The sequence below is a fragment of the Marmota flaviventris genome, chromosome 5, assembly GCF_047511675.1.
Source record: "Marmota flaviventris isolate mMarFla1 chromosome 5, mMarFla1.hap1, whole genome shotgun sequence".
NCBI classification, from domain to species: domain Eukaryota; kingdom Metazoa; phylum Chordata; class Mammalia; order Rodentia; family Sciuridae; genus Marmota; species Marmota flaviventris.
The window spans coordinates 47,412,515-47,484,603 of record NC_092502.1 but is presented as its reverse complement, the minus strand read 5'-3'; the positions used below and the strand labels follow the sequence as shown (position 1 = coordinate 47,484,603).

The following is a 72,089-nucleotide window of genomic DNA, read 5'->3' as shown; positions in this document are numbered from 1 at the left end:
CTGAAGAGGCTAGAGAGAGAGAGAATATGCCAGGGAGTGGACTTTTATTGGGGAACAAAAAATTCTGGGGGAAAATCCCATCCAATGAAGATTAAGGGAGACAGCATCCCAAGATCAGGGGCGACGATTGGGTCTTGGGATAGGGGCCAGACACGCCTCTGCATGGACAAGCCCTCAGACCTGGAGAAGGGTGGGGAAAGCTCTGACACAGCTGTGCCTAAGTGCCTCTCACCCAGCCAGGGAGGTAACTCAAATCAAGTGTGAGGATGGCCTCCCACAACTAACTGAAGGTAAGAATAGCTTTGTTTAAGGAACAGAACAGGGACGTTAGACTTCTCTGGAAAGAAGAGGACTCAGAGCTGGTATCTGTGGGAGGGGTGAGTGTCTTGCTCCTTTATAGACCTCAGGTTCACCCCACCTCCTATCCTTCCTATGTGCCCAAAAGGCAGGAAAAGAGCTGCTGGAGGTGGGTGGAGGGATACTTCTCTCTATCCTCCATACCTGCCCAAAAGGCAGAAAAAGAAGTGCCCAGAGCAGACTCATTAGCAACTCCTTGTGTTGGAGCAGCAGTTTCCTAAAGGTGTCGGTAACTTGTTGAGAGGGGGGAAGTGCTCTGGAACTATTAGCATTCCATTTCCTTTTCTTTGATAATTAGCCCCCATCTTTCTTTTTCTCATATATTTATTTTAGTAGATATACACAATAGTTTTGTTTTATTTATTTATTTTTATGTGGTGTTGAGGATCAAACCCAGTGCCTCACATATGCTAGGCAAGTGCTCTATCACTGAGCTACAACCCCAGTGTTAGCCTCCCTCTTTCTGGCACAATTATTTTTTATCTATGCTGACTACCTGTCTGTTGCCCCTGTCTCAGTATCATGCTATTTTGATTAATATACCTTTGTAATATGTTTTGAAGTCAGTCATGGTGCTTCCAGCTTTTGCAAGGGAAGGGGCTCAAGATCTCTTTAGCTATTCTGGTTCCTTTATAGTTCAGTATGAATTTTAGAGTTCTTTTAAACTATTTTTGTGAAGAAAGCCATTAGAATTTTATTAAGATTTCCATTGAGTCTATAGATAACTTTGGATAATCATGTTAACAATGTTGATTCTTCTGATCAATGAGCATAGGGTATCTTTCCATATTTTTATATCCTCTATAATTCCTTTATTCAGAAGATTATTAATGACATTGTAGAGATAATTTGCTTCCTTGAATAAATAAATTACTAAAAAAATTTGTAGGTATTTTAAATGGAATTTCTTCTTTAATTTCTTGTTCAGCAAATATATTTTTGGTGTACAAACATGTTACTAATTTTGTAGGTTGATTTTGTACCACACAACATTATTGAATTGTTATAAGTTCAAAGAGCATTTTAATGAAATATTATAATTTTTCTATTTATAGGATTATAACATTTGCCAACATAGGTAATTTAAACTATTCTATTCTTTCCAATTTTGACTACAAAATTTATTTCTGTCTCTCACCTGAATGTTTGTACTAAGACTTCCATTTTTATATTAAATGAGAGTAATGAATGTGGACTTTCTTCCTTTGTTGCTTAATCTTAGTGGAAATGCTTTTATCTTTTCCTTAATAGTGTTATAAAATGGTATGATTTGTTCATGTATTATTTTTGATATTTTGAGGTATGTTCTCTCTATACCTACATTTTAGTGTATTTATAATGAAGAGATTTTGAATCTTAGCTAATGCTTTTTCACCATCTATTGAAATAATCATGTGTTTTTTGATGGGTTGATGAGTTGTATAATATTTATTGATTTAAGAATGTTAAACCAATCTTGCATTCCTGGGATAGATCACACCTGATCATGGTATAAGATCATTTTTATATACTTCTAAACTCAGTTTGTTCATACTTTATTGAGAACATTTACATCAGTGTTCGTAAGTCAATATTTTGTTGTTTTTGTCACATTTTTCTCTGGTCCTGGTAACAATATAATGCTGGCCTTATAAAAAAAATGTTTGGAACAGTGATGTCATTTCAAATTTTTGAAAAAGTTTAACAGTAAAAATACAATTAATTTGTTAAATATTTTGTCTAAGTCAGCTGCAAATCCATTCGGTTCTGGACATTTTTCTATGGGAGATTTTTAATCACATTACTCACTATTGGTCTGGTTAGATTTTCTATTTCCTCTTTATTTAATTTTTGTAGGTTTTATGTATTCAGAAAGTTCTAAATTCCTCCCAGCTTTCCATTTCTTAGTATACAACTATTCAGATTAATTTCTTTTGATTTTCTTTATTTCTGTGATTTTGGTTGTATTGTCTCCTTTTTCATACCTGATTTTGTTTATTTGTGTTTCTGCCTTTCTTGAATAGTTGACCTTAAGTTTAGTCAATTTTGTTTATACTTTACAAACCTCTTTGTTTCACTGATCTTTCATGTTGTTAGTGTTGAATTTATTTAAGATATTTTATTTTTATTTTTTTTCCTTCTAATTTTGGTTTGTTCTTGCAGTTCTATGCCATTGAACTGCATTGCTAGTTTGTTTATGTGAGATTGTTCTTTCTCTAATAAATTTTATTACTATAAACTTCCATCTCAGTTCTGCTTTTTTTGCTCTTTCCCACACTTTGGGAAATTTTCATTAGTTTCTAGACTTTTTGGATTTCCCCTTTAGGGTAGGCTACTATTATTGTATTATAATTCATTTCACCTTTAGATCTAGAAATATTGGTTTTGTATATTTGTATAGTTCTGTTGGGTATATATATATTTGCAATTGTTATCTCTCCTTTTAACTGGATTCTTTTATCAATATCTAATGACCTTCTTTGTCTCTGTAGTGTTTTTTTTTATTTAATGTCTGTTATATTTGATATGAGTATAGCTAACCCTACTAACTTTTAGTTCCATTTACATGGTATATTTTTTTCTGAGACTTCCCTTTTACTCTATTTTTATCTCTACTAATGAAATTAGTTCCTCATACACAGCACATAGTTTGGCTTTTTTCTTTTATACACTCAGCTAGTATGTGTCTTTTGATTGGTGAATTTAATCTCTTTAAAGACTATTATTAAAATGTATGAACTCCCTTTGTTATTTTGTTAATTGTATTCTGTTTGATTTGTATATTTTTGGCTCTTTTATGCCTCTTTTATTATTCATTTGTGTGATTTTTTAATTTCCTGTCTTACTAAGTTTTACTTCTTTTCTCTTTTTCTTTCATAGAATTTTGTATATTCATGTATTTTTGAGAAGGTAGTTATCATCCTTTACTTTCAAGTGCAGGACTCCTTTAAGTATTTCTTATGGGGACAGTCTGATAGTTTTGAATTGTCTTAGTTTCTGCTTATCTGAAAAAAACTTTATTTCATTTTAATTTCAAAGGATAATTTCACTGGGTATAGTATTTTTGATTAGCACCTTTTTTCTTTCACTATTTTGAAATCACCATCCCATTTTCTTTTGGCCTATATGATTTCTTCTTTGAAACCTTCTGTAGATCTTATGATCCTTCTGTTATGTGCTTTATTCTTGCTGTTTTGGATTCTCTATATTTCATGTACTTTTGAAATTTTGACTATGTTATGCTTTGGTGAAGATCTATTTTGGTTGTATCTGCTTGGGATCCTTTCAGCTGCTTGAATCTGAATGTTCACATTTCTTTGAATATGTGGCAAATTTACTACTACGTTTTATGAAATGGATTATCAATATTGTCTCCATTTTCATCATTGATAACATCTTCTCCAGTGTCCCAGGGGAAAGCACACAAGTGGTACTGGAGCATTTGCAACCAGATGTAGTGGTCAGAAATACATGATTATGGGGAACATATTTCCTTGGTATTCTGGGGCATGTGAAAATAATGTTTAGGCTTGTGGTCCTGGAATCCATGCTCTTTGATATGGGATATGGGAGACAAGCTTCCCTAGGTCTGATAGGTTGAGCACAAAAAGAGTGCTAGTATTTGTGGCTTTGGTATATGTAGCTAGAGCTACAGGGCAGGGGCAGGAATGTTCCAAGATCGTGTACATCACACTCTAATATGGAAAGACTTTTGGAGTAAGCAGTTAAAATCTTGGACCTGAAGAATACTAATGAGCCCCACTTCTCATCCCCAAGGAGAAACTTGAGTGATGGTCAAGCTTTTTGCACCAGCAATTGTGATCCTAAGGTCAAGGGCTGGAAAAGGGAATTTCCCAATACCCACTGAAGTAGCAAGTATCACCTTGGTTATGGCAAGTGGTAACCATATTCTTGAAACTACAGGACATAACTCAGAGATTCCCCAGCTTTCAGTGGACATATATAGATGAAATCAGTGCTCTGAAACTGTGTCTAGAATCAAGCTAGGCCATGTGTAGGCAGGGTTTGGAACTACTGGTAAATGCTTTCTTGGAGTTGTGGGACTTAGCTGGGGGCTTTGTTAGATTCCAATGGACAGATCCTTTGCAACAGCGGTTTGCAATCCCAGATTTGTGGACTGGGAAATACACCTTCCCTAGGTTTGCATGGTAAGCACAAGTGTGATTCTGGCTGGTGCCTACGGCAATCACTTGTCTGAAGCTGCATGATGTTGAAGGAGATGTTCACCAACCCAATGTCCTGGCTTGGTCAAGGATTTGGTTACAGGTCCCATAGCCAGGTCCCACAATCCCATGGCATCTAGAAGTTGTTCTTATAGTTTGAGTGATAGGGACTAGGGAGGTTGTCAACTGTCTTTATAGCATAGAAGTCACTTTTAGACCAGAGAGCTCCCCAAATTGGATTTAAAGACAACTATGTCTTTATAGCATAGAAGTTAAAGACAACTATGTCTTATATTAAAGACAACTATGTCTTTATAGCATAGAAGTCACTTTTAGACCAGACAGCTCCCCAAATTGGATTTAAAGTCTTTAAGGACCACGGGATTCTGTAGTTAGGTCTGAAAATCTCCTGCTATGATATGGTTTCTGGCACTGTCTCACTTAGCTTTTGCTGACAGTATCAGATTCTCTGGATCTGTATTGGTAGCTAGCATTAAAGTTGTGAATTGCTTTGTTCTTTTAACTCAGTTGCCCTTCTGATGCTCCTCAGGGTTCCTGCCATTTCTTTGCTAATTTTCAGAGTTCTTCCTCTCTCATTTTCCTTGAAAAACAGTTTCTCCTTGGCTGCCTTGATGCTGAGATTCATGCCCATGGACTGTCTATTCAATCATCTTGTCTCCAGTGCTGCCATTTTTATACTTTATGCTCAGGGCAAGAGAGGCATCTGTGGTGCAAATGTCAGGAAACCCTACCTTCAGGTATATTTCAGTGCCAGCCCTGTCTTTGCACAGACCTGACAGCAAATGCCTCTTTGAATTCTGCTCCCTGCATGCTTCATCTTCTCAGCTTCAATAGAGTTCTAACTCTGCTTAGATGTGTTCAATAAATATTGAGAACATAGAAATCACTTCCTCCACGCTGGCCAGAAATGATTTATTCTCCTCATTCTTCTTCATGTCTAGTGTTGTATTTTGGATTATCAAATCATTCAAATTTAAATATATGAAATATAAAGTGGGAACAACATTAAGTAGACTCGTGGTGTTTGGGGACTTCTGGAAATGTAGTAAAACTCACACCCCAGTACAGCACAGGCACATAAGGTGCACAACTCAGTTTGCTGTTTTCCTATGATGTTCCATAGTGAATTAGTACACGTTAGGGAGTTTTTGGAAAATTACTTAGTAGTATGTGTGCCATTCCATTATTCATTCATATAACAAAAGTGTTCTGAGCACTTAACATGCCAAGCACGGTGCCCTGTGCTGAGGACACATACATGACTGACAGAGAATGGGTCTTATTCCTTGCAGCAATTGTGTGTGTGTGTGTGTGTGTGTGCACATTTGTGTGTGGTACTATAGATTGAACTGTGGGGCAATCTACCACAATGCTGCATCCTATTGTTTTTTGTTTTATTTTGAGACAGAGTCTTGCTTAGTTGCCCAGGCTGCCTTTGAACTTGTTATAATCATGCCTCAGGCTCCTGAGCCACTGGGATTATTATAGGCATGCATCACTATGCCTGGCTCCAACAGCAGTATTACCTACCCTTCTGTCACTGTGGAGATGACTGACCACTGTGACAGTCAGTACATAAAGGAGAGGAAAGCCTCTGTCAGTAACACATTCTATGTTCTAATGGTCTTTTCAGCATCATCGCTCTTTAGAGTTAAGCTGACTAAATAGCAATTTTCAAGTGGCAGATTGAAAATGAGACATGACATGTAGAGTTTGAATGCAAGTCTACCGATAACAACTCACCACATATTAATAAAAACTAGTAGTAGGAACAATTAAATCAGTCCCAGGGAGAATTGGTAGACAGCATAATAAACTTGTCTTGAAATGAAAGAATTGTTAAAGAATTTAAATCACTTGTGAACGGGCATTTCCTTGCCTGGGTCTGACCAGTTACACTTTACTTTTTGATGAGAAAATTAAGTACAAAATGTCAAAATGGCCCAGACTGGTGGTAAGGAGGATATCTGGAACCAGGCTTCTGGAAATTGTTGTTCAGCTTAATCCTTTATTATCTACTGTACCTTGAATACATTGCCTAACCCCCTGTCCCTTAGTTTCCTCAACTGTTAAGTGATTAAACCAATAATTATTACTACTTCACACAGGGTACTTGTGAGTAAGGAATTATTTATAATGATAGAATTCTTAAAATAGTATCTGTAAAAATTGTAGTACTAAATAAAGTTTTTGTCATTATTCACATTTTTTCAGACAGTAATGATTATATTATTTGATTTTCTGGCATAGTTATGCTTATCCAAGTAGATACAGTAAATTAAAATGCACTAAACATAATAAGATGTTTTAATGTTTTTATTGAAGTAAAATATATGTAAAATTGACAATTTTAACAATTTTTAAGTGTACAATTCATTGACATTAATTGCACTCACAATATTTTTTTAAATATCACTACTGTCACTTCTAGAATGTTTTCATTACCTAAGAGGAACTCTGTAACCAAAAAGCAATCACTTCCCAGTCCCCTATTTCCCCATTGAAGACTCTCAAGTTCTGGTAACCTCTTTCTTTATATAGATTTACCTTTTCTACATATTTCATGTAAGTAGACATGAATATAATAAGATATAATAAGACACATTCTTTGTATTTTTGTACCTGGCATATATCACTTACCATAATGTTTCCAAATCATGGGCCCTTATTTTTCAATTCTAATGGGAATATACTTAGAAATGGATCTCCTGGGTAAATGATAATTCAGGATGATATAACAAAATACCACTAACTAGATGGTTTATAAACAAAAGAAATTTGATTTTTATGATTTGAGAGTATGAGAAGTCCAAGATCAAGGGGACATTAGATTTGGTGTTAATTCAAGGATTTATACATGGTCACTTTTCTCTCCGTCCCCACATGGTACAAGGAGGAAAGCAGAAGTCTGAGAGCTCTTTATAAGGACATTAAGCTGATCACTGGCCAAAGGTCCCGACTCCTAATGTCATTACATAAGGGATTAATATTTCAATATATGAATATTGGAGGAAACACAATAACTCTATCCATAACAGGCTGTTAGAGGATGAACTGTCATACCACTTTCCCCCAGAGACTAAACTATCTTATATACCCAAAATCAATATATAAGGTTTCTAGTTCCCCAAGAACTTCTCTAAGGTTCATTATCTTATGATGATTATGATGATTCCTGTCCTGATAAGTTTGAAGTAGTGTCTCATCATAGCTTTGACTTCTATTTACCTCATGATTAATAAGGTTGAGTATATTTTAATGTGCTTATTGGCTATTTGTGCTATCTTTTGGGAAAATGTGTATTTAAATACTGGGTCCATTTCTTAAATGGATTATTCATTTTTTGTTGAGTTAGAAGAGCTCTTTTTATATTCTGCATATTGAACCTCTATCAGAAATATAACTTGAAAATAATTTCTCCAATTCTGCAAGCTATTCTTTCACTTTCTCAATAATGGACTTTGAAAACATTTACGTTTTCGGGGTTTTTTTATTTGTTGTCAAGGAAATTATGTAATCTTATCAGTAAGTTTTCATGCAAAACTATCCATATGATATCAACACTCTCAACTTGTAGGAGTTGCAGAAGGGTTTTGTGAACATGTTTTGAGATTCTTGCTGACATTTGTGTAACTGTAGATTCCATCTTCAGCTTGATTCCCCTCTATGAACCTGGGAGACTCACAGAGATGCAGTTGTCCAGCTGTTGATGACAAGCCTATAACAAAAGGTTAGTATTCCTGACCTCAAGTGCTAATAATAATTTTGAATTTGAAAATTGAGGACTATCCATCTAAAATTGATTGATTCAAATAAGAAAAACAGGACTATAAAACCATGGTATTTTAAAATAGATATACACTTAACACATAAAAGTTAAAAGTTATTTAAACCCACAAAACTTAGTATTTCTTACTGCTGCATAAGCCTTCATTACTAAGGAATTCATCATTGAATTTTCTTCTTGATACATGATATTTGCACATTTTGATTGGGTACTTCAATAGGTGTATACAGTGTCTAATAATCACATCAGAACAGTAAGTATTTCCATCTTTTAAAGCATTTATCACTTTATGTATTGGGAATTTTATACTCTTCTAGTTATTTTGAAATATGTCATATTGTTTTAACTGATACCTATGTGAGAATAGAGCCTTAATGAATTCCTCTACTCTGTGTTTTGGTGCCCCTTTTCAACTTCATTCTGTCCCAACGTCCCCTGCCTTCCCCAATCTCTAGTGGCCATAATTCCATATGATTCTTCTATAAGAATTATTTCTTGGTTTCCATAAATGAATGAGAATTTGTGCTATTTGTCCTTCTACATTTACTTATTTCACTTAACATAACAACTTCCATTTCCTTCCATGTTGCTGTAATGGCAGGATTTCATTCTTTTTAATGGATGAATAGTATTCTACTTTACATATATACCACATTTTCTTTACTCATTCAGGCACTGAAGGTAATGGGGGGGGATTGCATATTTTAGCTATGATAAATAGTGATGCAATAAACATTGGAGTGCAAAAATCTTTTTAGTATAATGATTTCATCTCCTTTAGGTATATACCCATTAGTGGAATCACTGGATCACATAATAATTCTAGTGTTAGATTTTCTAGGAAATCTCCATTCTGTTTTCCATTGTGGCTGTACTAATTTACATTGCCACCAATGGTGTAAGATATTTTTTTTTCTTGACAACCACCTGAGCGTTTGACATTTTTTTGCCTTTTTGATGAGAGTCATGGTAGCCAGGGTAAGGTAATATCTCATTTTTTTAATTTATATGTCCATGATGAATATTGAGAATAAACATTCTCTCATGTACTCCTTGGCCATTTATATATCTTCTTTTGAGAAGTGTATTTTAATTCTTTAACTCTGTTTTAATTGTATTGGTTTTTGTTGATATTCAGCTTTTTGAGATCATTTATATATTCTGGAGATCAATCTCTTATCAGATGATTAGTTTTAAATATTTTCTCCTACTCCTTGTTCTTTTTTTCCCCCCACGGATTGAACCCAGGGGTACTCAACCACTAAGTCACCTCTCCATAACCCACCTACTTTTATAAATTTTGAGACAGGGTCTTTTGAGACAGGTCCTTTCTAAGTTGCTGAGGTTGGCTTTGAACAGTCCTCCTGCTTTAGCCCCTGGAGACAATGGGATTAAAGGCAGACACCATGCCTTAGTTCTGTTGATTATTTCTTTTTCTGTGCAGAAGCTTCTTAATGTAATGTAATCCTATTTATTTATTTTTGTTTTTGTTACCTGAGCTTTTGTGGTACTACCTAAAAAATCATTGCCTGCACCAAGGTCTTTAAGTATTTCACTTTTGGGTTTTTTTGTAGTATTCATACTGTTGAGCTTTAACATTTAGATCTTTGATCCATTTTGAATGTAGAGAGAGAAAAGAATCTAGTTCCATTCTTTTGCATGTGCATACCCAATGGTGCCAGCATATTTATTGAAATTTGCCATTTTTCCACTACATATTCTTGATGCCTTCGTTAAAAAAAAAAAAAAAAAAAATTGGTTGGCTCTATAATTTTGGCTAAATTTCTGCTTTCTGTATTCTGTTTCATTGGACTATGTGTCTAATTTTATACCAGTACCATGTTGTTTTAGTTAATATAACTTAGTAGTGTTTTGAAATTAAACATTTTGATGGCTCTAGCATTAAGGGGTTTTGTTTTGTTTTGTTTGGCTCTTATTTTCCTTTCTGGAGAATCTTGTTGGCTCCTTTGGGTCTTTGAATTTTAAAATATTTTTCTATTTCTGTGATGGAAGTATTGCATACCAATTACATTTCATGTATAGATTGCTTGGGTAGTATGCTTATGTGAAAATATTGATTCTTTTTTTTTAATCAATGAACACAGTATGTTTTTGTATTTTTTGGGGGTGTACTGGGGATTGAACTCAGGGACACTTGACCACTGAGCCATATCCTCAGCCCCATTTTGTATTTTATTAGAAACAGGGTCTCACTGAGTTGCTTAGTGCCTCATTTTGCTGAGGCTTTGAACTCAAGATTCTCCTGCCTCAGCCTCCCGAGCTGCTGGGATTATATGCATGCCATATCTTGTCCAGCTATGTTTCCATTTTTTTGTGTCCTCTATTATTTATTTCATCAGTGTTTTATAATTTTCATGGTAGAGATCATTCATTTTCTTAAGTATATCCCTCAAGATTTCATTGTTATTATTTTGAATAGAACTGATTCCTTAATTGTCAGCAAATTTGTTATACTTGTACAAATATGCTACAGTTTTTGCATGTTGATTTTGCATCCAGGAACATTACCAAATTTATTCATAAATTGTTAACAGTTTTTTGATAGAGTATGTGAGTCCTTCTATGTATGGAATCATGTCATCAGAAAAGACTGGTAATTTAAATTCTTCCTTTCCAATTTGGATGCCTTTGATTTCTGTCTCTTTCCAGATTGTATCTATTGAAACTTTCATTACTATATTAAATAACAGGAATAACAGTGGACATCTTATTGTGTTTTTTATTTTAGAGGAAATATTTTCAGCTTTTTTTTTACTAGTATGATATTGGCTATGTATTATTCATGTATAGTCACTAACATTCTGAACTATGTTCATTTTTAATTTGTGAGATTTTTATCATAAAGGAATGTTCAATCATATTTAGAGCTCCTATATTAAAATTATCATGTGTGTTTTGATGTGTCATATTGTTTTTTATTGATTTGAGTTTTTTGAGCCCTCCTTGAATCCCTGGGATGCATCCCATTCAATCATGGTATGTGTTGATTTGAATATGGGGCTGAATTCAGTTTACTAGTATTTTTGAGGACTTTTATACCTGTGTAAATAAGGGATATGTGTCTGTTATGGATTGGATATGAAGTTTCTCCCCAAATTTCCTGTGTTAATGCAGTAATATTCAGAGGTAAAATGAGATTGTGAGAGCTATAACCCAATCAGTCCATTCTAAGTTGAATGTTCTGAGTGGGTGATTACCTTAGGCTGGAGGCGGTAGCTGGAGGAGGTGGGTCACTGGGAGTGTGCCTTAGAATGGCTCAACTTCCCTGCATCCCCTACCCCATTAATCTGTCATGTATCAGCTTTCCTCTGCCATGCCATAGACCATGTTGTTCTGCTTTACTGTAGGCCCAGAGCCATGGCATCAGCTGTCTATGGACAAAGAAAGACCTCTAAAATTGTGAGCCAAAATAAACCTTCCCTCTTCTAAATTATCCTTCACAGATATTTTGGTCATAGCAATGCAAAAAGATTAAAACAGAGTCTATATTTTTGTTGTTTTATCTTCCTTTTGTTTGGGTATCAATGTTCTGCTGGCTTTATGAAAATAGTTTAATCATGTGTTTTCATTTCAAATTTTTGAAATAGTTTAAGTAGAATTGGAATTAGTTCTTTAAGTGTTTTGTACAATTCAGTTGTAAAGCCATTAGGTCTAGATGATGTTTTTTTTTTTTTTTTTTTTTTTTTTTTTTTTTAAGATGGGAGACTTAATTATGGCCTTATATACTCATTATTGATCTTATTAGATTTTCACTAGATTTTCTACTTATCTGGAGGAGTCTCAGTGTCTCTCTGTCTGTCTCTCACTCTCTCACTCTTAAGTGAAATTTACTTTTTGCTCTTGCCTTAGTGTTTCTTGGGTTTCAGCACCCTGTTCTGATTTAAAGATGGTATCACAACTAGACATTTAACTATTCATCCTTCCTTCCTCTATCCATCCATGCCTCCAACTACTCATTTATCTGTCAATCTATGTATTTGTCCATCCATCCATCCACCCAGTCAGCCAAAAATCATTGACATTAAGTGAAAAACTCCTAGGTGTTATGTTCTCTACTAGGCACAGGGAATACAAAATTAAATAAGATCCAGTCCCTTTTCTCACTTAAGATAGTTCATAGGCTAGGAGAAGTGCTTATAGCACTTCTATAACTTCTGTAGAAGTTTTGACATGAGCAGGACTTTGGATTTTATCATGGCCCTTGTTTCAGTGTAGTTTGAGTCCTTATAAGTAGATCAGGGCAAGGCCCTTGGTTCAGTGTGCTTTGTGTCCTTATAGGGAGATCAGGGTGGGGCCTTTGGTTCATGATGGCGTGTGTCCTTATAAGGACAACTGGGTGGGCCCTAGTCCAGTGTGCATTGCATCCTTATAAGGAGATCAGCACAATCTTTGATTCAATGTAACTTGCTTTGTTATATGATTATCTTCCCTCCTATTGATGATTGTAGTGAAATATTTCAATTCCCTTACTTCTCATTTTGGGTATGCTCTCCGATATGCTTTGAGGTTTCCATGGGGGTTGCATTGAAAATGAGAAAGAGATGCCACTCTGGTGTGAATCTATAGCAACAGGACTTCAGCAGGATACAGATACAGCTGCTGTAAGTCTCTCCCAACCTCTCCCCAACCCCTCCCCCTCAGTTATTAATGTTACAGTGATATATATATATAGTATTTATTCAAAACCATAGAATAAAACTGAGGTGTTTTATACCTTATTCTCTTACATCTTATAGAAAACATAAGCTGTACTAGCTTTTATGATTGTCATGAATTCGCTTTACCAGGGATCTTTTTTTCTTCATCAAGATCTGAGTTCCCTATCTAATGTTCTTCAATGCAACCTGAAGGACTCTCCTTTCACAGAGCACATCTAGTGGGGACCAACTTCCAGGCTCTTGTTTATTGCATGCTCTGGTTTAAGAGAGCTTCTTCAACATGTGCAAGGACTTGGTTTATTTCCCAGAACTGCACACACACACACACACACACACACACACATTTGTCAAGCTGAGTGTATGGTGTGTGGCTGTGTTTTAGGTAGTTTTTTGTCTCTGTTACCAAAGCACCCAATAAGAACAACTTGGAGGAGGAAAAGCTTCTCTGGGGCTAACAGTTCAGAGGTCTCAGTTCCTAGACAGCTGACTCCATTGCTCTGCCCAAGGTGATGCAGTCCATCATGAGGCAAGGGCCCAGTGGTGAAAAGCTCCTTGGTTCAGGGCAGCAATGAAACAGAAAACTTGAGCGTAGATATGATGAGTATTTCAAAGCCAGAATTTTACAGGTTTTCAGACTTGAAAAGATCTCTGAAGTAGCCTACGAATTTTAATTTCTAAGCAAGAAAATATCGATTTCTATGACCCACTAAAGCACAAGACCTTCCAGTGCCCTTTCTTATTCTTACTATGATAGTAGAAAAGGTCCTGGAGGCCCAAAAGTGAGATGACCACTGGGGGTTATGCCCAGGTGTAACTGGGTCATTTCTTGTTCTGACCTTCAAGAAGCCATTGTGAGGGAATTTCAAATGGCAGGCATATAAGTGAGTGGCTGCAGCTGGGTTTTTGTCCATAAGAACAGGAAACTCTTGGTGGTTACCAGTTGGATGCACAGATAGTTAGTATGTTTGGTGGTGGTTGGTGGCTAGTGGCTGGTAATTGTGGTCTTTGAATAGTGTTTTTGTTTTTTTAATTTGGATTATTTTTTATTTTTTGCTTTTTTTTTTCTGTTTTGGTGTATTATTATATATTTTAAGCTATCATCCTTGTTCCAGTTTAGGATGAGCAGTAAGAGTATTCAGAGTAGTGTATCACTGCAGGGGCAGAGCTCCTGCTATAAACCTGCCATCACGAACCATTATAGGGTCCTGCAGGACACTGCGGAAGTGGGCTTCATCCAGGTGAAACTTGCCAGCCATCTGTTCACTGGGACAGAGGCTGTGGTGAAGGTTTTGTCAAAAGTAGCTTCCAACTTCCCCTTGTTCTCTGAACTGGATATGATGAAGGCCTTGGACCACCAAAATACGATCCAGCTCTTCCAGGTCATTGAGACCATTGACTGTATCTACATTGTCGTAGAGCATGAAGATGGAGGACGGCTATGGACTTCATCCTGGAACCTGATGGCATGCAGGAGGAGGAAGCCCACAGATAGCTCAGGCAGATCTTGCAAGCTGTGCAGTACTGTCACCAGCAGGGTATTGTGCACCTTGACTTCAAGGCAGAGAATGTGATGGTGGATGCCAACAGCAGTGTCAAACTAATCAACTTAGGCTTGAGCACCAGATTCACAGCTAGAGAGGTGCTGAAGAGGGTCTGGGGCACTCTCTTATACCTTGTCCCTAAAGTTGCCCAGGGGAAGGAATATGAGGGCCTCCTGGCAGATGTCTGGAGCCTGGGTGTCATTCTCTATTTTATGCTCACAGGGAGATGCCCATTTATGGCAGCAAGCAGAAAGCAGCTGAAGAAGCTGATCATGAAGGGTAAATATGACATTCACCCTCATGTGTCAAGGGAATACAGAGCCTCATCAATGATATCCTGACAGTGGATCCCATGCAGAGGCCCACCATACAGCAGGTAATGAGGGCACCCAGGGCTGAGCCAGGGTGAGGAAAATGGTTTGCCCAGTCCTTCTAGTGAGGCACACCCCAAACTTCTGCATCTCACAATTATAAAAATCATGATTGAGATGAATTACTACCCCTATAAAGATACCTGGGTGTCCATGGCCAGTGGGAAATTTGACCATGCTATCATGAATGGTCATCCTCAAGCACCAGAGAACCCAGCAGGAGGCATGTGTACACCAGGTGAAGTCCCTGCATGGCCCAGGCCCTATGAATTCTCCCAGGGTCTGCCCCAAGAAGTGTTCTAGTGAACCTGCCCTTCCTTTGCCCTATAAGCAAAAGCAGCCTGAGGAAGCCCGGCAGCCCAGCAGAAGGCTGCTGGAAGTGCCAGCATGCTTGACATTCCTCTCAGCTTCCTCCATGAGGACATGCCCCACAGCCTAGCTTCCAGCCTCATCCTGTGCCCAGCAGCTCATCCTCCCAAGGGACCTCCACAGGGCAACCCCATCACAGCAGCAGGGGTTTAAAGAGGCTGAGGAGGAGAATCATCAAATGCACCAAGCAACTCTGCTGCATATTCTGCTTCTGTTGGTTAGTGTCCAGAAACAGGGTGGTTCCAGTGGAAATGCCCAGCCCAGACAGAACCAACAGACAGGCAGAAGACCCTGAGCTCTGTGGATGCTGATATCATGGTGTGGGCGTGAGGTGTGCCAACTGGCTCAGGCTTCTCTGCATGGATTCCAGGCATCAGCTCATCTGCATTCACCAGGAGTCTCCTGGGCACCCATCTGTGATGCACATCATAGAGAATTTTCCTTGGGACAGTTCCCTCTGCCCTCCGCTTTGTTCTCTCTCCAATGCTTTGGAAGAAATTTATTCTTAATTTTTATTCACAAATTTTATAATAAAATTGATGTTGCAAATGTTTCAAAAATGCAGACTTTTTTTTTTTTTTTTGAAAGGCCTCAAGGCAAGGGTCAGAGCCCAGCAGCCAACCTCTCCAAGGCCTGGAACACAGTGCCTCCCTCTCCTGCTCACTATATATATTTGCTCACTTTGAGCCATTATAGATGCAGACTTATTTACCTTAAGCTAATGAATATGGGGCCTTATTCCCCTTGACATAGTATAGTGGAGATTGTCCTCATGAGCCAGTGCAGACTTGATTCACTTTGAGCTGATTGCTTTGGCTAGAAGGAATCCTTTTCCTGGTCTTCAGGCCCCACCCTGAAGTGTGTGGGGAGGGAAGGTTGCAGCTGTTGGAGAAGATAGCACCTCTTGCAAGGCATTGGAGTGTTCTATGGCTTTATCTCAATAACCCCACACACAGGGAAGTGAGATCTGGGCCAGTGTCCACCCAACAGCTTCTCCTGGTCACAGCTAAATGTTGTAGAGAGTGAACACCTGGGATTTGGGGAGGAAAGATGTGAAATCTCAGAGATACTACTTACATAAATCCTAGTGTACCCATGTGGAATTGCTCTTATCTTTAGGGTTCTGTTGACACTGAATTTTGTAAAGTGAAATGCATACAAAAAGTAAGAATCTCAGGTTAGGACAGGAGGCTTTGTATACCCACCAGTCCTTGAATATCTGCAGATCTGGCACTCCCAGAGCTGCCCTGGGCAGCTTCTTTCTGCCCTTCCCTTTAGTGGTCAGAAATTGCTACGTTTCAAAAAAAAAAAAAAAAAAAACAGATGTCTCATGTGTCATTTTAATAACTTGCTCTTTTTCACCTTGAGCCAAGAAAAAAGTTTTAAAGTAAAAATACTTTATTATGATGTTTTAACCAGATGTATTATTTGTAAGTTTCAGCAATGAAGGAATACGTATTATCCTATTCACATAACAGATTTTCTCCAATTAATATATCCAGAAAAACACTCTCAATATGTAAAATATAGCTACGAGAATTTTAGTTTTGTAGCGTTTTAATAATGATATGGGATGGAAAAATTTTAAATAACTCTAAGTTGTATAGTTCAATATTTTAAAACTTTAGTCTTAAAATAACATGTCCATAACAAAATGTTTCCAAGAATCTCTTAAAGAGTTGGTAAGAAGGCAGCCCTGCGCTTTCTTGTGCCATTTTAGTTGAAAATGCTGTGTGCTTATCAAGCCCATAGTCATAGAAGTGGCAATTAAAATATAAAAATAATAAAAGGGTTTGTTTGTTGAGAATTAATTGTTAAAGCTGAGCACTCTGGAAACTAGGCTGTTAGAGCTACAATTCCTGCCTTAACCTCCTTGTGCCTCATTTTCACGAATGTGAAATGTGGACAGTAATAGATCACTCTGAGAAGACTAAAGGTTCAACCTAAGTTATAATTTGGATATTGTTCAGACCCACACTTGCCACCATACCCACAAATGTTCATGCATATATAATTTAATGAATAAATGATTCATGATACCATGATTACACATTTTCAAAGTAAGGTATGGTTTAAAGCCTAACTTTATGTTAAGTGATATGAAAAAAATTTCCTACCTGACCTGTCCCAAGTCCTAAACTTATGGTCAATATTAATCTGATCAGAATCACTAGAGTTAAAAAGACGTAAAATATTTTAATCACAAAAGGGAGTTTGCTGAGAGCCATAGCCAAGTAGGAATGACACATGGCATTTTTGGTTGAAAGGTGATGCCAGCAAGCCATTGAGATGATAATGATTATGTTAAGATGTGCATTCAATTGGAGATTAGACCCCTGCCAACCACCTCTGCCTGCTACTTTGGAGCTCTCTGCTACTTTGGAGCTCCTCCTGGACTCCCGGAGAGTTCCGATTGGTTGGGGAAGTGCGGTAGGAGGGAATTCCAGAGGAGGGATTTCCTGTTGGTGTAGGGTGTCCCGGGAGAAGGCCGCGTGCATGGCATTCGCGGGAGTTTTGGAAATAAAGTTTGTTCCTGCTTGAGTGACTCATGATTTTGTGCCCAGCCAGACTGCGGCATTTGACAGCCCGTGTGGGGAATTCCTGAAGCTCAGAGGTAAGTGAAATTGCTCACCCTGAGGGAGGGCGAGAGAATGGGTGACCATTTCAAAAAACAATGTGTTCTTGTTTTGATTTGTTTTGTTTTTGTTTCAAGCTGCCTATCCCTAGAAATTTCTCAGGCAAACTGGGAAAAATGGTTGGCTCAAGGTTTGAAGTTGTTCGGCCCTGAGGAAGAGATAGAGATAGACCATGAAAATACATTTCAAGAAAATAGGAAAATTGATGCAATGATTTTTTGTTCCGTTTTTGTTTTATTCTGTTTCGGTTTTGTTTTATGTTATCTTGTTGGGTTCCGTTGTCTTTATAGTAGATTAGAAATTAGTAACAAACAAACCGAAAGAGTGTTAAGTAAATTGTTAGAGGTTCAGACCATGGAGAAAGACATTCTAGATCAAGCAAAAGAGAAGGTCTCTCGAGCTAGTCAGACAGAGGAAGAAAATTTAAAGGAAAAGGTGCTATTAGGGAAAAAGCTACAACAGGAGGCTGCTACTAACACCGTTCTATCACCAAAGGGCGTAATTCAACCAACAGCTCCACCTATAGAGACAGCTGAGTGGCCCTCAACCCCCATAGTTGATAGATGAGATCCTGAGACAGGACCTCAAAGACTAGCATGCCCTGTACTTAAGCAGGCAGGAGGGCAGTGAATTCACCGTGCTCTAGATTTCAAAACAGTGAAGCAGTTAAAGGAGGCTGTAACAATCTATGGTCCCCAAGCACCCTTCACTGTAAGCATGGTCGAATCCATTACCAACTTGGACATGATGCCAGCAGATTGGGCTAGCATGTGTAAATCTGTGCTAAATGGAGGACAATATTTGTTATGGAAGGTTGCCAATGAGGAATTTTGCACGGAGACAGCTAGGCGAAATGCAGCAGCCGGTTACCCTCAAAGAAATCTAGATATGTTGTTAGGAAAAGGACCTTATGAGGGTCAACAGCAACAAATTGAATATGATCCTGCTATATATGCACAAATTGCTGCAGATGCAGTTAGGGCATGGAAGTCTTTACAAGGACATGGAGATTTACAAGGTCAATTATCTAAGGTAATACAGAGAGCTAATGAACCTTACACTGAATTTGTAGATAGGCTTATTCAAACAGCTGCCAGAGTTTTTGGGGATACAGAACAAGCAATGCCATTAATAAAACAACTGGCTTATGACCAAGCAAATCGTTGCTGCAGAGAGGTCATTAGACCATGGAAACATGAGGATTTGAACACATATATTAAATTATGTAGAGACATTAATGAAAAAGGGCAAGTCTTGGCAGCTGCAGTACAACAGGCTTTAGATGCCAGGCCAAAAACATGCTACAATTGTGAACAAACAGGACATTTTAAAAGGAATTGCCCCATAGATAGAGGGTTTAACAAAACTAGGTATCAAAGGAATAGAATACCGGGTATTTGCCCACGATGCCATAAAGGGAGACATTGGGTTAATGAATGCCATTCTCAAACCACCATAGAGGGTACTCCCTTATCAAAAAATGGACAAGGACCAGGTGTTTACTCACGATATCATGGAGAAAAGCATCGGGCTCATTGCCAAAAAATGGACTGGGGGGCCCAATGCTCTGGGACCCACAACCACAAATATACGGGGCACTGGAGGAACCCAGCAACACCATCAGGGTAGTGCCCAGGACACATTATCCATTAAATCCCTCATCAGATAAACCAGAGGGAGTGCAGGGTTGGACATCTGTGCTTACGCCAGAGCAGTACTAACTTCAGAGATGGGAGTTCAAATCATTCCCACGGGAGTAAAAGGACCTCTTCCCGAAGGAACAGAAGGCTTATTATTGGGACGCAGTTCTTCTACACTAAAAGGAGTTATGATAAGTCCTGGGGTAATTGATCCCGATTATGAAGGTGAAATAAAAATTATAGCTAGTTCTCCAAAGGGTATATCAGTAATTTCACCAGGAGATAGAATAGCACAGTTAATAATAATACCGAGCCCACATGATAAATTTTCCAGTAGTAGTATAGAAAGAGGTTCCAGGGGATTAGGCTCCACAGGTGTAGATTGGGCTATGCTGTCTTTAAATTTAGATTCTCTCCCAATGCTAAAACTAAATATTCAAGGACATGAATTTAATAGGCTACTGGACACAGGTGCTGACCTTAGCATCATATCTCGTCAAGAATGGCAAAAACATCGGCCGTTACAACAAACCATTCCAATGCTTCCAGGCCTAGGAGTGGCGACTAATCCCCATAGAAGTGCAATGGTATTAGATTGGAAGGATCCTGAAGGATGTGAAGGAACTATACAACCATATGTATTGGATCATCTTCCTATAAATTTATGGGGACGAGATGTCCTAGATCAATTAGGTTTGACATTAACAAATAACATCAATCCAAATGTGCCCACTATTAGGGCTAGACAAGGTTTCAGGAAAGAAAAAAAGATTAGGAGAACAAGAACAAGGTATAGCAGCACCAATTCAAATAGATCAAGGAATAAATAGACATGGATTGAGTTTTCAGAAGGGGTCACTTAGGCAATAAAAATTACTTGGAAATCAGAAAGACCAGTATGGGTTCCTCAGTGGCCCCTGACTAAAGAAAACATACAAGTAGTCCATGACCTGGTCAAACAACAATTAGTGGAGGGACATATACAACCTTCCGTATCTCCCCATAATACTCCCATTTTTGTCATCAAAAAGAAATCTGGTAAATGGAGATTATTGCAAGATTTAAGAGCCATTAATAATGAGATGGTTATTATGGGACCTGCTCAATCAGGGATTCCTCAATTGTCTGCTTTGCCAAAATCCTGGTATGTTTTAGCTATAGATATTAAAGATTGTTTTTTTTTTTTTTCATTTCCAATTCATTTTGAGGATAGTCCATGTTTTGCATTTACTATCCCTGCACTGAATCATGAAGGTCCTGATCAGAGATATGAATGGAAAGTACTCCCTCAAGGGATGGCTAACAGCCCAACTATGTGTCAAATTTATGTAAACAAAGCAATCCAGCCACTTAGAAATCAAAATCCTGAACTACAAATATTTCACTATATGGATGATGTATTATTAGCACATAAAGATAAAAACACATTTCTAGAATGTTATGACACACTTACAAATTTATTAAAAAATTATAATCTAGAGATAGCCATAGATAAAGTACAATTAAATTTTCCAATTAATTATTTAGGAGTTCTATTATCCTCAACCATGGTCCGTCCACCAAAAATTCAAATACGAGTAGATCAACTCAAATCACTTAACGACTTTCAAAAGTTATTGGGAGACATAAATTGGATAAGGCCTTATCTAGGCATATCAACAGGAGTGTTGGGACCTTTATTTGATATCCTAAAAGGTCCATCAGATCCAAATTCACCCTGAATGTTAACGCCTGAATCAAGAAAGGCATTAAAAATCATTGAAACATATATGGAAAATATGCATTTGGATAGAATTGATATAAGTTTGCCTTTATTATTTATTGTACTACCAACAAAAACTATTCCTACAGGAGTATTTTGGCAAGAAGGTCCATTATTGTGGATACATTTATCTTATTCTCCTAACACTATTCTTACTAGGTATCCTGAGGCTGTAGGACAATTAATACTCAAAGGAATAAAAGCATCAAAGGGAGTGTTTGGAATTTCTCCCAATAAAATTATTACTCCATATACTATGGATCAAATTGATGAGTTAGCTAATGAGTTAAATACTTGGGCAATAATCATGTGTAAATCTAATGTTTCATTTGATAATCACTTACCATCTAATCCTTTGTTGTCTTTTTGGTCTTCGCATCCTGTAGTTTTTCCAAAAATGACAAGAAAAACACCTATCATGAATGCTCCAAATATATTCACTGATGGGTCAAATAATGGTATAGCAGCAGTAGTTACCCCTGATCAAACTTTTACATTTTTAGTACCCAAACAATCAGCTCAAAAGGTAGAGCTTAATGCAGTTTTACAAGCTTTTGTGATGTTTATAGATTCTGTATTTAATTTATTTTCTGATAGTCAGTATATAGTTAATGCTATAGTATCCCTTGAAGATGCTGGTAGGATTTCTCCTTCCTCTACTGTTTTCTCTTTTTTATTCCTCTATACAAAGTCTAATCTGGGACAGAAAAGATCCATTCTTTATAGGACATATCAGGGCACATACAGGATTGCCTGGAGCCCTTAGTTTGGGCAATGATTTAGCAGATAAAACTACACATGACATACATATTTTCTCTACACTAGAAGAAGCTACAAATTTTCATAAAAGGTTCCATGTCAATGCTAATACTTTACAAAAGCTTTTTAAAATAACTAAGGAACAAGCCAGACATATAATAAAACAATGTCAAAATAGTGTGACCTTTTTACCACAAGTTAATCTTGGAGTCAATCCTAGAGGACTGATACCTAACCATATTTGGCAGATGGACGTCACACACTTGCCAGAATTTGGAAAATTAAAATATTTGCATGTTACAGTTGATACTTCTTCCGGATTTTTGATGGGCTCCCTTCATGCCGGAGAAAAAAAATAAAGATATTATAGCTCATTGCTTGCAAAATATTGTCACTGTGGGTGTTCCAAAAGAGTTAAAAACAGATAATGGTCCTGGTTATACTTCTACCTCTTTTAAACAATTTTTCTCCTCATTTGGCATTACTCATGTAACAGGAATCCCATACAATCCACAGGGACAAGGCATAGTTGAAAGAGCTCATCAAACTATTAAAATGTACTTACTAAAGCAAAAAGAGGGAATTGGAAAGGGGTGTATATCCCCCAAAGATAAACTTAAAATAACCCTTTTTACTCTAAACGTTTTAAACTTGGATTCATCAGGGCTTAGTGCTGCGGAAAGGCATATGTGTCCAAAAAATGTACATAAGCCTAATGTACTTTGGAAGGATATTCTAACAGGACAATGGAAAGGTCCTGACCCAGTGATTTTCTGGAGTCGGAGTTCAGTTTGTGTGTTTCCACAGGGAGAACAGCAGCTGATTTGGATTCCAGAGAGACTAACCAACTCGATTTCTATAGACCAAAAAGAAGATGATTTGACTCAAATCCATAACAGCTGATATCCAGAGCTCCAGCTTGGCTATTCTTGATCTGCAACAGTGGTTCTCCCACACCTGGAGTCTAATGAATAATGAACACCATTAAAGCCTATTTCAAATGTAAAAAACCTTGGGGCTTGCTTGTGGGAATATCTTCAGACCCATTATGCAAGTTACAGGAAAAAGGATTGGATATCCAAATAAGAGTCAAACCCAGGTGGTAACCAGGATGCTTTTTTCAATATCTATTTTATTGTTGCCCTTTCCCACATCATAAAGTTTTATTTTATTTTTTGAGCTCATATAGACCTAGGTTAATGTTTTTCTGATCAGTTCTTATTTTTTGACTGTGGACATTTTAAACATTGCAATGGAGGTTTCACCTGTGTAAAGCTACAAGGCCTTTACTATTGTCTTATGTGTTGTATGTTATGTGTGCACACTTGTGTTTTGTGTTGTATGTCTGTATGTGCATATGTCCATAGATCATATATGAGGAGCGCTCATGAAAAAATGGATCCAAATATTATTTTTATTCACGTGATTTAAATGGTTTAATTTAAATTGGGTAAACGGCTGTTGAGGATTGTTTTAATATGTGTACAAATAAGGAGGTTAACAGATCTGTTTGTTTACTTTCACCTTTCCTTTTCATTATATTTAATAATTCTGTTCAGGATAATGTAAATTGTTCAGAAAATTGTTTTCTTAGTACCTGTTGGAATGCTACATAATTTTTTTAGCCATCATTGCCAGAATTCCTATCTTCATCCCAGTGCTGGTGAAGACAAAGATAAAACCAAACTACAGCTTCTTCAATAGCTATCAAAGTAAACTGTATAAACCGATGCATCAATGAATAATAACTAAACAAGTAATGCTCAATCAAGGAGTCGATTTACTTTGGGAAGAAATGGACATATTGATAGATTCCTCCACTTTGAACAGCTTGCAGAATTTGCCTGGACTATGTATCACTTGTATACATTGTGAACTATCTGTTGGTGCAGCGAATTGTGGTAGTGCTGGGGTATCTTTGCTGATGGTGTCACCAGTGATATAATTTTTCCAAAGGAGCTGTCAATTGGCTTGTTGTCATGGCATTTCTGTATCCTCCTCCCTTCTACTAGTGATGGTCTAAAATTTGGGGGCCAACAGAGGTGAGGCAAAGAACCTCACCCCCCCACTGGCACCAAGGCCAAATTTGGGGGCCAACAGAGATGAGGCAAAGAACCTCACCCCCCCACACTGGTGCAAAGGCCTATCCACAAGTATGGCTGTATGCTGGACCAGTGACGGGTATGATCCAATTGCAGTGGTACCAACCTAAGACAGGAGGCTGACGCCTAGAGGTCAGCTCATCTGATGACGGGTAAGGACCATATGTAGTATTGGACAGCCTAACAGGCACAGTCCCTAAGCCACATTGCTTGTTGTTTAATTAAACAGAAGGGGGGAGATGCTGAGAGCCATAGCCAAGTAGGAATGACACATGGCATTTTTGTTGAAAGGTAATGCCAGCAAGCCATTGAGATGATAATGATTATGTTAAGATGTGCATTCAATTGGAGATTAGACCCCTGCCATCTGCCTCAGCCTGCTACTTTGGAGCTCTCTGCTACTTTGGAGCTCTCGCGGGACTCCCAGTGAGTTCCCATTGATTGGGGAAGTGCGGTAGGAGGGAATTCCGGAGGAGGGATTTCCTGTTGGTGTAGGGTGTCCCGGGAGAAGGCCGCGTGTGTGGCAATCGCGGGAGTTTTGGAAATAAAGTTTGTTCCTGCTTGAGTGACTTGTGATTGTGTGCCCAGCCAGACTGCGGCAGTAGTTCTTCAAAGGCACTTGATGGAATGAATATGAATTTGTATAAAGGATGTATAAATGCTACAAAAACAGAATAAAATTATTATTTCTGATGATATTAGAAAGAGAAAAAGGAAAAAAAAAGTGGGTTTAGATGCAAATTTAGAAAAACAAACAGAACTAGGACTAGATTGAAGCTTTTATGGGTCCTGGGGTGTTAATATACATAGTGGCTTTAGTCCTGGTCTCTTTGTAATATTGCACTCAGGAAAGAACCTTCCACATTGTTGGAGAAGATGAACACAGCGGAGGGGCAGGCTAGGATTATCTCAGTGGCTCAGCATCTTTTTACCTTGCAAATGTGACTGGGAGTGAGAAGCAGATGAAGTTCCTTGCTCCTGTGATATCATCTTAATCTTCTCTGGGAAGTTTTAAAGTAGATGCTATTTTTCTAAGAATAAACCACAGCTACCTTCATGAGTTACTGGCCATTCCATGTATATCATGAGTGTCAATTTTCTAAGATAGTGGCATGAGTTCCACCATGATGACTTAAACTCTACCTATTTTCAAATACTTCTTAGACCACTCCTCATAGGATACCATGTTTTATGCTGATTTACTTCTATACCATCTGTTCAAATTTGTGTTCCTTAAAATACCTATTTACTCTAAGTTGCTCTATGACTGAATAAGGCTGATAAATTCTATGTAGACACATTTCTTGGAGAATTACTATTTATACCACTGTTTAGACACTCAGCAATTTCCAAACTCATCTATCACTATGTAAAATCAATGAATATTTAGCAGTACTAATGTTTGGGATACTTGATACTTAAATTCAGGATTGTTATGTTGATTAAAACAGAGAATGCACATTATTCTAATGCATAAAACATAATAAAGACTCAATAAAGGTAGAGTGATTATTATCAAGCTTAGCTAAAGGTCCTGCTGTACCTGAGCAAAACAAACAAAAAAAGACTACAACTGGATCTACCAGCTGCTGCTGGGTGACACTATGGGAGTAGAAATTATTGTTACATCCTTTTTCTCTTACATGGTAAGACATTTGGGGCCAGTGGATGAGGTGATGTGAATCCAGGTAAGCACAGTGTTACTTGCCACAGCTGACTACCTACAGGACAGTTAGGCACATCAGTTTCTGGAAAGGGGGGCAGAATACACAACCTCTGTGTCCCTTAGTCCCAGGTGTATATGTCAGCCGAACCAGGACACACCTCTGATAGGTTGTATGTGCTCAGGAATTATTCCATTTCTTCCAGCATATAATGGTTCATGATAATTTCTTTTAATTCTATTTCTGTGGTATGAATTCTAATGTCTCCTTTTTAATATTTATTTTTTAGTTGTAGGGGACACAATACCTTTGTTTTATTTTTATGTGGTGCTGAGGATTAAACCCACTGCTTCACATATGTTAGGGGAGCGCTCTACCACTCAGCCACAACCTCAGCCCCTAATGTCTCATTTTAATCTCTGAATTTCTTTGGGTCTTCTCAGTGTTTTTCTTGGGTAGTCAATTTTCTTTATACTTTCAAAAAAATAAGTACTTGTTTCATTGATATTTTGTATTGATTTTTAGTGCTGATTTTATTTAATCTCTGGTCTGCTCTTTATTTTTTCTTATCTTTTATTAATTTTGTATTTGATTTTTGTGGCCTTTAAGTTAACTTTAGGCCCTTAAGTTTTCTTCCAAGAAATCTAAAAGTTTAATAATTTCCCTTTCCTTATATGTCACTTTATTTTTCTCTTGAGATTTTTAGAATTGATTGTACTGTACTTTTAACAATTTGTCTATAATAAGCCTTGCTGAAGGTTTATTTTGCTGAAATCTTGTTAGGTCTTTTGAACTTACTGACTTTGAATATCCTTACATTTGTTTGAAGAGTTTAGAACATTTCTGCTATGATTCTTGAATAGATTTTCAATGCTTTTCCCTTTTCTTCATCTTCTGGAATTTCCATAATGTGAATAGTTATTCATTAAATGTTGTTCCCTAAGTTTTGTAGTCTTTCTTTATTTTGTATAATGATTTAATTTTTGTTTAATTTAATTTTTTTAAAATGTCTTCTTACTCAGAAATTTTTCTTCTGCTTATTCTAGTCTGTTGTGAAAGTTTTCAATTGTATTTTCTATTTCATTAATTTAAGATTTTATTTTCTAGGTTTCTGATTGAGTCTTTTAATGATTTCTATCTCTGGTAAATTTTCTATCTAAAACTTGATTTTTTTCTCATTTATTTTTATTATTTATCAATATTCTATTGCATCTAAGTTTCCTATGGTCATTATTTTAAATTCTGTTTTAAGGCATTTCATATATTTCCAACAAATTGAGTTCTATTTCTGGACTGGAGAAATAGAACTTACTTTCTCTTATGGAGGTATCATATTTTCTTTCACGTGTCTTTTGTCCTTATTTTGTTGTCTGTGCATCAGATGTTATGTTCATTATTTTTCTGTTTTATGAAGTAGTTTTTGTAGAAAAAAATTTTTCCATTTAGATGGAATATGGACTGTCATTTGATAGATATGCTCCACATACAGGGAGCTCAAAAGCATAGTCATTGTGTGATGATCTTTTTCTTAGGCTGATATCAGCATTGTGTATGAGTACCTCAGTTGTCTATGCTGCACCATTTCATTATAATTAGTGTGTAACTTTATAATGGGCATAGGCTTCAAAAGATGTATGTTTCCAGGCTTCATGGAGCCCTAGTGCCACTGGTGCTTGTAGTAGCAAATGCCTCAATCTTGGTACTATAAAACATGGAGAGCACTGTCCCTAACACACTCAGAGCTAGCACAGGTCATGCTAAGTGACAACAGTAGCCACATTTCTGGAGTCACACGATGGTATGGGGCCTTTCCCAGATTTTACTAGATGAGCAGATTGTGCTAGTATGGTGGCATTAGTAACTGTGGAAAGGAGAACATCTCAAGATCTTGCAGGCTAGTGAAGATATTAACATGGGTTGGGCCCACTGACATATGAATTCCTGGAGTTGTGGGGCTAGGGTGAAAATTTTCCAACTCTAGATGTACCAGTATGGGTAAAGCAAAGACTGTGAACCACAGGCTACAATTTCAAGGTTGTGGGCAAGGAAGGAGACCTTCCCTAATTCCCACCAGAAAAAGTGTTTCTGAGCCTCTGGCTTGTGGCTATGGCTATCGCTGATCCTGAAGCTAGAGGCTGCTGATGGGGCTTTTTCCCTGTGAATTTCATACCATTCTGAGGCTTTTGGCAGGGTCAAGGTTTCAGCTGCTGGTCCCCAAGCCAAGATGGCATCTAGGAGTTGCTATTGTGATCATTTAGTTCTGGGAGGCCTGGGACTGTAATTTAGTGGCAGAGCATTTGCCTTGCCTGTGTGAGGCACTGGGTTCAATCCTCAGCACCACATAAAAATAAACAAATAAGATAATTTTGTTCTGGGGATTGATGGAGGGTCATAATGAGTACTTTTTTTTTTTTTTTTTTTTTTTTTTTGGTAGCAGAGGAGTCATTTCTATACCAGCCAGGTTTCTGAACTTGAAGCTTATTACTTCTATGGAATACCCCTCCAGTTAGGACTTTTGGTCTGCTGCTGGGATCTGAGTTGCTGGCACTTTCCCACTTACCTTTTGCTGAAAGGTTCAATTTCCTTGTCTTCAGCTGAGGGGGCTTGGGCTGAAGTTACCAATTGCTGTGTTCTCTTCTCTGGATTGCTTTCCTGACTTTCCATGCCATTTAGGGTTCTTTGCTCGTATTTGTTAATTTCCACATTTCTATCTCTCTCACATTCCTTAAGCAGTTTCTTTTTTGCTGCCATGACTCTCCTCTCAGGAGGAGTGGTGCACAGGATGCCACTATTCAGCCACCTTGATTCCTTTCTTTTTAAGACTCTGGTTACAATTAAAAGTTTCTTTCATGTTTTTTTTTTTAAACATCTTGATGTTAAAAATATTTTTTTTAACCAATGTTATTAGCTATTAAAACATTTTTTAAGACCAGGTATAAAAATACTTTGCTTATTTAATTTAAAGCATAGTATGATATATTTTAAATGTTATCAATCTAATTACCAAAATAAATAATGTAATTGCAGTTAGCTATTGGCATTTCTCTGGTAATGTTTCTTTAGATTAATAGACTTAAAATAACACTATTGCTTTTTATTTCAAACAGAATTCTGCTTGCTAGTTAACATTTTATGAACTTTAGGAGGATAATATCATCAAGAACATGCATTTTTATTCCCAAATTCCACATTAGAATTTCTTCCATTTAATGAGCATTCAATATATATTTGTTGAACAAATAAATATTCATAGCCATCATTGGTAATTAATGTTTGATGATTGAATTTAAAAAGCATACTAAGACAAAGGATACACTATAGTAAAAAGAATTAACAACCAATTGAATAGCTTTGTGAAAGGGGAAAAAATGAAACTAATTTTATGTAAAAATTTAATGTATGTTAAACTTCTGTGAATGAATGTAAAGATACTTCATATACTTTATCTCCAAAAATGAAGGCAAATTTCCAGAAAAATAATAAGGTAACCATGGAAAAACTAATGCCAGTTAGGTGAAAACACATCTGAAATTTGTATTGACTTTATTGTACAGTATGTTGCATTAATTGTATAGTTTGTTTGAATTTCTCAGGAGAAGCCATAATCACTTCTGCCTCAGAGAATGAGCTTCAGAACCAGTGTCATTTCCATGAAGTAGAACAAGTGACATTCAAAGACTGATACTGGTGGTGAGACTCAAAAGACACTGTTTCTTTGCAGGATTAATTTTTAAAGTACATTTTAGAGTACTTTGAAGATTTATACTTGTTTTATCTCCCAACTACATAACAGCTTTACCTTTTATCAGATAAGCTAAAGCAAATCTATGATTGGAATTGGAAAAAGAAGAAACTATTGACAAATTATTTTACATTAATCAGTTATTTCAACAATACTTCAAAGAATATATTAGAGGTAAAAAGTGGTTTCACTAATTCTAAAATTTATTTTTAATAAAATATTGGTTGTTTCTTTAATTTGATAGATATGGCCGATGTATATTCATGACCTTATATGGAAGCCTCTGGGGCAAGAGAATGGTTCATTCATTTGACATTTGAAGTATAGAAAAATAAATCTCTTTGGGTTGATTTTATATTTTCATGAGACAGAATATCTTGGCTTTTATCTTGAGTCTGTAAGCCTTGTCTCTTCTTTAAGAAAGAAATGTCTTCTAAAAATAACTAAACACTGCCTTTAGCACCTTTAATGGACTTAGTTGTGTTTCAAGCAGAGTCTTAAGGAACTGCTATGAATATGTGGGAGAAGTTACAGATTATGATATTAAATTAGATCTTTCCTGAACTGGTAAAAATATGTTTAAAAATGAAAATAGGAATAATAGTGCCAGTCATTCATCACTTTAGAGACATTTAAAAAATATCTTTTAAAGTGTATATGGCTCAGAAGCCATTCTCACTTGAACAATATTATGCCTATGTAGACCTCATAATGGAAATAAACATTTGTAATGAAAGCTCTCCTTTTATAATATGGAACAATTAGGTTTTTAAATATTCAGCCTTAATGTCACTTTTGCCTTGCCCCAGTGAGTGACTAGGATTTCTTTGTATATATAGTGCATACTTGAATAATGAAATTTCCCATCAGTTTTCTTTAAAATATTGGCATGAACTGCAACTACAAAATAATTGTGTGCATGGTAAGTGATTGTTAAAATCATTTTCCAAGACAGCTCTGCTTTCAGCAAAACCTTTTCACTTTTAATGAATACTCTTTACTGTTTTTCTGGCTGAAAACTTCCTGCAACTGAAAATTCAGTTTATGGAGTGCTTTTGACTTGAACTTCACTGGATTTAAAAAAAAAAAGTGCTAATCCAATAAAATATAGTGGTCTGGATTTTTAGTATCTTCAAGTTATCATGGACAATGCAGGAACATTGTAAAGCAAAGTATTTTTTTTTGTGTGTTTATGCACAAAGTACCAAAAATAAGAGTTAAAATAATAATTTATAAATCTTGTGTTTTCTCTAATCTAGTCCATCATATGTTTTTTGGACGAAGTACATGTAATGACAAAGCTCAAGAGTTCAATGCAAGTTCTTCACAAAACAAAACAAAAGTCAAGTTCATTCTAAAAGCCTGCAGATTTATGTTCATTTATGTAACCCTTTATGGTTATTACTTAGATTTCAGCAACATCAAAAAGCACTATTAGCCTTCTCTCTTTCACTTTCTTCTTTAATTTCTCTTTGTCATATTCTGTGCTAGTGTTAAAAAAAATAGAGTCCAAAAGTTCCAGTCTATTAGAGAGAGTCATCATAATTGAGAAACACGTTGCATCAAGATGACAGAACATCCATGACAAAAATTGGGAAGTTTGAAAGAAAAAGGGACCTAGGCTTTTATTTCTTCAAAGGCACTACTTGTATTAATTTCCCACTTCTTCATACACGTCACCACTCCCTGCCCTTTGCAGGCTGCATCCAATTCTTAAGAAAAGCAGTTAGAAAGATGGTGGATGAGCTGTGGGAAATACTGCTGGACAATTTTCAAAGGGTAATATGCATGGTATTAATTTAAATTGTTTAGAAATACAAGATAATGTGAATCTTCCCCTATTGCTGATAGGTTTTAAGTATGACCTTTTCACTATCCTGAAGAATATAAACAGCACTATGAGAAGTGGAAAGGCTACAGAAAAATTATGATGACAGTAGAACATATTGATTAACATGAACTTTGGTTCTAGGTTCTTATGTTGGCTATTTATGCTACTATGTCCTTGAACAGGTCTCTTAAAAAATCCTTTAAGTTATGATTACCCTCCTTGCCACAAACATGCAAAAACTGAAGCTTAGAAAGTATAAGCCCAGACTAACATGAGAAAGAAACAAAATTTCAACTTGGGTATATATGAAAACATATTGCATGCTCTTTCTCATTATTATGCCATGATCATGTCTCCATGATTATAAAGAATATTTTTCCTGCATGTAAAGCCATTGGTTTAGAATATCATGCATGTCAGAAGGCACAGAAAATGTTGTCCATTAAGGCTATGTTCAATTTGGCTGGGGAAGGCAGTTTGGTTTGAGAGGAGGCAACATAGAGGAGAAGAAAATGTTGGCACTGTTTAATGTGGACAGATCTCCTTGTGCAAATTTGAAAGATTAATTAGCCTGATGTAATGATTTTTGAAAACTCTCAGCCAAGCAGCCATAAACATGTCCAACTATGTGGCTTCTCTATATGCTTATGTAATTTTACTGGAAAGATGAACAATTATTATTCATGTACATAGACTGTATTTAGGTGCAAATGAGATTTCCATGATTTAGCAAGTGTCCAAGGTAATCATTGTTTTGGTGAACGCAGGCCTGGGAGGCAAAGCTGGCAGCTGCAGCTGAAGTGAAGGAGAGAATTTCAATCTCCCACAGCAGACTTGTCCCAGCAGGGGCTGGGCCCTGGACAAAAACCCCCAGAGATACACAAAGCCCTCAATGGATGAGGATTCCAATCGCATTATGCTAAATTAGAGCCTTCATGTAAAAAAAAAAAAAAAAAAAAAAAAGCTTTTTCTGGAGGAGGAGGAGGATAAAAACTTTATATGAGGCTAAAATTTATTTATTTATTTATCACTCATACTTGTTACAAAGCCTTTTGTCCATAACATTCCTAAATTCATCTGGAATATACCTGCTATAACTTTGTGATGACTTTAAATTTTCTCGTTTTATTATTTTGTGGCTTTTTAGAATGCATAATTATAATACTATTTCTAGAAGGATAACACACTATGGTGAGCATATCACAATAATTTTAAAATGACAATTTATAAAATTTAAATATTTGAATGATTAAATTTGTAAAATGATTATGTGGAAGACTGCTTAGTTAAATGGAAAAGAAATAGAGTCATTTGAAGGACCACTTACTAATTGTATATGAATCACTTAAATATTATTTATATTGTCTTGGTTTCTTCCTGCTAGAAAAAAATGACTCATTTTTCATGCCTATTACCTTCACTATTAAAATCATAGAATTCTTGTGCAATTATCATAGAGAATGACAAACATGATACTCATCCCTTTGTTTTAACCAAATTGTCAATGAATACTTGTTGATTGACTTTAAAGGCTTCTTATAAACTGGGACACAGTATAAAATTTGCTCAGAATATAAAGCCTTCACCATCCTCATACCAACAGTACAAATAAAGTCATGAGCTTTATGTAATTATAGATTAAAATAATTAATTTTCAATATATGAGTTTAAATTTGTGCATGATTTCAGGTAATTGAGTGAATCAACTAGAGCAGGATAAAATAATACAGTAGACTGTACCACTATTATTCTTGAGAGTTTTGTGATGATATTCTCCTTTTCTAGAAATTAAAAATTTAGACAAATGCTAACATTGGGAATATGCTTGTGTTTTATTTTGACAGCAATTTGTCATCGCTCATTTAATAAGTGTTGGAAATCTACTGAGACTTACTGATTCTGAATGTAGTCATAGCAAAAAATTCCTTTGTAAGTGAAATAGTTGACATAGTCAATAAGGTAGCATTTATACAGAATTTTAAAAAATTCAACTGTGTCTACTGTAGCCTTTTATAAATATTTATGATACTAATTACAAAATTTTGTCCTACTTTGGTAGGGAATGGGCTAACTAAAGCTCATTAGAAAAATAGAAAACTCAGTAGACAGAATTTTATTATATCTATAAAATTGTATTGGTAATTATATTGGTATAATTTTCAAATTCTTATCTGAATCATCCTTGTATACATTATCTGAGTATTAACTGAGAGCATAAAATAACTTTAATGCATAATGCATAAAAGAAGATATAAATACACATTCTAAATATTTTAGAGTACTAAGCCAGACATTTCAACGATAGGTGACCAAGTTACCATAGAACACCATGCTTGCTACCTCTTTACAACTTGTAATAAATAATCCTAGGATTATTTTTCTTCCTCCAGCAAATAATTTTCTTAAATCATACCAAATATTTAAAAAAAGTTGCTGATGTTTAAAATCTGAAATCCACACAAAAAAAGAATTGAACAGACTATATCCACACAATGGGAGAAAACATTTGCAAATAATACATCCCATAATAAATTTGAGGTATAGAATAAAGAATTCTTACAACTCAGTAACAAAAAAGGCAAATCATGCGATTTAAAAATGGTAAAGGATTTGAATAGTTTTTTTTTTTCAGAGAAACATTTTCACAGTTTCTCAAAATGTTGAATATAGAATTAACATGACTGAAAATTATACTTTTAAATATAGAAACACAGTAAATGAAAAGATTTATCAAAAAACATATACATGAATGTTCACAGCAAAATCACTCATAATAACACAAAGTAGAAACATACCAAATTCCCATCAACTGATTGATTGATAAATGTGGCATAGCTACACAATAGAATATTAATCAATAGTAAAAAGGAATAAAGTATTGAAATATGCTAGAATATGGATATATTTTTAAGAACATTATACTAAATGAAGTAAGCCTATTACAAAAGGTTGTATATTATAAGGGTTCACTGATATAAAATGTCCAGAACAGGTAAATTTATAGAGGCATAGAGTAGAATAGATTAGTGGTTGCTTAGGGCTAGGCAGAGATGTGAATGGGGAATTACTGACAGTAGGTACAGCGTTTATTTCTGAAGTTATTAAAACTTTCTTCTTTGGGAGGGAGGATACCAAGGACTGAACTAAGAGGCACACCTCTACTAAGCCACATCCCCAACCCTATATTTTGTATATTATTTAGAGACAGGGTCTAAATGAGTTTCTTTTTGCCTTGCTATTGCTGAGGCTGGCTTTGAACTCACTATTCTCCTTCCTCACCCTTCTAAACCACTGGGATTACAGGCATACACAACCACACCACCACCACACCCCTGGAGTTATTAAAAATTTCTACAGTTGAATTATAATAATGGTTACATGACTATAAATATATGGAAAACAAATAAACTGTATACTTTTAACAGGTCAATTTTATATTAAGCAAATTATATCTCAATAAGGCTACTAAAATTCACTTCTTTTATATTTTGTACAATCCTTACCCTAGATTCTTTATTATTTACTTTTGTTTAATGCTTTTACTTTTTGAATGTAGTTTTATTTTTCAAATGAAAATAAGCCATTCAGTCCTGGTGTTTGAATGAAAATTATTTACAGTCAGTAAAACCTAATGGAATCAAATCTACGGGAGAAACTATGCGGAATGTTAATTTTTTGACTTCACATTTACCTAGGAAATAACAATTTTTTTCAGATTCACATTAAGCTGTGATCAGTCCTTTGTATGTGCCATGTCTAAAAGTTTTTAATGTGTATGGCTTAGAAAAAAAATATTAAACTAAGGTTCTAAGCTTCAGATATGTAGAAAGAACAGTTATTATAAGTTTGAATGTCCACCAAGTTTTATAGTTAATAAAACTAATGAATGCAAGAAGAGGACCCAGGGGTACCTGAAAAAACCTCACTTATAAAATCCATCTGTTGGAGAGAGGAGAAATATAAAGTAATAAATGCACCCAAGTCAAGACACAGGTATTATACATTTCAGGTATTTTTCTTGGTAGAGAAAGAAGGAATTAACAAAGGGAAGAGATTGAAATAAAGAAACAAAGCATTAGATGATAAATTTTTCCAACTGCCATATGGTCAATATAATTTGAGTTCATTTTTCCATGGTAAAAGACTATTGGGAAAAAAAAATCATTACAGAGGTTTAGAACAGTCCCTAAGGGGCTGGAGGTGTTGCTCAGTTTAGAGAGTGTGCCTAGCCTATGTCAGGCCCTGGTTCAGTCCCCAGCACCCCACAACAAAACAGAATCTGAAAGTGGGCCACCTGGGGCTGGGGCTCAGTGATAGAGCACTTGCCTAGCATGTCTGAGGCAGTGGGTTTGATCCTCAACACCTACATACAAATACACAAATAAAATAAAGATATTCTGTCCATCTACAACTACAAAAAAAGAAAGAAAGAAAGAAAGAAAGAAAGTGGGCCACCTGTGTTTATTCCTACCTCATTTACTAACAGCAACTAGCGGAAATTATTTAACCTTTTTTCCCTTGATTTCCAAATGTAAATGTCATAGTGTCTTTAAATCTCAGTTATTTTATGATATGATTAATCTGTTAGCAATGACTCTATAAACTAATTAGCCCTCCAACAATCACAAAAGCACTCAACCTCAAAAGTAAGCACACTGATGTCTGAGACTTTGCCGTCTCTCCAATTTTATTCCACTATAAGGTTTTTGTTTTTGTGGTTTGGTTTTAGACTTTTAATGTGGTTATAATTGTCTGATATACAGTCTTGCCTGTAAGAGGCAGAATCAAACTTCTGAATTTTGTTTTGTAGTGATCAGAGCAACCCCTTATAGACTTAGTAAAGGAAAAAAATGCACAAAAATTGAGATTAAAAATAAAAACACAATTTTTCAATATTTTGAATTTTTAATTCTTTCTTTTAAACTGTGCCAGATTGAATACACAAAATTCAAGAATAGAAAGGAGCATAGGAGCTACTTTGTAGTGTATATACATTTTTTCCAGGCTTTCAATCAAATACTAACTGGCATGCTGCTATGAAGGTATTTTCTGATGTAACTGGTCTTTTAATCATCTGGACTTAAGTGCAGAAGACCATCCTGATGAATCTGACTTAATCAGTAGAAGCCCTGTTATAAAAACGGGAGGGTGGCGAGATGGCTAACTCGTGGCACCTAGAACTCACTTGCTCCTCCACAAAGAATGACCAGACCAACAGATGCAGAGATGCATTTTAAAATGAGTGAACATGAAAGAACACTGGAAATCAACAGGAGAAAGATAGAAACCTTGTAAAATCCAGAGAAACAAAATATCCTGTTACTTGCCACTGTGGCTCCACAGCTACCAGGAAGGGAGATCTCCCCTCTGCAGGGACAAAGGTGAAAAAAATCCCAGAAAAATCTATCATTTTAGATACCAGCAATCTTAGCAATTGGAAAGTTTCATAACCTTTATAGGTTTGCAGCCAAAATAAGCAAGAAATCTAAAATCAGCAGAGCACCTGGCTTTGACTAAGAAATTCATATCAACTCCCAGTGAACCTTTAGGGTGTTATAGCCAGAAGCCATCTCAACTAAGGACCTATTATGTGAATTTGGACTGCTCCAAATGTTTATGCAGAAACCATTTAATATGTCAATCTCTGGGAACACATAGACATTCACTGCACTGACTTGTGAATCAAACTTGATTCATTCAAACCCAGTCAGAATGCTCGACTGTACAGAACAGGTAATTGCTATATGGAAGAAAATGGTTTAAGAACTTGAAGATCAGGAAGCCAATTCCCTATGAAAGGGGGCATGGTCAGTCACATGTGGTTTCATGTGGTACCAGGATTGAATGCAGTTACACTCGTTTCTTACCATTCTTTTTGTCTGTGTTACACACAGATGCCTATTACTAACAAAGCAGGGAAATAATTCTGTAGTCCACTGTTCCCCAGCAAATAGAGGTAAGCCAGGTTAGTCTTAAGCAACACTGAAGCTCTGGCTGTCACCTGCCCCCTGAAATACACAGCCTACAAAAGTCTGAAGAGAAAATTTGCCAGGCAGTGGACACATTCTGTTCTTTTTCACTCCTACAAAAACCTCGGTTGAGAGAAATTTTGTCTGACACCAGCCACAACCCATTCATACTTGATCCCTGGCAAGTACTATAGCTGAAAGAATTAGGCCAGGAAGAAAAGACCCCACTAATGCTCCATGCCAGGCATGCAGGGGCTGAGAGGGTCTGAGGTCCTGCTCCCAGGCAGGCATGCCCACTGAAGCAACACAGAAAAACTCTACAATTCCTGTTGTCACTGTGCCTACAGGAGACTTTTCCATCAGTTGCCTTCATTTCTTATTTGCTCATGTACTGCTGACAAGAATGAGTGTGAGTGCCATAAAGTGGGGCTGCTGTGATTCCTGCCCCACCTCTCCCCATGAAGCACCAGAGCCTGCATCAGTGTCTCATCAAAGGATAAGTAATTCAGGTGTCTCATCACTACCAGAGACCCTTACAAGGAATAGCCAACATCAACAGTGCTTGATGAAAACCTATCACTTGATAGGGGCCACTATTCTCAATGTAGGAGTAACCACACAGAGTGTACCACACAGCTGTTTACACCACGTGGGTCTGAAATGAGTGTCTCCTCTCTTTTGTGATCCATAGAGAAAATCTCCAACTTTGATATAGTATGTTCTGTGCTCAAACTCACTATAGGCTAGAGAGAAATCACACTATTGTGATATGCAAGAAATAAACCCAACAAAAAGCATAACAAACCAATACCCCAAGACACATTTCAAGGAAAAAGACACATACAAAGGCCATCCCATAAAAGTGATTGAGATGTCCATTCTGCCAGGTGCACGAATCCCAACATAGCAATACAAGAAATATGAAAAAAACAAGGTACTATGACACCTCCTAAAGATCAGAATTCCAGTAACAGATTCCAAAAATATTCAAGTGGATGGAGTGTCTCATTAAAAATTTAAAAGAATGATTTTTTTTTCAATTCAGTGAAATCCAGTACATACAGAAAAAGACATTTAAATTAGGAAAACAATGAAGAATATTGATGAGCAAAGAGCATATTTGAAAAAAAAAATAGATATGCTGAAAATGAAGAGCTAAATATATTGTAGAAAACTTTCAGTTTAAAGCCTAAAGAAGACTAGATCATATAGAAGAAAGAAAATTCATACCTTGAAGAGAAGTCTTTCAAAATATCACAGACAGAAAAAAATTAAATAAGAATGAAGTGAGCATTCAAGATCGTCAGAGCACAATTAATTGATCAATACAATGCCTTTATTTTTTTTTTTAAAGAGAGAGAGAGAGAGAGAATTTTTTAATATTTATTTTTTAGCTTTAGGCGGACACAACATCTTTGTTTGAACCTGGGTCATACGCATGCCAGGCAAGCACGCTACCACTTAAGCCACATCCCCCCGCCCAACAATGCCTTTATTTTTATGTGGTGCTGAGGATCCAACCCGGGTCCCGCCCGTGCTAGGCAAGCACTCTACCACTGAGCCACAATCCCAGCCCAATTAATTGATCAAATATCAAACTCACTGGCATTTCTTCAGGAGAAGAAATAAAGATGAAGTAATACAGAAAACCTATTGAATGAAATATCAACAGAAGATTCTGGAATCTTGAGAAAGACATAGACAGCCATATATAACGGACTTACAGGTAGACATGATCAAATTCTCACAACAGCCTATTTTAGTCAAATTGTCAAAAGTACAAAGCAAAGACAGAGTTTTAAAATGTGTAAGAGAAAAAACATGAACTCATATTTAAAAGCAAACTCATTAGATTAATGGAATATTTCTCAGCATAAATACTATAGGCCAGGAGGGCATGGAATGATGTATTTCAAGTCCTAAAGAAAAAATCAAAACAAACTGCCAACCAAGATTAATACACTCAGTGAGGGCATCCTTCACAAACAAAGCAGAAATAAGAACCTTCCAAAATAAGTAAAAACAGGGAATTATTGACCACCAGTTCAGCCTTACAAAACATGACTAAGGAAAAATAATACATCCAATAGAAGAAATAACAACATCATAGTATGTGAAAATATAAATTACATGAGAAGACTAGATACACAAAAGATAAATAGGAAAAACTAAAAAAAAAATCAATAAAATAAATCATCAAACCACAAAGATTATTAGAAAGGAAAAACTGAACAAAGGAGAGTCATACAACTAAAATTTATCAAGTGATAGGCACAAGTCCAAAACTTTCCTTTATGACTGGTGTCTTCAGGTCTCCAATTAAAATATACAGTCTAGCTAAATAGATTAAGAAACAAGACCTGACGATATGTTGTCTGCAAGAAATTCACCTCAATACTAAAGAACATTCATGGAATAGAAAATGATATCCCAAGAAAATGGAATATGAAACCAAGCAACAGTAGTGAAAATTATATATGACAAAATTCAAGATAAAAACTTCAAGAATAAGGTCACTATGTAATGACCAAGGGATTAAATTATTGAAAAGATGTAGTTTATAAACCTATATGTACATAACATCACAGTATCTAATTTTATAAAGTATTATTAGACTTATAGGAAGAGAGAGGTTCCATTAAAACAATAGTGAGTTAGTAGCCCACTCTCACCAATGGATAAATTATCTAGATGATAAATCAATAAAGAAACATCAGAGTTAAGCTATACTACAAATCAAATAAACTTAACAGCCATTTATATAATGTTCCATCCAACAGCTGCATTCATTTCAGCATCAGTGCATAGGAACTTTCTCTAGAATACACAATATCTTAGGCACAAAACAGTCTTAACAAATTCAAAAGCAAAGTCATGCCCTGTAACTTTTCTGATTGCAGGGGAATGAAACTAGATGTCAACAGGAAGAGAAACTTTAGAAATTGTACAAATATATGGAGACTGAACAATGTGTTTTGATTAAACTAAGTTGTTGAGGAAGTTAGAAGGGAAATATAAAAATCCCTTGAAACAAATGAAAATGGGGATACCAAAACCTGTGGGTATAGCAAAAGCAACACTAAGAGGGAGATTTATAGAGATGAGTGTCTACATCAAAAAATAGAAACCTTTCAGGGCAGTGTGAAGAAGAAGAGGCTGAGAATGACACCTAGACTGGCCCAAGTGTGCTGCTGCATCCCCGTGTCCAGTGCTTCCCGCCCACCACGGTCGCCACCATGCCCAAGAGAAAGGCTGACGGCAATGCTGAAGGAGATGAAGCCAAGGTGAAGGATGAACCACAGAGAAGACCCGACAGGCTGTCTACTATCTGCTCCTCCAAAGCGAGAGCCAAAGCCTAAAAAGGCTCCTGCAGAGAAGGGAGAGTAGGTACCCAAAAGGAAAAAGGGAAAAGCTGAGGTTGTCAAGGATGGGAATAACCCTGCAGAAAATGTAGATGCCAAACAGACCAGGCACAGAAAGCTGAGGATACTGGAGATGTCAAGTGCGAGGATTTTTAATAACTGTACTTCTGATGACTGTACGGTTTGAAATGCTATATTTTAGCAAGTTTTATTTTTAAATGCAGAATTTACTACTTTTTTCTTTAAAGGTATTTTGTTGGCACACAGAACACTTCATTGTTGTTTTCTGGGGGAGGAGCATCAATAACTAGTAGAATTTCTCCAAAGCTGGATTGCTGTGGGGGAAAACACTATTTATTGCTAGTTTTGAGGGACTTCCCCTTGGTTCTCAAGAGGAGGGATTCCCTGATGTTTGCACACATAGCCACTTTGGCACAAATACCCGGTGGTATGGAAAAACTCAGACTTTATCTTTATCTCCTCCTCCTCCCCCCCTCCCCCCTCCTCCCCCTCCCCCCTCCTCCCCCCTCCCCCTCCCCCTCCCCCTCCCCCTCCTCCTCTTCTTCTTCTTCTTCTTCTTCTTCTTCTTCTTCTTCTTCTTCTTCTTCTTCTTCTTCTTCTTCTCTCTCTCTCTCTCTCTCTCTCTCTCTCTCTCTCTCTCTCTCTGCCATGGGCATAAATTTAATTCCCCTAAACTCAGACCTGTTGGGACCTGATTCCCAACAATTGGTTTTACCAGTGTGGGGGGCAATCTGGACTTTGCAGTGACAACATTGAGAATAGTGTCCTTCAGAAGAGCAGTGGTTCCTTTTCTAGATTGTGGATCTACAGATTAATAATTTTTGCCATTTTTATCTCATTTCCTGAAAGTTAGGATGGGTTCATGAAAAGTTATTAAACAACATGCCAAATGTGAAATGTCAACTCTCACTCTAAACTTTCCCTATTCAGAGAATCAAATGAAGACTTCACTGGGTTTTACAGTGAATTTCTGATTTGGGTAGTACATCCAAGAAGGGGTTTTGAAAGTTGTTGTATGCCCTTAATGATTGTTTGCCCATATCTTGCCTGAAATACCATAATTGCTTATTAAAAGTATCTTTCATAAAGCAGGATACAGTTTGGCTTCAGAAAAAAATTTTCAAATAAAAACCTAACAACACATTTCAAGAATTCACAAGGAAAGAATGCACTGAGCCCAAAATTAGTAGAAGAAAATAAATAATAATAAAAAAATAACAAATCCCATATTTTCATCTGAGAAGGAATCTATGCCCAAATATGTAAAGTATTCAAAATTTTAGCAACAAAAGAGTAAGTAATCCAATTAAAAAATGGACAAATGATTTGAATATATAATTTTGAAAAATAGAAGAAATAAAAATGGCTAGCAATATAGGGAAAAATACTATCATTAGCCCCCAAACATGGATGTGTGTGTGTGTGTGTGTGTGTGTGTGAGAGAGAGAGAGAGAGAGAGAGAAAGAGGGGGGAGAGAAAGAGAGAGAGAAAGAGAGAGAGACATTTTTGCATTTTTGGTGGGGGTTGGTACTGGAGATTGAACCGAGGGGAGCTTAAGCACTAAGACATATCCCAACACATCTTATTTATTTATTTATTTTAAATTTTGAGACAGGGTCTCATTAAGTTACTTGGGTTCTAAGTTACTGAGGTTTGCCTCAAATCTGTGATCGTCCTACATCAGTGTCCTGAGTCCCTGAAATTACATGTGTTTGCCGCCATACTCAGCTCACATGGCTATTTTTAAAGAAAAAAAAAAGTAGCATATTCTGACAAGGATGTGGAGGAAAAGGAACACTTACATACTGTTGGTGGAAAGGTAAATTATTACAGCCACTAAGGAAAACAGCATAGCAGTTCCTCAAAAAACTAAAAATAGAAACACTACGCTCCAGTGATAACCTTCCTGGGTGTACAATGAAAATGAATGAAGGACTGAGAAGTTGTCCCCATCATAAAGCCAGAGTAGACAAGGCTCTTATATGGGAATGTAAATCTTTAACATCCTCAGTTATCAGAGATGTAAACATAACATTTAACTTTTAATGTTACAGATGTCCGTTCCCATAAGATGTAGTTAAGCTACTTAATGTCATCTGATCTTGTAAAATCTTTCTACTAGTATGACCTCTGTGTCTAGTAGAGATCCCTTTATTTCTGTTACTTAGGACTAGATAATCATGTTAGCAAATATTAATCCTACTTGTGTAGGAGGTTAGGAAACTCTGTAGGCATTAAATTGACTAAAACTTCTGATTTGGCAGTTTCACTTGATAGTTATTAGGAATTCCTTCCTAAGAATCTCTTTTTTGTCGCCTCCGGTCTTATTTATTTTGGGAGGCTAACACAAGTGCATCTCTTAAGTTACATTTAACTTTTATTTCCTTTTTTTTAATGCCCAGGAATGGCTGTGTTTTGGTTTAACTGTTTTTTCTAGGTTAAAATTGACAAGCTGGTTAAAATTGACTTTGTGCCTATCTGCTGTTAAGAGCTGAGTTCTCATGGGAGTCACTCTTAGGGAACTTGAGAGCAGCTTCTTATCTGTGCTATGATGAGTGGGGGTCTCCTGGCCATGTGGATTCCCTTGAAAGCATCAGGGATATCTTCCCTTTCCCATGACCCTCCTCTTCATAGCGAGTGCATGAGTGACTTTCTGGTTCTCCAGTGGTGTCATTAATCTCCCTGATTGGGAGGTTATGTGGCCCAGAATTGAAAAAAAAAATAAAATAAAGAAAAGAAAAAAGAAATTAATTCAACATACAAAAGAGACAAGTGCATGTTCATATTTATGTGGCACTAGTCTAATAGCTAAGATATGGATTCAGTCTAGGTGGTCATCAAAAGATGAAAGGATAAAGAAAATATGTTATATTTGCAAAATGAAGTATTATTCAGCCACAAAGAAGAATAAAATTCCATCGTTTGAAGTAAAATGGATGGAATTACAGAATATGGTATTAGGTGAAACAAGACAGTCAGAAAAACAAGTACTGTATATGCACTTATATGTGGAAATTAAAGACAGAAAGAAAGATCTGAAAATAGAAAATGGATTTCTAGAGACTGTGAAGGGATGGAATGCATGACAAGGGTATAACAATAAAAGCATTGAACCTACAGATGCATACAGGGATACGAAATATTTAAATATATTGATTTTGAGTCTATAAACAAGGTATATCCCTTCAAATATTTATAATGTAATTATTTTTGCCAAAATGTTTAGTGTTCAGTATAGAGATCTTGCATATTTTTTATTACATTTCTAAATATTTTACATTTTGATGTTAAGTTTTTTTTTCTTATTTCTGTTTTTGTTTGGTTTGTTTTTTGTGATGCTGAACTACTTCTATGTTAAATGGATTCTGAAATTTTATTTTTCAAGTTATTGCTGCAAATATACAGAAATACATTTTTATATGAAACTTGTATCTTGAAAGCCTGCTAAAAATTAAAAATAAAAGAGTAAAATATATTTCAGTTTTTTTTAAAAAAGTTTTAAGCATACCCTTGAGCTATGCACTCATATTTGTTGATGTGCAGCTTGCTTTCTATGGTGGGACTGTCTGTAACAAGAGTTTCACCCAGTACCCTGGAGGCCCAGTTGTCTTGTGATTGTCCCTTCTTGATGTCCTGCTCTATAGTCAACTGACTTTCTCACAATCATGTAAACAAATTCCTTGTAATTTCTCTGGTAGATAAACTGATAAATAGAATGAGATAAATAAGTTATTAAATATAACTACATCTGTATGACTAGATCAATGTATCTATGTTGAATACATATTTTGTCTTGACATTGTATTCCTAAGGGGTCTGGAAAATGCTTCTCCCTTTTTCTCCACCAGGTTTACAACTTATCTGTTCATGGTAAGCATTTTCTTCCTAACAATAAAAAAGTCCCAGGCTTAATTTGTTGTAGCAGTCCAATTAATGAAATCCTAAAGGAGAAAATAAGCAAGAGAAGATATTCTAATAAAACAGACTAAAGAACAGACACAGGTACAACCTAACAGGCACAAACTCAAATTTTATCAGCTTAAATGTCCACCCTTAGCTGCAAGTTCTTGGTCTTTGCCCATAACATGACTCTTCTTGGGGCAGGTATGGGCAGTGGAAAATGAGGGCTTATGTTTTCCATGCTGTTTGAAGTATGCCATTAATACAAAGAAAGGATCTACGACTTGTGATACCTCATCAATGGCAGCACACTAGGATGAGTATCTACTATTCCTTTGCCTAGGAAGTTTTCCAGTCTATTTCTAGTGTGGACTAAGGAGATAAAAAGAAAGTGTTTAAACCAAAAGAGTTACATATTTGTGGCTATAAAGTAATTTGGAGTTATTTTTGCTTTTATTGGTTAATATTAACTATGTATAATATTATAATTAATTTTTGCATATTTTTAAAAGTTTTTTTAAGATGTTGAAGAACCTTTGTTTTATTCATTTATTTATATGCAGTGCTGAGAATCAAAACCAGTGCCTTACACATGCTAGGGAAGTGTTCTACCACTGAGCTACAAACCCAGCCCCATTTTTGCATAATTACGAATACATGAATTATGATTTGCCCCAATTCATTCCATAATATTTACCCTTACCCACCTCCTGCTTCCTCCCCTGTTCCCTTTTCTCTACTGATAATTCTGCTATTTACTTACATTTTATTTTAATTTAGTGTCTATGGATATACTTGATAGTGAGATTCATTGTAATATTTACATATGTGTACATAGGAAAGTTAGGTCAGATTCATTCCACTGTTTTCCTATCTCTCCTCTCTCACTGTCCATTCCTTCTACTCCTCTGATCTTTATTTTATTTTATGAAATACCCCACCCCCATCTCTTCTCTTCCCTCCCTCCCTCTCCTCCTCCTCCTCCTCCCTCTCCTCCTCCTCCTCTTCTTCTTCTTTTTCCTCCTCCTCCTCTCCTCCTCCTCCTCCTCCTCCTCCTCCTCCTCCTCCTCCTCCTCCTCCTCCTTCTTCTTCTTCTTCTCCTCCTCCTTCTCTCTTCCTCCCCTCCCCTCCCCTCTCCTCTTTTTATTTTAGACTAGCTTTATCATATCATAGAAAACATTTGACATAAAAAGGAATTTCTAATTATTACAATCCCTGTGCCAAGTGGAGGCACTGCTGGCTTTCTAGTGTAAACAGTACTTTTAATCTTTTTTGGTCATAGATTACATCAGGGCCACAGCTAATCACCCCTAGGGGCCTGGTCACCAGGAATACCTGATGAGGAAATGGGAGTAATGTACTTGGATCCACAGTAGCCTCCGTCATCATTCCTAAAGCAGTGACCTGTTCCTGGTAAGCTTGAAGGTTTTTTTAAATTTTCTTCCCACTATCTGTACTATACCAAGTTTATACAAAGTTGCAAATTCAATTGGATTATAACATTTAAATGTAATGGACTGAAATTCTATTTTAAGTTACTATATTTATGTTTTAAATTATCTATTTAAAGTCCTCTGATGTATAATTAATTGGCTAAATTTATATGCTCAAATTATAATATAAGTATTTACAGAATATTCTCTCTTGCATTCTTAATGTATTATATTAATCATGTCTGGAACACATTAAACAGTTTTCAGAGGGGAATGTTCTGAAAAATATGTGACAAATTGTCTAGGTAAGAATGCTGTTTTGTGTAAGCAATCAAGAATAAAAAGCACTGAATCTTCACCTAGAAAAGGTATTGTGCAATCTTCAACTTATGGGAGTCAGGATCATGTGTGTGGAGGAGCTAACAATGTCAACTTTAAGAGTATAATAAGGTATACTATAAGGACTATTAGATTATTAACAAGGTGGACTATAGATGCCATCACCAAGCTAAAGAACCAGAGTGTTCAGCCTAGAAGAGGATGGCTTACTGATGCTCTCTAAATGATGAGTGGTCTCTGCAGAGGGTGGTAACCTGCTGTTTTCTGTCTTTTCTGAAGACAAGACAAAAGGAAATAGACTTTCCTTTTTGTTACTCAGTGACTTAGATTTAAAACAAATACAGCTCCCTTGGTAGTGAGTATTGTTAATCATTGAAATAATTCAGGCTATAGACTCTTTTCTGCAATATTAAAAGTAAATGGCTTTGGTTTAAACTGGACACAAAGTAATGAAATTATATCTCTGATGGCTCTTATAAAGATTCGTTAATAAAAGGGAAAAAAGCTTAATAAACTTATAAAGATATATATATCTTCAAAATAACTTTGGTAAATTGAACCTCAATAACAAGTAACTGAAAAGTATCTCAGGGTTCTCAGGGGATATTTCCTTTCAACCCATTTTAAAAATGAATGCAGCTGAAATTTATGAAGGCATGATTTGCTACAGATACAGTGTTGGAAGTCTCTAAAACACTATTCTAAGTTAAATGATATAATTATAAATATGTAAACAAATGTCACTTATTATGAAAAGCATCCATATTTCTATATATGTTTTAAAGGTATTTTTGCAATTTAAATTTGGCAGGTTGTTGCAACAGAATAAATGCTGTTAAAAATCAAATAATTACAGGGTTTTAAAAATAAAACATGATTCTTATCCTTAAGAATTCAACATTCAAGAGCAAATCAGTTTAGCAAATACTTAATGGCATCCTGATGTTTAATCAAAACAACAGAAACAAACAAACAAACAAAAAACTAATGCTAAAAAGGAACTAGTAGTTGTAGGTATGTAGAAGATGTAGATATTGGCTAGTAGGGAAGATAATATTTGAGAAGGGGTTTAAAGAATGAAGAAGAGTTTTTCAAATGAAGAAGAGTTGATGGGCTATGCAGAGCAAACCTCAAAGTCATGCAAGAGCAGGTGAGGATTGCATTGCAGAAATCAGGAAGAGCTTAGTGTGTCTGTTGGATGAAGTGACCAAATGCAAGGGGCAGCACGAACTAGATTGCCCAGAAGTCACTTCAGGTGTTTGCACTTTAAACTGCCTTGAAAATTCATGTGGAAAATATGTCATTGACCTGGACCTCAGGGCTTCTAACTTGAAAGGTGATTCTGATGCAGATTTTGTAAGGACCAGAGTGGAGAACCACAGCACACTGCAATGAGAAGTTCACTAAGGTGTCTTTATGTCCTGAGCAACCTAGGAAACCTGCATGGGATGTTTTTGTGAGAAAGTCCAGTTGCATCCATTCTTTTGCTCTGTAAATGGCTTTACAAATTACTCAAGAACATAATGCCAACTGTTCTGCTAGATTAGCTAAGAAAATAGTCATCTACAAAAAAATCTCCCAAGTGTACACTCATTGCACAGTGCATTGGAAAATGGCTAGACATATTTTCAGTCCCAAAGAAACAGAAGATGTTCTTGAGCAGATAAAGTGGAGTTGATTAATCTACGTGCACAGCTGCCTTCCAGACTGACTGTAATCTGCTTGATGGGATGGAGCAGCTTGACATTCCAAACATGCACATTTCACAGCAAAAATTTGATTCTTACCAATACAAGGGATAGGGAGTTGGTGAGGAGGGCAGTGAGAGACGTTTATGATCCTGTTGTCGCTGGTAAAAACCCCATGCCCAGAGCTAGTTCTGAGTGGCAAACCTCTTCAGAAAGAATACCTGAGTTATATGGCTTCCAGCTAGTCAAACATATTTGATTCCTTAATTTTCAAATAATATTTTTTTAACTTTTAAAAAGTGGTATAGAAAATTATTGCGGATAATGTGAATGTCTTTATAGTGCATATGTGACAAAAGAAACTAAAGGCTACACATTTTAAGAGTTAATTCAACTTTATACATTTGGAAAACAATAACCTTTAGGATTGTAAATCGCTAACCTGCACTATTTGAAGAAAAACATGTACAAATGAAAGACTAGAAATAGATAATTATAGGATAGGCTTGAAGAGAGAAATACCCAAGTATTTTATCACAGGAACCAGACCTAATTGATACAAATAATGTCATAAAAATAAAATACTTGTAAAACCTTAGTTGGAATTTTTAAAAATTAAAACTCTTATAAATCAGCAAATATAAAGAGGAAACAGAAGCCAGTTTAGCCAGTTTCTTTGTATTAACACCATAGGGAAACCACCTTGAGGGAACATTCTTGGATGTCTGGACTGAATTATAGTTGCAAAATTTCCAACTTTTCATTACAGTTTTTATTTTTAATTCAAGAATTAGGAATTCCTAGCATATCATGAATTTATACCTATATGAAAAGAAAATTATACATTAAATATCTAATTCTAAATAGTGTAGTATAAACATTCTACAATTCTAATACTTATTTTGAGCAAAATATGGAAATAGAAAAATAGGGACATAAGTACCAAATAGGACAAAATATATCATTTTAAAAATAATGTTTTATATATACATTTTATATATTATTTTGGGTTTTGGTACATAATTTACAACATTCAAATGAAATATAAGAACAGATACACACTCACTTTCTCTCTCTCTCTCTCTCTCTCTCTCTCTCTCTCTCCCTCCCTCCCTCCCTCCTCCTCTCTCTCTTTTATTTTTGATTTCTGTGGCACTAGGGATTAAACTCAAGACCACTCTACCACTGAGCCACATTCTCAGACCTGCCCTTTTTTTCTTTTTCTTTTGATGCAGAATCTCAGTAAATTGCCCAGGCAGGCCTCGAAGTTGCAATTCTTATGCCTTGATCTCCCAAGTATCTGCACCTGGCTAACTCTTTTTGGCTTTCAAACCATGGAATACTCACCTGTTATTCCAACCACAAAGTACACAGCCTTCAGTTATACTTGAATTCAGTGATGGTGTTTGTTGTTGAACATTTTCTGAATAATTATCTCAATTCATTGGCTTTCAGGATTATGTGTAAAACTGATTCAGATGACATACATATTCATTCATCAGAGAACAGTTTATTTTCAATACTATTATGCTAAATTAAATTTATCATCTTTTGATGATTAGTCATTGTATGATAAACTACTTTTTACAAATACAAAAGGCTCTAAAATGCTAATGACTGCATTTGAGAAACACAGGGCATAGCAGAAAATGAAATTCACCCACCTGAATTTTCAAGATTCTTTTTTATTTTTTATCTTTGTGTTAGTGCCCCAATGATTTATATTTATTTCCAAAATATTTATATTACTCTATATAAACAGGTTGTGCCATTAGTAAATTCTATTAGTACATGGTAAAGACCAGAGTATATCTTCCCCTTTAAAATGTCTATAATATTAAAGAGAATATGTAATTGAAAAAACATACTGATTATACTGATTCTTAGAGTTATGGGGTGGGAGTAAGTTCCATATAGGTAAATAAACTTCTTAAAAACTATGTCTGGTAGCATTTAACTTAGCCCATTATCTAGTAAGTGTTTTTCCAAAGAATAATTAAGAAACAATTGGCTTGTAATTGCTAAATTTAGTAATCATGGATGTGGTATAGCAGAATCCCTTTGGCATTCAGGTCTATACAACCTGCTCATAGCAGGTTAGACATAGTTCAAAAGAACATTCTTTGAAAGAATTAAAATTATTCTGAACACAGATTCTAAATTACTCAGATCTGCTGGTGCTCTTTTTCAATATGCATTTCTATGTCCATCACCTCCAACTGCAGTCTACAGCCTAATATTTTTAGCAAATGCCAACACAATTCTTTTATTAAACAATTTTACTCTGTTAGTAACAAAAACAGTATCACTCCTATGATCAAGATACAATTTTAAGTGAAATCTTCAGTTTCAGAACTAACTCTGTGGTTCCCATTGTCTAAGACAGAAGACAAGTGAATGAACTTTGGATTCTTATTGTGTAAATGGTATATAAAGCAGAGCAAATCAAAATGGTACAGCTATACAGATTTGTAACTAAAGTTCCCAATGTAACATCCATGTACATGTTCTTGTGCAATTTCCTTCTTGCCTGCCTCCACCCTGCTGAGGACCATCAACCTCCCAGGTAGAGGGGAGCAGCAGGCACACTACAAGGCCACCACCTCAACACTGAGACTGGTGGAGAAAACCTGCTCTGAGTTACTTTTTGTACTTAAACCGCAGACAGCTTATTCATTTCATTACAATGGAAAGGTGTCTCAGGCAGACCTAGCTCTTTATTAACTGGGTGAACTGTGATCTAAAAGTTTTCCCTTCATTTTCATCCCTAACTCAGCAGGTCTACAAAAATATGCTACACAAAACAAGCATTGTCAAGAGCCAACATATCCCAAGTAGTTTTCATGCGAGATTATCAACTGGAAACCATAAATCTGACTCATATTTCTCCAAGCTAAGGTAAATATTATATTCAATGATTTAGTATTGGTGATGCCAGATTTATAGAATTCACCTTTTACTCAGTGATAAACACCTGTAGCATATGTATGTCTTTAGTTCCCTCTGTGAAGATATTAGAGAGAGATTTTTTATATAGAATTACATTGTCTTAGAAGTCAGTTTCTCTGACATTTTGCATTTTGTAATTCTGTGTATCCTCTTTTTCTGATGATTTTCTGATTGGATAAATCACTTCCAATACCAGTACCTTTTGATGAACACATCTTCATTACATCATTCCTCCCAGCTGGCCACTGTGGAAGCAGCAAAAGTTTCTTTTTGTTTTTTTCTTTTTCTCCCTGATTTTATTTTATTTTTTGTGTGTGTGTATGTGAGAAGATGTACATTTTAGGGAGTATAATTACAAGCATCTCATAAAAATAAATAGAGATGTCTGATATGAACACAGATACCTGTATGAGCTCTTCACCCACAGCCTGTTCCTTCTGGAAATTATAGAAAAGCAATAAAGAGTTCTCTCACACATCCCATTTTCAGTGCAATAAGGAGAGACATATGGGAAGCATATAGTAAAAACTAACAAATTGTGGAAATCAGTGAGATTTGGCAGAAACTGTACAAGAGAGACAGGAGAGAAGCCCAGTGGCAGTCGTTTTTTTTGAAAGCACTAGATAAATATTTCCTAAAGGTAAGGAGCTCCTTTAGTAGTACACAAATTATATACTTTCAGTGCAGACTGGCAGAAGCAGCATTCTAGACAAGGTTTAGGAAGAAAGAAAAAAATCAGTTACATATCAAAACCCTTACCTGGCCGAAAGAAAAAGAAAACATAAGCAAAGTCAACACATATAAGTATGTTTGCAATGTATGTCTCATCTATATGTCTGACATATAGCTCAAGGTTTCAGATTACTGCCTTACATAATAAATATTTATTGAATGAATACATGAGTCAAAGTGAAAATTTTGGCAAAGCACACACTCTGTAGAAATTAGAAATGGCTGTTACACATATTTAAAGATGCTCAACCACCAGTCATAATAAGATAAATTATTCTATTTTTCATCTATTAGATTGGCAAAATCCCAAATACTTGATAAAACTTCCTGTCGGCAAAGCTATGAGGAAACAGTTATCATACAGAGCTGATGGGCATGTAATTTGTATAAGATTTATGGAGAGCAAGCTGGCAATAGTTTTCATAAGTACAAAGGCATATAACTTTTGACACAGCCATTTGAATTTGAGTAGTATCCAAGGGACTTGCTCATGTGCGTAATTAAGTACATACAAGGTTATTCAATGCAGCATTAATACTAGAAGTAAATTAATGGAAAAGTTAAATTTCCATTGATAGGAAACTAGGATTGGTCTTGTTAATTATAATTTATCTACTGAATAAGAATGTGATATAGCTGTACAAAGAATGAGAAAAATCTCCTAAGATTGACAGAATACATAGTTAATGAAAAAAGGGGGTAAGTCAACATAGCTTTCATATTATGCTAACCTTTGTGTTTTAAAAAAGGTAATGAAATCAAACAAACTATATTGTTATTTTGCGTCCATGTGCGAATATGCAGCTATGAATTCCATCCACTATGATGCACCAATAAAAATAAAAAAAATAAAAAGGTAGAAAATAAAAACACTTATTTTAGCTATTCGTTTATACTTATATTTTATAAACATAAACAATTGGAAGAAATCACAAAAAATATAACAACAGTTGTTTCCTGTTTGAAGGATGAAGATGAGAATTAAAGAGATAAGAAAGAGGCACAGGAAAAAGACATGAACACACAGCTTTTACTAGCTTGAAATTTTTAATTCTTTTTCAGAAAAAGAATTTCCTATTAAAAAGTTTAAATTTAAATTATGAAAGAGATGATGAAAGAAAAAACTACCAAGTAAAACAATACTGAAGTCCAGATTTATCACAAAATGATACTCTGATTTATAGCTATAAAACCTATCCTGTTAATTTATTAATCAGCAAATGATTATTGAATTACTTCCATTATTCAAGATTCTGAAGATGCAAGTTGCTGATTCTTCTGGAGCTTCCATTTCAGTGAGAAAGGAAAATGATGGATGAGTTAAAAAAAAAAAAGAATGTCAGATGATACTGTTATTAATAATATATCATCTAAACAGTGATTTGGGAGCTGGTTTTATAGAGTGGTCTAGGAAAGTCTCTGAAGATTGACATGAAAGGAAGTGACATTTGGACTATGATTTGAATGACAGAAAGGAGGCAGGCATGCACGTATTAAAAGAACAGACATACCATGCAGATACTAGCAGATGCAAAGGCTTAAATTGGGAATAAACTGCAGTTTAAAGGACAGAAGAACATGCCACATTAATATAGGAAAATGAAAAAGAACTAGGGTAACATGAACTATGAGGTAGGTATGAATCTGTCAGGTAGAGCCATCTAGAGCCTTGACTGTCAGGGCAAGATAAGGAGATGGCTTTCTATGTGGGATTAGAACCCACTGGGATGTTTTATGCAGATGAAATGTGATCTGACTTGTATAAATAAAACGTTTGTCTCTCCTATTTGGCTGTACATTTTAGGAGGTGAGAGTTGAAGCAAAGTTTCTAGTTTGTCATTTTTGTGATCTTCTATGTAGATAATGATGACATTTCAGCTAATTTGAAGCTGGAAAAGAAAGGAGATGCTATGAGCAGGATTTACTGATGATTGGAAGTGGGGTGAAAGGAAAAAAAAGAATCTAATGAGTCTAATGAACTGAGGATTTTGGCATAGGAACATATGTACAGAATAGCTCTATTTTGAGAAGAAACAGATTTGAGGAATGAAACAAAATTACTGTTTTAGGCACCTGTGTCCAAGATGCTCAACCAAGTAATTGAAGAGTAGGAAGTTGGATGCATTTGTGAAACTCAGGGAGAAGTAGGGTCAAGACAAATGATTTAGTAATTATTTGTATATTGTTGTATTTAAGTGGGTGAGGGACAAATTAAATTGTCAATGAGTGAGAACAGATATAAAAGAGTTGATGAATAAAGAACCTTATCCTATGGGTATGGCAACTTCTAGAAGCAAATATTAAGAAAACAGGAAATGTGCATTCTTGTCAATTATTTAAAAAAAGGAAATAACCATTTCTTAGGATACCATTATATTCTTCATTAGTGGGTAAAATAATTTTGCTTAAATAAAAACATTCAAAGCTTTTAAGATTGTGGTAAAACTAAAATAACAGAGTTATTTGCTTTGAAATAAAATGTAGTGAAAGACAACACATTAGTAGAATTTAACTCAGTAGTTCTTTTAGAAATTAAAGAAAATCAATACAGCTCCATATGTAGAAGTGTTCAAATCAACTGTAGTGCATGTAGATTGGTTGGATATTTTAAAACCACTAAGAATTATCATCAAAATCATCATAAAACCCATGGAGATGTGCAATAGAATATTTTTAAAGAAAATTAAATTAATGGCATTTGTATAGCTTCAGTTATGTCCTCTTCTCATGACCGTCTGATGGATTTTGTTTATTGTCTATTTTTCCGGTTTTAAAATATAAAACCCTAGAATATTTACTTTATATTGATCCCAATATGCACGTCTGCCATTTTATCCAACTACCCATTTTGTTGGCATGAACTTTAGGGAGGTGACTATGAGCTAGGGAATGACATCATTAATGATGGATATTTATGTTGGAATAAGACTGATTCAGAAATTATGATGTGGAATACTAATAAAGATTCAGCAAATTAGAGAGAGAGGGATAATCAGAGATAAGCAGCAGAGTGGGGCTGGAATTGACAAAAGAGAAACAATCATAAGAGAAGTAGATACATATGAAAAGAAGATACATTTGGGGTTGATTCCAAGGACCCTGGAATTTGAAGTATGCTTAAAATGGAAGAAAAAATATTTTAATGCATGTCCCCAAACACCATAATGACCTAGATATAGAAACCTTAGATAAGATGAAGCCAGATTTAAAGATAGGCAGTTAGTGTACCTAGGTAAATTGGGGCTGATGGAGAAAATAGAGTTGGAGTTAAGTCCAAGAAATAGCCCCTGGGAGAATGGAATGTTCATGTTTCCAAAGTCCTTTGATACTCCCTCAACCAAAAAAGCTGTTAATTAATCACCTCCTGAGCAGTCAGGGAGCTGCTAATCAATGATCCCTGGGCTGCCATTCCCTTCCTGCCTAGCAGTCGACCTGGTCATCCCCTGGCCATTACACCAACATCCTCCAGTCACTATGCAGCAGTGGGAAAATGAACTAATAAGGGAGAAGAATTCAGGAAAACAAAATAAACTTTAGACTTATACAAGGAACAGGACTTCCTCATCCCCCGGATTCTGCCTTGAGGTCCTCTTCTTCCACCCAGGAGAAGTCTGCTTTACTATCCTTTAATAAACCTTCTTATTTTTACTCTATACTTGCCCTGAAATGCTTCTCTGGTGTTACACTTCAACATTGGAGGAAGCAGGACTCCTAGCGCTAACCAGCAGTATCAAAGATACATTAAGCTAATGTTTTATTGAGGTTGGTTTTAATAGACAAAACTAAGAAAATATTTTTTTCCACGCAAAGTCCTTTTGATTATTTCAAGAAATCTTAAAACTTTTTTTTCCTTTTCTTCCTTTTTCTTCCTATTTCTCTGAATTAACCTATGACTTCAGGTTATTGATATTTATAAATATGTAAGCAAATTTATATATAACATTAATGGTTGTGAAATGAGAATTTTATACTAATTTCCTAGAAACCAACACTTAGAAAACAATCCATATGCTGAAGAAAAATGGTCCTTAATGGAAAAATCTAAGATATCATAGTGAGCAAGCTGAAGGAAATATTTAACTTCAAGGGCTTTTTCAAAAAATTTCTCAAAACAGCACAAAAAAATGGCCTGGGCTCAGAAGTCATTTTCTCCAGGACTAGAGACAGTTCTGTACAGTAATTTAGGCACCCAAGGAAGCACAATGACATTATCTAAACAACAGTGGAAGGACTAAGCATTCCTGTCCCCCAGGTAGATCCTGAAAAGTATTAGCCTGCCTCTATATGTATACTGGCTTTCATTATACTGTATGTGAAGTAAAGGACTCCTACCAAAGGAAATCCAAAAGAATAACATAAAAATCAGGTCATTTATGAGAGGGTAAATCCAGTGCTCAAAGAATATGTTCCTTATTCCCAAATGGTGTACAGAAGCTTATAATTATGAAAAAGCCAAAACTGTTCAGTTTTGTGGAGATGCACAGAAAAGAAGAATAATGTGTTAAGTATGCTAACACATACTCAATGAGAGCATCGAGTATCTGTTATAATTGCCTAACAAATAAGGAAAAAAAATGCATATATTCAATATCTTAGCTTATTATTAGGTGTTTTTATCACTTAATATGTTAAATGTAACAAAGTGTTATTATACTACTTTTTAAAAACATGAATTATGAATTTTCATTTTATTTTCTATGAAGAAAGGGCATGTCAGGGCTGCAGCCATGATGTTGCAATGGCTTTTTTGTCGTATCCAAGTTTCTCCAGAAATTAAAGCTTGAGGCAAAGGTTTATGTGCTACTACTATTTTAGGAAATGCAATCACATAGAACTGACCTGAGGAAAAGGCAGAGTACAAAAAGAGTAAACTAAGAATGCACTGTTGAATTGGTGGCTGCTGATTGCTTGATCTCACAGAACTCTAAGAAACGATGTAGAATGCATATCAAAACTGTGTACATCCTCTAGTTCCTATCTCTGTACCTGTCAAAGATTATTAGTCTTTCAGGAAGTTTGGAATTACCTATACTTCCAGATTGCATTGAATCTCATTGTATTTTGTACCTTTGGCATCCAAAGAGTAATCCTATGGTGGAGGCAAGAATTACAGGGCACAGACACAGGGCAGGGCACTGTCAGCTTGTACCTACTGCAATCTGTGCAGAGGAGGTAGCTATAGCAGTGCCTGGAGCAAGGAATAGTAAGACTAAAAGCATGAGAGAACCCCTGAGAGAAGGGGTTCCCAAATTTTTGCAGGCATCAGAAGTATCTGAAGGGCTTGTTATAGCACCTACAGCTGGTTGCCATCTTCACAGTTTTTGATTCTTAGGTCTGGGGTGGAAGCAATGCCATGCATTTCTAACAAAGTGCTATGATGCTATAGGCCCCAGGGCACACATTGAGAAAAACTGCATGAGTCTGCAGTCCATCGTGTCCTTTCTAGATCATCTGGTGCCTACTTGTCAATGTCTTGCACTTTCTTCTATGTGTGATCTATTTTCTCCAGGCCATAGACAAATCTCCTTAGTGGACTATGCTGAAAGTAGATCGAATTACCCCCACAGAGGCACAGGAGATGGCGGTGGGGAATAAATGTCATCTTCTAACTATGTGCATCAGGTGGGGACTTTGTGCAGATACAGACCACTGGACAGTAAGGTGTTCATTTCCAGAAACAGGACAGAGCTGCTTCTGCCAGCCCAGGCAGTCCCATTGGATCTAGAGGAACACTCTTCTTCTCTCTTGACTCTTGAACCAAAACCTTCTTTTCTAGTTTTCCCATTTCATTCTGCAGGAGAATATGTTTTATGAGAAAATGGGAAGAAAAAGGTAATTCTAAAATGAAATCATTTTTAAAGTTTACTTTTAGTTTACTAAACTCCATAAAAAATGTTTAGTATCCATAATTTAGACATTAAAAACAGTAGGAAAATATTTTATGAATGTCATGGTTGAGCAACAAATATATCAAGAATCAAGATAACTTGGTATAAAACATGGGAACTCACAATATAAATAAAGGGTAAAAGACAATGGATAGAAACATAGTTCTTTGAATCTTATAAAGATCGTGGTAGTTTTTTTTTAATTTACATCAAAACAATTCAGATAAGTATCTCCAAAATTATAAAATTTCATTCATTTTGGAACATACCTATTGAATAAAAAATGAGGCTCATAGTTAGCAAGAAATATCAAGAGGCATATCCTGTTACAGCTGTTTTACAAATGATTGCTCTTCCTGACCTTGTAGCTATAGAGAAGCCCTTCCTTGTGGTTCACAAGGGTGCTTCTGTTTAATTGAATTAATAATTTAATAATAGAAACTATTAGAGGATTTGTGAAGTCAAAAGTAAGGGATGAAAAGAGTCTACAGAAAGGAGAACATTTGGACAATTTCCATTCTGTCATTCAATATTTATTGAACACCTGTCTTACACTAAAATGGCTGCTAAGTACAGCAAAGTGCAAAGATGATAAAAAATACTTTTGCCCTCTAAAAGTTCATGGTCTACTATGTAAAATGATGGATAAGCACCGCAGTCTGGCTGGGCACAAATCACAAGCCACTCAAGCAGGAACAAACTTTATTTCCAAAACTCCCTCGAAAAAATACCACCACGCACGCGGCCTTCTCTCGGGACACACTACACCAACAGGAAATCCCTCCTCCGGAATTGCCTCCTACGACACTTCCCGGACCAATGGGAACTCTCCAGGAGTCCCTTAAGAGCTCCAAAGTAGCAGGCCTAGGCAGACAGAAGGGGTCTAATCTCCAATTGAATGCACATCTCAACATAATCATTATCATCTCAATGGCTTGCTAGGGTCACCTTTCAACCCAAAATGCCATGCGTCATTCCTACTTGGCTATGGCTCTCAGCATCTCCCCCCTTCTGTTTAATTAAACAACAAGCAATGTGGCTTAGGGACCCTGCCTGTTAGGTTGTCCAATACAACATATGGTCCTTACCCGTCATCGGATGAGCTGACCTCAAGGCGTCAGCCTCCTGTCTTAGGTTGGTACCACTGCAATTGGATCATACCCGTCACTGACTACCAGTCCAGCATACAGCCATACTTGTGGATAGGCCTTTGCACCAGTGGGGGGGTGAGGTTCTTTGCCTCACCTCTGTTGGCCCCAAAATTTGGCCTTGGTGCCAGTGGGGGGGTGAGGTTCTTTGCCTCACCTCTGTTGGCCCCAAAATATTAGACCATCACTAGCAGAAGGGAGGAGGATACAGAAATGCCAAGACATCAAGCCAATTGATGCTTCTTTGGAAAAATTGTATCACCGGTGACACCATCAGCAGAGATACACCAACACTACCACAATTCGCTGCACGAACAGATAGTTCACAATGCATACAAGTAATACATAGTCCAGCAAGTTCTGCAAGCAGTTCAAAGCAGAGGAAACTATCAATATGTCCATTTCTTCCCAACGTAAATCAACTCCTTGATTGAGCATTACTTGTTGAGTTATTATTCATTGATGCATCAGTTTATACAGTTTACTGTGATAGCGATCGAAGAAGCTGTAGTTTGGTTTTATCTTTGTCTTCACCGGCACTGGGATGAAGATATGAATTCTGGCAAAGATGGCTAAAAAAAAATAAGTAACATTCCAACAGGTACTAAGAAAACAATTTTTTGAACAATTTGCATTATCCTGAACAAAATTATTAAATATAATGAAAAGGAAAGGTGAAAGTAAACAAACAGATCTGTTAACCTCCTTATTTGTACACATATTAAAACAATCCTCAACAGCTATTTACCCAATTTAAATTAAACCATTAAAATCACGTGAATAAAAAATATTCGGATCCATTTTTTCATGAGCGCTCCTCATATATGATATATGGACATATGCACATACACACATACAACATAAAACACAAGTGTGCACACAAAATTACAACACATAAGACAATAGTAAAGGCCTTGTAGCTTTACACAGGTGAAATCTCCATTGCAATGTTTAAAAACTCCACAGTCAAAAAATAAAACTGATCAGAAAAACATTAACCTAGGTCTGTATGAGCTCAAAAAATAAAATAGAACTTTATGATGTGGAAAAATGCAATAATAAAATAGATATTGAAAAAAGCATCCTGGTTAATCACTGTCGCAGATGTAAGAATAGCCAACCTGGAGCTCTGGATATCAGCTGTTGTGGATGTGAGTCAAATCAGCTTCTTTTTGGTCTGTAGAAATTGCTTTGGTTAATCTCTCTGAATCGAAATCGGCTGCTGTTCTCCCTGTGGAAACACACATACAGAACCGCAACTCCAGACAATCACTGGGTCAGGATCTTTCCATTGTCCTGTTAGAATATCCTTCCAAAGTACCTTAGGCTTATGTACATTTTTTGGACACATATGCCTTTCCGCAGCACTAAGCCCTGATGAATCCAAGTTTAAAATGTTTAGAGTAAAAAGGGTTATTTTAAGTTTATCTTTGGGGGATATATATACCCCTTTCCAATTCCCTCTTTTTGCTTTAATAAGTACATTTTATTTATTTTTTTAAATTTGTTATTGTTGGTTGTTCAAAACATTACATAGTTCTTGATAATAAGTACATTTTAATAGTTTGATGAGCTCTTTCAACTATGCCTTGTCCCTGTGGATTGTATGGGATTCCTGTTACATGAGTAATGCCAAATGAGGAGAAAAATTGTTTAAAAGAGGTAGAAGTATAACCAGGACCATTATCTGTTTTTAACTCTTTTGGAACACCCACAGTGACAAAATTTTGTAAGCAATGAGCTATAATATCTTTAGTTTTTTCTCCAGCATGAAGGGAGCCCATCAAAAATCCGGAAGAAGTATCAACTGTAACATGCAAATATTTTAATTTCCAAATTCTGGCAAGTGTGTGACGTCCATCTGCCAAATATGGTTAGGTATCAGTCCTCTAGGATTGACTCCAAGATTAACTTGTGGTAAAAAGATCAAACAATTTTGACATTGTTTTATTATGTGTCTAGCTTGTTCCTTAGTTATTTTTAAAAGCTTTTGTAAAGTATTAGCATTGACATGGAACCTTTTATGAAAATTTGTAGCTTCTTCTAGTGTAGAGAAAATATGTATGTCATGTGTAGTTTTATCTGCTAAATCATTGCCCAAACTAAGGGCGCCAGGCAATCCTGTATGTGCCCTGATATGTCCTATAAAGAATGGATCTTTTCTTTCCCAGATTAGACTTTGTATAGTGGAAAACAAAGAGAAACCAGTAGAGGAAGGAGAAATCCTACCAGCAACCTCAAGGGATATTATAGCATTAACTATATACTGACTATCAGAAAATTAATTAAATACAGAATCTTTAAACATCACAAAAGCTTGTAAAACTGCATTAAGCTCTACCTTTTGAGCTGATTGTTTGGGTACTAAAAATGTAAAAGTTTGATCAGGGGTAACTACTGCTGCTATACCATTATTTGACCCATCAGTGAATATATTTGGAGCATTCATGATAGATGTTTTTCTTGTCATTTTTGGAAAAACTACAGGATGCGAAGACCAAAAAGACAACAAAGGATTAGATGGTAAGTGATTATCAAATGAAACATTAGATTTACACATGATTATTGCCCAAGTATTTAACTCATTAGCTAACTCATCAATTTGATCCATAGTATATGGAGTAATAATTTTATTGGGAGAAATTCCAAACACTCCCTTTGATGCTTTTATTCCTTTGAGTATTAATTGTCCTACAGCCTCAGGATACCTAGTAAGAATAGTGTTAGGAGAATAAGATAAATGTATCCATAATAATGGACCTTCTTGCCAAAATACTCCTGTAGGAATATTTTTTGTTGGTAGTACAATAAATAATAAAGGCAAACTTATATCAATTCTATCCAAATGCATATTTTCCATATATGTTTCAATGATTTTTAATGCCTTTCTTGATTCAGGCGTTAACATTCGGGGTGAATTTGGATCTGATGGACCTTTTAGGATATCAAATAAAGGTCCCAACTCTCCTGTTGGTATGCCTAGATAAGGCCTTATCCAATTTATGTCTCCCAATAACTTTTGAAAGTCGTTAAGTGATTTGAGTTGATCTACTCGTATTTGAATTTTGGGTGGACGGACCATGGTTGAGGATAATAGAACTCCTAAATAATTAATTGGAAAATTTAATTGTACTTTATCTATGGCTATCTCTAGATTATAATTTTTTAATAAATTTGTAAGTGTGGCATAACATTCTAGCAATATGTTTTTATCTTTATGTGCTAATGATACATCATCCATATAGTGAAATATTTGTAGTTCAGGATTTTGATTTCTAAGTGGCTGGATTGCTTTGTTAACATAAATTTGACACATAGTTGGGCTGTTAGCCATCCCTTGAGGGAGTATTTTCCATTCATATCTCTGATCAGGACCTTCATGATTCAGTGCAGGGATAGAAAATGCAAAACATGGACTATCCTCAGGATGAATTGGAATTGAAAAAAAAACAAACAATCTTTAATATCTATAGCTAAAACATACCAGGTTTTTGGCAAAGCAGACAATTGAGGAATCCCTGATTGAGCAGGTCCCATAATAACCATCTTATTATTTATGGCTCTTAATTCTTGCAATAATCTCCATTTACCAGATTTCTTTTTGATGACAAAAAATGGGAGTATTATGGAGAGATACAGAAGGTTGTATATGTCCTTCCGCTAATTGTTGTTTGACCAGGTCATGGGCTACTTGTATCTTTTCTTTAGTCAGGGGCCACTGAGGAACCCATACTGGTCTTTCTGATTTCCAAGTAATTTTGATTATCTCAGTGGCCCCTTCTGAAAACCCAATCCATGTCTATTTATTCCTTGATGTATTTGAATTGGTGCTGCTATACCTTGTTCTTGTTCTCCTAATCTTTTTTCTTTCCTAAAACCTTGTCTAGCCCTAGTATTGGGTAAATTAGGATTGATGTTATTTGTTAATGTCAAACCTAATTGATCTAGGACATCTCATCTCCATAAATTTATAGGAAGATGATCCAATACATATGGTTGTATAGTTCCTTCACATACTTCAGGATCCTTCCAATCTAATACCATTGCACTTCTATGGGGATTAGTCTCCACTCCTAGGCCTTGAAGCGTTTGAGTGGCTTGTTGTAATTGCCAATGTTTTGGGCATTCTTGAGGAGATATGATGCTAAGGTGAGCTCCTGTGTACAGTAGATCATTAAATTCATGTCCTTGAACATTTAGTTTTAGCATTGGGTGAGAATCTAAATTTAAAGACAGCATAGCCCAATCTACACCTGTGGAGCCTAATCCCCTGGAACCTCTTTCTACAGTACGACTGGAAAATTTATCATACAGGCTAAGTATTATTAATAACTGTTCTATTCTATCTCCTGGTGAAATTACTGATATACCTCTTGGAGAACTAGCTATAATTTTTATTTCACCTACATAATCGGGATTAATTACCCCAGGACTTATCATAAGTCCTTTTAGTGTAGAAGAACTATGTCCTAATAATAAGCCTACTGTTCCTTGGGGAAGAGGTTCTTTTACTCCTGTGGGAATGATTTGAACTCCCATCTCTGGAGTTAGTACTACTCTGGCGGAGGCGCAGATGTCCAACCCTGCGCTCCCTCTGGTTTGTCTGATGAGGGATTTAATGGATAATGTGTCCTGGGCACTACCCTGATGGTGTTGCTGGGTTCCTCCAGTGCCCCGTATATTTGTGCTGTGGGCCCTGGAGCATTGGGCCCCCCTGTCCGTTTTTTTGGCAATGGAGCCTGATGCCTTTCTCCACGATATTGTGGGTAAACACCTGGTTTTTGTCTAGTTTTTGATAATGGAGTACCTTCTATGGTGGTTTGAGAATGGCATTCATTAGCCCAATGTCTCCCTCTATGGCATCGTGGGCAAATACCCGGTATTCTATTCCTTTGATACCTAGTTTTGTTAAACCCTCTATCTATGGGGCAATTCCTTTTAAAATGTCCTGTTTGTTCACAATCGTAGCATGTTTTTGGCCTGGCATCTAAAGCCTGTTGTACTGCAGCTGCCAAGACTTGCCCTGGTTCTTTAATATCTCTACATAATTTAATATATGTGTTTAAATCTTCATGTTTCCATGGTTCTAATGACCTCTCTGCAGCAACGATTTGCTTGGTCATAAGCCAGTTATTTTATTAATGGCAATGCTTGTTCTGTATTCCCCAAAACTCTGGTAGCTGTTTGAATAAGCCTATCTACAAATTCAGCGTAAGGTTCATTAGCTCTCTGTATTACCTTAGATAATTGACCTTGTAAATCTCCATGTCCTTGTAAAGTCTTCCATGTCCTAACTGCATCTGCAGCAATTTGTGCATATATAGCAGGATCATATTCAATTTGTTGCCGTTGACCCTCATAAGGTCCTTTTCCTAACAACATATCTAGATTTCTTTGAGGGTAACCGCTGCTGCATTTCGCCTACCTGTCTCCGTGCAAAATTCCTCATTGGCAACCTTCCATAACAAATATTGTCCTCCATTTAGCACAGATTTACACATGCTATCCCAATCTGCTGGCGTCATGTCCAAGTTGGTAATGGATTCGACCATGCTTATGGTGAAGTGTGCTTGGGGACCATAGGTTGTTACAGCCTCCTTTAACTGCTTCACTGTTTTGAAATCTAAAGCATGGTGAATTCGCTGCTCTCCTGCCTGCTTAAGTACAGGGCATGCTAATCTTTGAGGTCCTGTCTCAGGATTCCATCTATCAACTACGGGGGTTGAGGGCCACTCAGCTGTCTCTATAGGTGGATTTGTTGGTTGAATCACGCCCTCTTGTGATAGAACAGTGTTAGTAGCAGCCTCCTGTTGTTGCTTTTTCCCTAATAGCTCCTTTTACTTTAAATTTTCTTCCTCTGTCTGACTAGCTTGAAAGACCTTCTCTTCTGCTTGATCTAAAATGTCTTTCTCCATGATCTGAACCTCTAACAATTTACTTAACACTCTTTCAGTTTGTTTTTTACTAATTTCTAATCTACTATAAAGATAATGAAACCCAATAAGATAACACAAAACAAAACTGAAACAGAATGAAGCAAAAATGGAACAAAAAATCGTTGTATCAATTTTGTCTTCCTCAGGGCCCAACAACTTCAAACCTTGAGCCAACCATTTTTCCTAGTTTGCCTGAGAAAGTTCTAGGGATAGGCAGCTTGAAACAAAAACAAAATAAATCAAAACAAGAACACATTGTTTTTGGAAATGGTCACCCATTCTCTTGCCTTCCCTCAGGTGGGAACAATTTCACTTACCTCTGAGCTTCAGGCGTTCCCCTCATGGGCCGCCAAATGCCACAGTCTGGCTGGGCACAAATCATGAGCCACTGAAGCAGGAACAAACTTTATTTCTGAACTCCACCAGCACACTCCACACACGCTCCCAGGAAAAAAATGCCGAACAACACCATGCAGCTCCTCCCGGGACACACTACTCCAACAGGAAATCCCTCCTCTGGAATTCCCTCATACTGCACTTCCCCAACCAATGGGAACTCTCCAGGAGTCCTGAAGTAGCAGGCCTAGGCAGACAGCAGGGGTCTAATCTCCAATTGAGTGCACATCTTAACATAATCATTATAATCTCAATGGCTTGCTGGGGTCACCTTTCAACCAAAATTGCCATGCATCATGTCATTCCTACTTGGCTATGGCTCTCAGCAGATAAGCAAATCATTACAAGAATTTGAGAGAAGGAGAATTTTTTAAAATTTAGGATAAGTTTGATAGAATTCTTTTAAGAAATATATTTTCTAAACTATGTAAGCCAGAATGTTTGTTTCTGGAGTAAGCACACCCTAAATATATAATAAATTTAATGTTCAAAGAAAATTTAAAAATGTACTTAGTTTAAAGCATTACACAAAACACCTACATATATAATTTCAAACGCTTTATTTAAACATTTTTCCCACGATTAACCCTGAACTTATAATAGTAAGAATATCTCTTTCTCCTTTTTTATGCTTGACTAGATGTCTTTCCTTACCTCATCCCTAATGCCAATTTAAGACTCAGTAACAACGTCATCTCAATTAATATTCTCATTTTTAAATACATACTAAAATTACTTTGATAGGTATGCCAGGGTTTCTATTTAGCTTACAATATGTTTTTCCTCTAGGAAAGATGCATTTTTTTGTGTGTTCAAAAAGCAACTTAGAAATAGTTTTGGTTAGGAAAAAACATTGATATGTAGATACTTACTTGAGTAGTCAGCTAAAGGGCATGGAATCCAACCATCTTAGTGCCAGCATGCCCAAGTTTGGTTTGCGTATCCTTTGAGACTGAGTGAGGACAGGGGGGAGGCAATCACTGGCTTTATTCCTTGGAATGCCTTGGTAGGTAATGCCAAAAGGTGGGTGGCAATTTTAAATGTCAGCTTTACCTTTTGTTGATTAGTTCATAGCATAATCTTTTTTTATAAAGGTCTACCTAAAATAATGAAATGATATTTGATTTTATACTGAGAGCACACCACTGTGTAAATAATTAGGAAAGAGCGTGAAAGTGTTTAGAGCAATGTAAGGGTCATGAAAAACATAAAGCTACTAAAAGAAAATGTGGATGCATTATATTTACTATTTTCAAATTAGAGTTATCAAGTATTATAAGTCCTGAGTAATTGGGACTGTAAACTTTTTGCTATTAAAACATTTTTAGATTTCCACCAAGACTCATCCATTTTTCCTCTCAGCATTTTAGAAACCAAATCTAACTTCTCAGCTGGCTGCCTCCACCTTTTTCTATTTTCATTTTACTTTCGTCTCCTCACAGTCACCCTGAGACATCTTTTACTGATGTCATATCTACTATTCCTTGCTTAGGCAAGTGTTTCTAAACCTTCTTTGGCTTAATATTATATTCTATTACTCTTTCTAAATGACCTTTTGCTTTTCTAAACATATGAAAATAAATAAAACACTAATTTTAAAAAGTAGTTTTCTGGAAATTCGATTACTTTTTCTTCCTTTCATCAATTCACCTTTTATCCAGAGCTGGAAAGTACTTCTGTATCCAGAATATATTTTAATTTCAGAGGAAATAAATCCTTCCATTTCTTCACCTTGAATTTGTGCTTGAAGATAAGTGAAGTGAAAATAAAGTAACTAAAAAATTTTAAATCTTTACTCTGATTATTTTAAATTGTGTTGACATTGAGTTTTTGACAATCAGGATAATATTGATTTGGGTTTGTTGGAACTTTGAGAAGCAAGCTCTGAATGAAGTCACTCCAGCACTTGGTAAGCTATTCAGAAGTACAGAAAATCTGTCAACACAGTGAGAGGAGGAAAGGAAACAGCAGGAGAAAATGATTTCTCAAGTTTATAGCAATAAAAATATCATTTTTTTCCTTCAAAGAGTTCTTACCTCTGAGAATTAATGCTACCCCATGAAAGCCCCACACATAAAATGTTAGTTATCCATGAATCAGAAATATACTATGATTGGAAAATGCCTCATTTTAATGCTCCCGATACAGACCCTTAAGTATAATGAAAGATTAGGCAGAAATCCATCAATGGCTAAAAAAAATTAACTACAGATATAGAGGTGCTCTGGTACTCTGCAGGTCTTGACTTAGTTTACATGAAAATGGAAAAACCCAATACCAAAATGTATGGAATATCCTAAAAGCAGTACTAAAGGGACATTTATAGTACCTCAAAGGGACTAGGAAAAACAAATAAACAAACAACAATAACAAAAAAAAACCCAAATTAGTAGGAAATAAATGATCATAGAATTTATTAACATTAGAACAGAAATAAATAAAATGGAGATTTAAAAAGTAATCAAGAAGACCTATGAACAAAGAGCTGATTATTTGAAAAGATAAATAAAATAGACAAACTCAGATCTAGATCTTGAAAGGAGAGACCAAAATATGAGATTAAAAAGGAGACATTCACAACTGACACCACAAAAAGCAAAAGTTTGTTAGATACGATTATGAACAACTTCATGCTAACAAACAAGACATTCAAGAAGAAACGAACAAATTCCTAAACGCATACACCTTGCCAAATACAAATCTTGAAGAATTAGAAAATCTGAGCAGACCAAAACTAAATAACAAGACTGAATGAGTAATAAAAATACTCCTATCAAAGAAAAGCCTAGGGGCCATACAACTTTACTGCTGAATTCTAACAAACATTTAAAGAAAAACACTAATTCTTTCTAAGTTATGCTAAAAAAAAAAAAAAAAAAAAAAAATAGAACACTAAGGAATTCTTGCAAACACATTCTACAGGCCAGCATTACTAATACCAAAAGCAGATAAAGATAAAATTAATAAAAAAAAAAAGAAAGAAAAAAAGGAAAACAAAATTTCAGGCCAATATTCTTTATGTACAAAAATATTAAAATTCTCATGAAAATATTATCCAATTGAATATACAATCAACTATTAAAAAGATTATCGATCATAATCAAGAGGGAGTCATCCCAGGGATGCAAGGATGACTCAATATGTACAAACAAATAAATGTTATTTACTATGTTGTGGTTTGGATTTGAGGTATACCTAGAAAAGCTTGTGTATTAGGCAATGTAAAATATTCAGAACTGCAATCATTAGAATATGAGAGTTGTATCTTCATTGGTGGATTAATCCATTTGATGAATTAATAATTTGAATGGACTAGCGGGTAGTAACTGTAGGCAAATGGAACAAGGGTGGAGGAAGAAAGTCTCTGGGGAAGTAAGGACTATATCTTGCCCCTGCCCTCTTCCCTCTTCCTGGGTGCCATGAGTAAAGCTGCATTTTCACTTCCACCCTCAACTGCCATGATGTTTTGCCTCAAGTTGAATGGAGCAATGGAATCAGACAAGCATTGACTGAACCTCTGAAACCATGAGTCCAAAATAAATTGTCCCTCCCCTAAGTTGCTCTTGTCAGGCATTTTGTTCACGTAATTAAAAAGTTAACTAACAAGAAATTGGTACTGAAAAGTGAGGCTGTTGTTGTGAGAAACCTGAGCATATGGTTCAGAAGCTTTTGGAACTATTTTGTGGGAGGTAATTGGAGAAGTTTTGGGGAATGAAGGTTGTAGAAGTCTTAGAATGTGGTAAGCAGTGCCTACCAGGTGATTTTGTTGGGAGCTCAGAAGACCAGACTACCTAGAGCAATTGGGTCAGTGACAACTGTGCTCATGAGGACTCTGACAGAAATAAGAACTCTATTGGAAATTGGACTAGAGGCTACAAGGGTTACACTTGGACAAAGAATGTATCTACATTATGTGTATGATCTGAGAGTTTCTGTGAGACTGAGTTTAAAGGAAAGGGACTAACTAATCTGGTGGAAGAAGTTTCAAATCAGCACAACATTTATGCAGAGGAATGGTTGTTGTTGGTTGCCTTTAGACAAATCTACTGGGAGAAATGGGAGCAGAAAGCAAAAGAAAAAAAAGATTTGAAAAACTTTCAATTTGCCAGAGGAAAAGCACATTTGAAATTGAGGCCAAGGAAAGGTGTGGTTGCAGAGAACAGCCCTTGGGGGCACCCTGCTCATACAGGGGTTCCTAGAAAGTGTAATTTTACCACTCTCCGCTGCATAGGCACTCAGCGGCTCTTACAGCCCCAGTCCAAGGGGGCCTAGCTATTACTAAAACTTGCTTCAGACACTCGCAGTATCCACATTATGCTGGTTTTGCAGAAATGTAGAATAGTAGAATCCAGGGGTCATGAAGGCTTCCACTAAGATTTCAAAGGAAAGCCTGAGAGGCCAGGCAAAGTGTAGCAGGGTCAGAATCCCTGCAGGCAGCCCCAGAGAGGCAGCTCATGAAGCTGTGAAAATAAAGCTACAATGGAGACTCTAGGAATTAAGAGATGCCAGGAATGTGGAACATCTGCTGACAAAAGCTGCAGGAAGCAAGCTGAGCCAGGCAAAAAGAGAGGCCATTTCTGCTAAAGCCACTAAGGCCAAAGGGACAGGGCTTTCCAAGCCCTTTGAGACTCACCTCTTGCCACTATGTGCCTGGAATACCAGACTTGGAGCTACAGGACTTGTTTGCCCAGCTGGGTTCAGTTTTGCTTTGGTCCCTCCCTTATTTCTGTGTCCCTGTTTCTCCCTTTCCAATGGGGAGTGTTAACTCTGTGCCATTGTATATTGGAAGTATGAAACTTATTATTGATCTTTAGAGTGGCTCCCAGCTAAGAGTTTTCTTTGAGTCTCACAGGAAGCTTTGGACTTGGACTTTTGGGCAACAATGAAACTGTTAAGAACATGGAGACTCTTGTTGATGAACTGAATGTAATCTGCACTGCAATATGGACAAGAACTTTCTTGGGCCTGGTGTAGATTTTTATGGTTTTGATATAAGTTAGGCAACGTAGAAATGCTCAGAGATGCAATATCTAGAGTAAGAGAACTAACTATAACATCTTCAGTGGATGAATTCATTTCATAAATTAATAAATTGAATGGACTACTGGGTGGCAACTGTAGATAAGTGGAGCATGATCAAAAGAAATAAGTCACTGAAAGTATGACCTTGGATTATATCTTGTCCTTGACACACTCTCTCTTTCCTGGTTGTCATGAGCTAAGCAGCTTACCTCTGCCATGTTCTTCTACCATGTTAGTTGCCTTACATTGTAACCATAGAAGTGGAGTTAGCCAACCATGGAACCAGGGACTATACCTCTTAAAAGGTGAGCCCAAATAGACTTTTCCTCCTCTATGTTGTTCTCATGTATTTTGGTCACAGAAACAAAAAGTTGATAAACATATCATGTTGACAGAAAGAAATTCAAAACCATATGTCCATCATAATAGTTGTAAGAAAGATATTAAATAAATTTCTACATCCCTTCATGATAAAAATGCTAAAAAATGAGGCATACAAGTAATGTACTTTGCCATAATTTCATAAAATTATAAGCCAAGCATTAACATTACACTGAAGGGGGGAAGAATGAAAGCTTTCTCTCCGAAATCTTGAATAAGACAAAGATGAACACCTTCATCACATTTATTTTTCATAGCTCTGGATGCGCTAGTCAGAGCCATTAGACAAGGGAAGAAAGAAAAGGCACCCAAATTAGAAAATGTGAAGTCACACTGCAATTGTGTTCAGATGATGCAATCTTATATATACAAATCCCCAAAGACTGTGCCAAAAACTGTTACAGGTAATTGATGAATTCAGCAGTTTCAGGAGTTTCAATCAACTTAAAAATACCAGGAGTGTTATTATATGCCAACATCAAATTATCTGAAACAGAAATCAAGAAAGTAATTCCATTTACAACAGATACAAAAAATATGTAGGGATAAATTTAACCAAAAGGGTGACAGATATACAGTGAAAATTATAAAACATTGATGAAATAAATTGAAAAGGACCCCAAAAAATGACATTCTATGTTCATGAAGTGGAAGAATCAATATATTAAAATGTCCATACTTCTCAGACCAAGTAAGACATTCAATATAATCTCTATTGTAATACCAGCAGTATTTCTCACAGAAATAGAAAAAATGAAGTAACCTAAAATTTATATGAAAGTTGAAATACCCTGAGTCGCCAAAACCATTTTGTCCAAAAAGAATCAAACAGGATGCATTATATGACATGACTTAAAAACATACTATAAAACTGTAGTAATTAAAGCATGATATTTGCATAAAAACAGACATGATAAACAATGAAGCTGAATAGAGAGCCTATAATAAACCCACACATCTATGTCAATTGACTTTTGACAAACGTGCTAAGACTATGCATTGGAAAAAAAGTCTTCAATAAATCTTGGTGAAAAAAATGGGGTATCCGCATGCAGAAGTCACAAACATGAGTCACAAAGATCAATTCAAAACGGATTAAAGACTTAAATGGTAGACCCAAAACTGCACCATTAGAAGAAAACAGAGGAAATGCTTCAGAACTTTGAAATAGACAATGGTTCCTCTTGGGCAAGACCCTTAAAACTCAGGAAATCATAGAAAAATAGGCATTAAACTGAAAATCATCTACATGGCAAAGGAAACAATTATCAGCACACAGCACCAACCTGCAGAATGGGAAAATACACTTGCAATGTATACACCTAACATGGTGATGTTACTTAGAACATATAAGGAACTCCAAAAACTAAAAGTTAAAAAAAAAAAAAACCTAAAAATTTTGGAATTATATATAAATAAAATAATTTCTCAAAAAGAAGACATACAAATTGCCAACAGGTATATGAAAAACTAAACATCACTAAACGTCAAGAAAATGTAA

General features: G+C 36.0%; 1 pseudogene; it reads left to right on the top strand.

Annotated features, from left to right (window-relative positions):
• Positions 1 to 40,629: 40,629 nt before the first annotated feature.
• Positions 40,630 to 40,911, top strand: LOC114097190 (non-histone chromosomal protein HMG-17 pseudogene; annotated as a pseudogene).
• Positions 40,912 to 72,089: the final 31,178 nt, after the last annotated feature.